At 23.8% G+C, this 72,089-nt stretch overlaps 3 protein-coding genes across 3 annotated transcripts; 2 read left to right on the forward strand and 1 right to left on the reverse strand.

Annotated features, from left to right (window-relative positions):
• The first annotated feature begins 6,211 nt into the window (after positions 1-6,211).
• LOC145841848 (NADH dehydrogenase [ubiquinone] iron-sulfur protein 3, mitochondrial-like) lies at positions 6,212-14,460 on the forward strand. The gene is made up of 8 exons (XM_082949131.1): positions 6,212-6,285; positions 7,149-7,256; positions 9,005-9,096; positions 10,172-10,327; positions 12,390-12,515; positions 12,884-13,003; positions 13,602-13,711; positions 13,977-14,460. The coding sequence occupies exons 1-8, from the start codon at positions 6,222-6,224 to the stop codon at positions 14,029-14,031; spliced, it is 831 nt and encodes a 276-aa protein (XP_082805257.1). The 5' UTR covers positions 6,212-6,221; the 3' UTR covers positions 14,032-14,460.
• An 8,664-nt stretch (positions 14,461-23,124) lies between these two features.
• LOC145842611 (uncharacterized) lies at positions 23,125-32,450 on the forward strand. The gene is made up of 11 exons (XM_082950081.1): positions 23,125-23,226; positions 24,132-24,281; positions 25,699-25,816; positions 26,908-27,027; positions 28,130-28,327; positions 28,529-28,623; positions 28,788-28,900; positions 29,963-30,136; positions 30,281-30,421; positions 30,531-30,629; positions 31,818-32,450. Exons 2-11 carry the CDS (start codon positions 24,155-24,157, stop codon positions 31,953-31,955), a joined length of 1,323 nt encoding a protein of 440 aa, XP_082806207.1. The 5' UTR covers positions 23,125-23,226; positions 24,132-24,154; the 3' UTR covers positions 31,956-32,450.
• A 31,629-nt stretch (positions 32,451-64,079) lies between these two features.
• Positions 64,080-68,328, reverse strand: LOC145842724 (uncharacterized). Its single transcript, XM_082950202.1, has 6 exons — positions 68,278-68,328; positions 67,909-68,082; positions 67,529-67,789; positions 65,818-65,879; positions 65,044-65,154; positions 64,080-64,398 (listed from the first exon to the last, which is right to left on the reverse strand). Exons 1-6 carry the CDS (start codon positions 68,296-68,298, stop codon positions 64,314-64,316), a joined length of 714 nt encoding a protein of 237 aa, XP_082806328.1. The 5' UTR covers positions 68,299-68,328; the 3' UTR covers positions 64,080-64,313.
• Between the last annotated feature and the right edge of the window lie 3,761 nt (positions 68,329-72,089).

Genomic DNA, 72,089 nt, shown 5'->3' on the forward strand with positions numbered 1-72,089 from the left:
ATAATGATAAACTTATAAAACCAATAATTTTTTTAAAGCAGTTTTTGTTTCAAAGAATTTTTTAATCGTTTGTTTGTTTAATAAAAATTTTACTTAAAAAGCAAAAGTTTAGAAAAAATAGTTTGTTGTTAAAACATTTAATTTATTTTATTTCAAATCATCAATAACACTATTTCTTCAAGATGAGAAGTTTGAAAGAAACAGTTTCTTATTAAAATATGTTTTTATACTTACTTTAAATTTTGTTTTAGAAAAGTAGTTTATCTTTATTTCATCGATAACTTATTTAACAAAAATAACTTGCATCAAACAGTTTCTAACTAAGATAGTTTTTAATTTATGATTTATATCGGAAGATTTTTTGCTTTTATTTTCATTTCATTTAAATTTACTTTTACATACAAAAATATCTTTATAATGTAATAAAAATTTTCAAGCTTATACAAATTAATTTTATACAGAGCTTTGAATAACTACGTCTTAAAATATTTTTTCATTATTTTTTACTTAGTTGCATGTGAATGAAATGTGTTCTATTAGTTTATTGAAATTTTTTGAGGACGGATTGTAATTCTAAAAACATTTTAAACTTAAGTAGTGTGCAACAAAAATTTATAGATTTTTCAAATCTTTCATTTTATGTTTTCTAATTATTGATGCCGTAGAAAAATCACAAAAAAAAAATTTACTGTTTACCGGAATGATTCAAGCATTATTATATAAATCTTGTATAGTTGAATAGAGAACACTTTTTCATTTGTTTTACACAATGAGTTTTTTAATCAAACTGATCATTAGGAAAAAAAATGTTTATTAGAAATTGGAATTATCAAACTTTAGAACTTAAGAAAAGTTAAAAATAAACATTTCTGTAGTATTTGTCTAAATATTGTAGAAATGTTTACATTTAGTTGAGATTGAATATTTGCTGCACTTCGTTTTATTATTTTTAATTTTGAAATAGTAAAATTTAATAAAAATATTAAGTTAAATGTAAAAAGATACTAATAAAAATATTTTACTTGTCTGTGTACGCGGCCTAATTTTACTTTAAGTTAAGTAAAATTAATTTTAATTTTAACAAAAACTGTTTGCTAATGTATACACGTATTTTGCCTTTAGCTTTTTTTGTTAAGTGATTCTTAATCTTGTTTGTTTTAACTGTTTGGATCTATTTTTAGTTGCAAAGTCTGCAACTAAATAAAATCTTAGACTTTGGTGTGTGTTTTGCTCATTTTTTTCTGTTTTATTTTAAAGTCCGTACTCCGTAATCCGTATAGTTATACTTTAAATTCAAATTTAATTTGCTTGTTCCATTGTATGTATCTTATTTATATTGTTAAATAAAGATTTATGGTTTTTATATCTTATTTGGAAGTATTTATTGTTTACGCTTCTTTATTTTACAAAATAGATTAAAAAATTTGTTTCATGGACTACTGCATCTCTACTGTACTGAGAAATGAAAATCCATGCAACTGTTTTATTAGTTTATCACCGAGAGACGCGCGTAAAATTTTAAGTTCTCGTATATTAACAAGTTCTTGTTGTATATTCCAACAGATAAGATTAATTCTGATCTTAAAAACCAAATATCATTAGCAATTAAAATATTTTTCGATTTTGTAAAGTTAAATTCAAGGAGTTTTTAAAGTGGTTATTAATGCTAACAAGGCCACATTATAAGCTCATCAGTCTTTGAACATTTATAACTAATGTCTAGCTCAAACTTGCCCGAAGTAAAATTGCACTAACCGAAACTGTTTTATCAATTTAGCTTTTTTTTTTACTATTTAAAAGTCGAAAGCTTTGTATTCAGCTAAAATATGTTAGGAAAAACACCAGACCAGACTATATTGATATCAATTCGTTATGGTGACTGTGGTCTAGATTTATAAATGTTGTGAAGTTTGAAGTTTTACAATGTAGCTGTGACCCTACTTATGTATGTAATATGAAATATAGTAATTGCAAACTTAGCAGCAAAATAATTTACGTATGTATTAATTTTATGGTAGAAAAACATCTGAACTCACTCTCCCCTCTTTTATGATAAACGTTTTCTGAAGGACGATCGAGTGCATTTGAGCTCATCACATGTTATTCCACCTGCCCTATCTTTAAGTTTATCAAGAAATAAATTACCTTTTACTTAAAATAAAACTAAGTCTGTCTATAAACTAAAATAAAGTTTAACTAACCAAAATAGAAACTAATCCTAACCCTTTATTGAAAAGCCCCTGGTGAAATGTCATTTGGCAAACAATCACAAGGTTAAAATCACAACACCAAAAACCACAAAGTTAGAAAATCATGAAGCTTAAATCCCCAAGTAAGTATCCAGACCTACAACAAAAAACACATCAATAATCCAATTATGTGATCACTACCACCAGTGTGAACTCACAATCAGCTATTGAAAACATAAATAAACCAATATCTAAATCAAATTATTTATTTCTTTAAAAACAAACGAGAATAAAGAAATACTGTAAGTAAGGAATATGTCTGTAGAGGTGTCTTAGATATTTTTATTTACAAAATTATTACAATTGACAACATTGTTACTTACTAAAAAGCTTTAGTACAAAATAATTTTAATAGTTTAAAATTAGTTATTGAAATAAAGTTGGTTTTTCATGGAAGGTTTTTTAGTAAATTTGATAAAATAAAAATTTTGATAAAAGTTTAATAGAAATACAGGCTAAAGATTTTGAAAAAATGTAAACGCTCACAACTAAGGTCAATGGATTGGTGTTGAGAAGACCTTTTGGTCATCAAGCTGCGCACCATTTGCTTGTAACTAATACTTTGAGCTAACTTTAAAACCATAAATAAAAAATTAAATAAAAAACTTAAAAAGTAATATAAATTTATAAAAAAGTATTTATGTTTAAAAATGTTAAGCACCCTTTTTTAATCCATTACTGCCAATATTGACCATGAAAACCATAGTCTGCCATGGGCTCCAGACTGTCTCCTCCCTTAGATTTTGATTTTTATGATCATTTACATACATATTTTCTTGTTTCCCTTTCTACAAGAGCAAGCACAAATAAAATAATTATACAAATTCTAAACTTTTTATAAAGAAAATACTTAAGATCCTACTTAATGTTTTTTATTATGTAAAAAAAGTTTAGCCTTAAAAAGTATGGTTTAAAAACTGTAGGAGCAAAAAATTTTTAACAAAATAGTCTTTTTACTGTTTAAGTTTATTAATTCAATAAGTAGCCTATTGAACTCTCTATCTGTAGTAGATCATATCCTAAAAGCCACTTTTAAAATCTATAAAACTAGACCAAGTTGTAAAATAATTTTGTCTTACTCCTATGGCCTCAAATAATTTAACTGTTTTCAATTGATTTAATACTTTTAGTTTCAATAAGTAAAGATGTGCAAATTAAATATTTTATTTATAACCAGGTTTTGATGGCAGAAAAAGTTGCAACCTTTTCAAGTTTTATAAAATAGTTAACTATTTAAAGTAAATAAAAAAGTTTACTTTTTTATTATACTTGAAAAGGTTGCAATGTTTTCTCCACCAAAACCTGGTTTGAGATATTTACAAAATGTAAACAAAATATTTAGTTTGCACATGATCACTTATTTAAATAAACTCTTTACATTTAAGTAAATTGAGCAATCTTTTTTAGTTTAAACAAATAACTATATACTTTTATTTTCAGAAAATCAGTTTAAATTTTCAAAAAAAAAAAACACTTTTTGATTTCAACTTTTAACTAATCTTCTTTTGACCATCACAGTAACTTAATAACTAATACTGAAATATATTGGAGTTTTAACAATAAATTTCTAGAGAGCCTAACACTTAAGGAGCCTTTATACAATTATTACAAAAATTAAGTTGAGATAATCTAAAACTATATAAAATGTTTGTCCGTTGAAACTTGTTAGTTTGTTTATTTATTTTTTTTGTGATCATCGCTCTAGCGTGAAACAATTGTTAAGTAATAAACTCAATTTAACTTTTGTCATAATTGTAATACTTAAATATTTTACTGAATATTTTTTTAGTATAAAAACGTTATGATCATTATTTAAAATTTTTGTTTATATCTTTAATATTTTTCAAATTAATAAAAAAAAATTTACATAATTTTTCATGAATTTGAAAAAAGAAAATTTGAGTTTTTCAGCTATTAAAACAAAAGAGTAGATAAGTTTTTAAGGATTTTTTAAGTTTCTTAGAGTTTGTACATAAAATATTATTTCTTCTTAAAACAGTATTTTTTAAAAGATTCTACTGAAAAGCTAAACAAGTTAAAATAACCTATTAGAAAAACTTATCATTTATTTTGAATAAGTTAGAAGTTTTAGTTATACAGTAATTTTTTTTATTGATATATAAACAAGTTTAGATAGTTTTATAAAATATGACAACAAATAACAAAAATTCTCAATTGGAAAATGCTGAAATAGATGAAGTATTGTTGCAGCAAATGTATGACCACCTCTCTGAACTGAAGTATGAGCCTTTGAAGCACATTTGCTTTTCCAGGTTTTGCAAAGCAATGACCAGCAAAGTAGCTATAAGATTCGATGTTCTCATGTACATCTGCTCCAGCCTTGGTCCTTCAGTATCTGATCTAATGCAAGAAGGCTTTGGATATGAAAATTTTGACGATAAAATCAAGCTTCTTACAGCAACCTTTGCTTCACTTGGAATCACTAGAACAGACGATTTTGCTCTTGTGAGTGGAGACACAAAAATTGCTTCCCAAATGATATTCCTAAATAAACTTTTTAGGCTTATGGAGGGTATTTCAGATGCTGAAGAGGGTGCAGAAAAAGCCACTAATTTAGTGCGTAAACTTGACTCAAACATTTGCTCTGCAAAAGTTAACTTGACTAAGTACATGAAACCCAGCAGTAGTATAAGTATATTTTCGGAAAAGAATATAAATTCAGATTTTTCTCAGCTTCAAAAATTTCTTGAAGACTCTAATGAAGAGGTAAGTTCTATCAAAGAAAAACAGGAAAAAATCTCTGAAAGAGGTTTAGTTAAACCTCAAGATGTTTTAAACACAACACATGAAGTTGTTGAAACAAAAAAGTATGCTAAATGTATTAGCACAGACTGTGCTCAGGCACAAATTGCTTTCAACACCACTTTTGGTGATTTGTTGAGTAACTTCAAAAATCCTAAACCTTTAAAGTATGACATAATACCTGGTACTGTTGAAAATGTTGAACCACAGCTTTCTCAATATCTTGAATGCATGGATGTTTATTATAAAGTTAAAGATAGTCATGATAAAATAAAATGAATGACAATAATTTTAATAGTGTTTTATTTTGTTAAGACAATACTTTTTTAGAATTCAAAGGTTGTTTAGAGAAAAAAGTGTTGGTACATAAACTTGTTAAAATATTTTTACTTTTTATTTGAAATGTTAAAAAAATAAAAAGTAAAACTTGGTTTCTGTAACCATATGAATAACAGTTTTTTACTGACTTTATTGGAATAGGTTTTAAAATATTTTCTTAGTTTTAAATATGATAGAAGTTTCTTAGATTGTAACATCTTAATAGCTTTCTAGAAAAGTTCAAGTTAAAAATTAAAATATCACGAAATATATGCCATTGTTTACTAACAGTTTATTTACATCAATTTTTTCATTTATATTTAACAATAGAACAACTTTAGAATATAATTTCTCTGAAAATGTTCATGTAAGTGTTTTTACATCAGAATTTATTTTGTTGAAATTTTAAGACCTAGAGTTTTCACCAAATAGAATGACACAAATATTGTATGATTGAAGTGTCTAATAAAGTTTACAGATGTTGCATTTACAGTAATCTGATTGCAAATGAACTTAATTTTAAATGCTTATATATTTAGGATTTGTTTTATTGTTTTTCTCAAAACTTATATTTTGTGAATAGTTTTTAGTTAAAGTTGTGAATTTCCAAATCTTCAGTAAAGCAATCATAGTTGATTTACATTTATACAGTTTCCAATCTTTCTAAACTTTAACATAAATTACACTTGACATTTATATTAAAGTTTAAGCATGAAAATATTTGTACTTTAAACTTAAATTTTTCAAGTTAAATTTTTACTGTCTTTTTAAAAGATAAGTTTTGTAGTTTTCTATACTTCTTGTTTGATTTTTCTTTAGACAATTAGTGTTTATATTAAAATTTCAATTAGTTACCTTTTATTTTATATTAATAAATTTTTAGAAATATAAATGCTGTCCAGGCTAAAAAACTTATCCAGAATTGGATCATCGCTAAGTGAAGCGTGCTCACTGAGTAAGTATTAAATTTGTATCAGGGTTGCCAAAAGACCTTTAAACCTGGAATTTGACAATTTAGGCTAAAATGCCTGACATTCTAAACAAAAATCACTGAAAAAACCTGGAATTTTTCAACATGTCAAGTAGTAAAATTTCGGTTTGACTCAAAAGTTCTATCATATAGATGAAATGTTATTGTCATCATCAAAATTTTTTATTATTTAAAAACACATTTAAAGTAGCTTTCGTGTATCTTTTCAATAATTTTGTACTATTTAGCACAGTTTTTTACCTAAAAATTAACTTTAAACTAAAAATAGACCCAAAAATGTGTACTTTTAGAAACCTGGAGAAAATTTACCAAAAACACTTGGCAACCCTGTTGCATCAATGTTTCATTAGTTATTTAAGGTTGTACAGCTATAATTTTTTTTGAGAAAACGTATTTTATGTTAATTTTATTTTATTCATGAGTATAAAAAGATTATTTTGTAAGTTCATGGAAAGCATTTTTTGTCATAAAACACAAATCCCATATGCTGTGTTTCTAAAGTTGTCAAAATCATTGACCATATAATTTTTACTGTGCAATGGAAACTTAATGTGAATTTTTTTAAAAATATATCAATTTATTCAAAAAGTCTATTTTTTATGTACTTAAATATTAATTTTTAACTATTATCAAACTATGATAGTATTAGTTTTTAAGTTATCAACTGAATAAAACGATAATAATAAAATTAAAACCATTTACTGAAGTGTTTATTTCCTTTTTTTAGTATTTAAAATTAGTTTTCCTAAATTTACATACAATTTGTATGTCGTATATCATTTAAGAGTTTCATATCAAAACAATTAATTATATAATTTTTTTGTTAGAAGCAAACAAATTATGCGTGGCAGCTTCATTTAAAATGTTCAGCACAGATGCTGATAAAGAATCACAAATAAGTAAAGCTGATGTCACTACCCCTACTGACAGAATTCGTAAGTATTTTGTAGTTTACAACATATTTTTTAGTTTTTGAAAACCATAAAAGATACTACTTATTAGTAAATAAAAAAGAATGTTTTTTATTAACTTACATAGATTTAAAAAACTCTTAATAGGGTATTTATTCAAAAACATTGTTATTTTTTATATATATACCTCTTTTCTATTATGCAGATGAGCAAAAAGAATTCTTTTAGTATAAATATTTTTTTATGTACTTAAGAAGTGTAGTTGGTGGTTCTGTAGTTAAATTTAAAAACTATTTACAAGTCGTGTAACTTTTTATGTTGGTAATTAGTAACTAAACTATTTTATTTAAAAATCTACTTATTTTTTTGCAGTATTTTATTACTGAATAATTTGATTATGTTGAACGTAAATTTGTTATGTAATATTTAGAAGTGCTAGATAAATTGTTTAAATAAAAAATATTTGTTGCAAGTTTTTATAAATATAAGGCACTAATTATAAAACACTCAAATTACAGTACAAGTTATCGTTATAAAATCACAAAAAAGTTAAGGTGGCATTCTCAGTAATAAAATTATATATTTTTATTAAACTTTTAAAATTTACTAGTTAAGTTTTTTTAAGGACCACCCTACTTTTTGAAATAAGCCTTTTTTATTTGAATTCATATTATACTGTATTTAAATACAATTCTAAGCTTACCATAACAATCTAATTTGTATACAGTATCTAATAATTTTTGCTTTATTTATATGAATTTTAAAATTTTCGAGTCAACATTTATTTATCTTTGTACATTTACTAATTAAGTATCTTATAAAATTAAACGAGAGTGAATTATAATTGAAGTTTTTTCTACATTTTTCAATAAATTTTCTTCACTTTTCACCATTTATTTCCTTTTACCTCAATTTTTATGTACCGCTCTGTAGCGGTAGAGACTCATCTTAAATCTTTATTTCTCTTTTCTCAAACTTCGTAATAAAAGTAAAGATCTCGCTGGAGCGTGGCTTTTTTAGTTGTACTGTTTCAAAGTTAGCTTTTCGCTGCACTTAGTTATGAATGGTTTCGATCTTGTTTAAGCTGTTCATGTTTTGTTACATGAGTTTAGTTTAAACGAACACTTAGTGTTCAGCTTATTTGATTTATGTATATTAATCTTTAAAAACAATTGATAATTCGATTTATTGGTTTTATGTTGTACAGTATTTTATTATCTTTTTGTTTTGCAATTTTATTGTAAATACAATTTCATACTTTATACTCGATTTCATTATACAATTAGTCTAAGTTAAAGTATCTAACTGCTTGTAATTATACTTTAATAAATAGCAGCTTAGGTTCAATCAACACTTATAATCTATTAATATAATGCTATAAGCTTAATTTTCATTTGATTAAACGACTTTATTAATCAGCTAACTCATTCTAAACATTAGCTTAAGAAATTATTTAAGGATATTGTTACAATAGCGCGATAAGTCAGTGATCGCCAGGCCCGTGTATACAATTATCAGTAACAATATCAACGATGATTTATATGCATAATTTATGATTTTTTTGTACAGCATTGCAGTTTGATAATTGGTTTTGCGGTGAAATTTGGTAAATGCCAGAACTTGTAATAAATATTTTTGAATAAATACTATACTCTTCATGTTGAATTGTTTTTCTGTTAAATATCCTTTAACAAAGTATTTAATTTTGTTCAAGTACTTGAACTTAGTTGTGAGAACATATGTTCCTTGGTAATGATATCATATTTTTTCAGCTGCATACATAATGAGTGATGACGCTGAACGTGATAGACTGATAAAGTTCGGAAATTACGTCCAAGAATGTTTACCCGTTTGCGTTCAAAAAGTAATTGATTGGTTCTGGAATATTTTTGTTCTAGTTTTTTAGCTTTGTGCATCTCTATATAATTAATAAAAACTAGTTGTTTGATTATTTTGAGTATAAAGTTGACATGATCTTAAAAAAAGTATAAATTAAGGCCATAGGGAGGTATTGCCTTTTTTATAATGTTGATTTTATTTTTAAGATCTTAGCTAGCTTTTTATCGTCTTGTAAAATTCAAATAAGTTCTTATATATGAGGTACAAAGTCAGAAAGCTCAATTTGTTCCTTATGAAAAGATCAAAGCAAAATGGCAAAAAAAAAAATCTATTTCATTAAATCACTATCTTCTCTTCCTGTTTTTAAGCAATTGTTCTGAAACTTTCTCAGCTTAAGCTTGACTAAATAATTAAAATTTCTATTGTAGAATTTTTTTAAATTTTTAGTAGCAATATCTTTTTATATATAAAATTTATAGCTACTTTTTTTGATCATAAAACTCTTTAAGTTTATTTAATATAAAAATTAGTATGATATAATTTTTCTATTAAAGCAAGAAACATTTCCTGAAAATATGAGATAAATGATCAAAACATTAAGGTGAAGAGATATTTTTAGTATATTTTTTACAATTCTGAGAAAATCAGCAATATTTTATTTCCTCCAAACGTTTATAACGGAAGGTTTTTACACAGCTGACAATATCTCAAAAATGAATCTGTAAAAAGTATCTTATATAGTATATGATTGTAGTTTTCATATAAATTCTAATGCTAACTTTTGTAAAAAAAAGGACTCTCCTATGGCCTTAACTGATGAAGCATATAGTTAAACTAGTAGCTAGTGTGTATAAATATGACAAAAATACCTTAGTTAACTTTGCTATTACAGATATTAATAATCTTGTTAAAAAATGTGTCACTTTATTAAAATTGTCTGCTGTTCTACAAATGTAAAAAAAGTGTAACAACCAATTGCAGTCGTTTACTGAGTAGTTGAAAAAAGTTTAAATTTACTTTGGAACAGCTCCAAATTAAATAATCAAAATGTTATCTGCTTTACTTTAAGCTGTTTTATAAATACTCATCATGTTTTTTAGGTGCAACTAACGCACGGTAATGAGCTGGAGCTGCTTGTCGACCCCGACACCATTCTGCCGGTGATCAGCTTCTTGAGAAGCAATTTCATGTGCCAATTCACCAACCTTTCAGACATCACCTGTGTCGATGTGCCTGCAAAACCTATGCGATTCGAGGTTGATTTATGTTTATATTTTAAGTAATTGTTTAATAATTTTAAATAGTTTAAGTTTTGTTGTTTTAAATAATATTTGAATAAAAATTTCCATAGCTTTATTAAAATATTTAACCACAAAAATTTTGTAATTAGTAATTTATTGTAAATATTTTTAAACTAAGAGTATTCAATATAATATTTTAATAAGAGTTAATAGAGTAAAAGTATATTATAAGCAAAACAATCGTAAACTTTGAAATAAAAAATGAAGTAATTATCGACTCTAGTGTAAAATTTTAAATTAAAATAAGAGCTATAATACTTTTACCGTTTACTATAAAAATAATTAAACTTAAAGTTTGTAATAACACTAAAGCGAATTTTCAATAATTAACTTTAAATAATAAAGTAAACTTTTAAAATATTTTTAAACGATTATAACAAAACTACTAAATATAAAGGTGTAAAATGTCTGGTCTAATAAACAAAATTTTTCTGATTATATAAACTTGGTTTTATCGATTACAATAAGCGGATGTAATTGTATACATCAAGCTTCTAGAACAGGGTCTCCCAAACTAGACCAAGTGGCCCCTTGGGGGCCAGTATAGAAATTTAGGGGCCATGAGGGGGTCATAAATTAAAACTTACACTAGATATTCTGGAGTTGATGATGAAAAGCAAAAAAAGGTCTTGGGCAATTTTAATAGTAGCTTTTGATTAATCTTGTTAGAGGGGCCATAGCTATTTTATATTCTTTAAAAGGGTTCTTTTAAAAAACGTTTGGGAAACCATGTTCTAGTATACAAAGCAGAAAAGAACTCTAAGCTCGCATTAAAATTAAAAAGTTCTCAGCCTTTTAGTTACTGGCACACTCATGATTGTCACTTGAGTGTTGACCAGTTGCAAAAAATAATTTTTCTTAGGATTTTCCGATAGACTCTTTTTCCATATTTTTGGCAAAATTTACACATGCTGATCTATTTGTAAGCAAAACCTTTGAGACGTTTTTCTCACGTAGACACTACCAAAGTGACAACTAAACTATAAATGATGTTGCTTTCTACTTTGGATGGAGAATTGTCCTTGTAAATTCCAAGTTCCGCTTAGAGGTCAATAAATGTAAAAAATATTTCTTAAGCGTAAAGAGCTAAAAATCTGTTTCCTCAATAATTATCTTGAGAAGAAAATGTTTCCAAGACAGTTTTAGGACTTGAAACTTCTGAAGAACAATCTATTTTCAAATCTGTTGAAAATTTTGCTTTCTATATCCAAAAGAAAGGAAATTGTTTTGAAGTATTTTTAAATCGCCTTCAAGATAGCAAGGATAACGAATTCTGGTGAAAATTTTACTTATACCTGTAAAAATCCTATATTCTGCTTGACTTGACTAAAAGATGTTCACGGAACGTATAATGCCTCTGAATTTAACTTTTGTTGGATTTTAATTGAAAATTAACTTATTGCTGGGCACAAACATCTAGAAGTTTATTGATTTATTGTGTTCTCTTTCTTTCGCAAATTTAAGGACTTTGTAAAGAATTTTTAAGTGTTTTAGTAAACTGACTTTTTGTTGCTTATTTTCAAACACGATAAAAGTATTGTCTACGTATTGTTGACACAATAAAGGTGTTTGACAGTTGAAAATAATTCTCTAGGTATCCAGTAAAAATCTTGGTTTTATTTTTTTGGGATGGTATCTTTATTTTACCATAAACTATATTTTTAAAGCTTATAAAAGTTATAAAAAGTTATAAAAGTTATTTTATGAATATATATTAAATTCCATTTGTTTTTGTTTATATTCTTCACGCATGAATAAGTTTTTAAACAACAGTATAATTAACTAATATTGTTATATACAGTTTCATATTTTATTTTTGCTTGAAAAGGTTGCAATCTCTTGCCACCGAAACCGGTCGCGAATAAAATATACAATTTGCATAAATCTATTTAAATATATATTAAATTCCAAAAACTAAAATGTCTATATTGGTACAAAATATATATTATTTATACAAATTTTGATTTTTGGTTTTCTCAAACTTAACCACAAATGAACCTTGTTTATAAATTTGCAGCTGGTTTACAATCTTTTGTCGATTCCTTTTAACCAGAGAGTGCGAGTAAGGACTTATACTGATGAGTTCACTCCAATCTCATCTGTCTGTTCTGCTCATCCCAGTGCTAACTGGTATGAAAGAGAGGTTTGATGACTTGTTTTGAGTATACTTATTTATTATTTTATTGATTAATGTTAATATATGAAATGTAGCCATTATTTATATTCTGTTATGTATGGATACTGACTGAATTTTACGTGTTTTAAAACTACTAATAGAATAATAGTTTTTGTATTGACCATACATTTCTAGATAATAACCAGTTTGAGTAAAAAATAATAGTGTTTGTATTGACCATACATTGTTAGATAATAACCAGTTAAAGTTAAAAATACTTAGTAAGCGGTCGTTATTCGTATTTGATAAAGTTTTGAATAGTTAAGAATAATGTTAATTTATGTGTGTACTATTATATTTTTTTCTTAAGCAATGTATTTACTTTTTTACAACAGGTATGGGATCTTTTCGGAGTGTTTTTCGAAGATCATCCCGATTTAAGAAGAATTTTAACTGATTACGGATTCGATGGGCATCCATTCAGAAAAGATTTTCCACTCACTGGTTACTATGAGGTTTGTTCTTAGTAATATGTCAAGTATATTATGACTTCTGGTTTGTAATTTTATCTCGGCTAGAAACCTTTAAAATGATTAATAATAATTGACATTTGTATATTTTGTTATTTTCATTTATTATATGGTTACAACATACTTTGAAAAGTTTTTTTTTTAATTTTTCTATCTAAGTGAGTGTGAGCTAATTTTAGTATAAAATAGCTAAAATTGATAAAAGTTTTATTTATGTATCGCTTTTTCAAAATAATAATTATTTTTTATATATGTATAAGACAGTTGTAGAAGAAGTATATATCATAATACCAGTAGTAAAACTACTTTATTTAACATCTCTACTTGTTTTTAATTGGTATTAACTTATTTTTCTGTGTTTTAGACTATAAAATCGACTTGTGAAAATTATTTTATTAAGCTGAATAGTATATCAGAGTTTAAGTTTTGTCTTTATTTAATTTTATAGATAAAAGTGAGCATTAAATTTGTAGTCATATGATTATTATAATTTTAAAATATATATAACTAATTGTTTCTAGTAACTTTATCTATAGAAAACATTTGTTAAAGTTAATTTTTAATTTTCAAAAATTTTGGACAGTGTCGTTATGACGACGAAGTTCAGCGAATTGTCAGGGATCCGGTTGAATTGGCTCAGGAATTCAGAAAATATGATCTGAACTCGCCGTGGGAATCTTTTCCTAACTTCAGGTTGAAATTAGTTATTTTAAAATAAATTTTATTTATGTTTAATTAGTTTATTGTTTCTTAGTTCAACAAAGATTGATTTTTAAGCTTATTGTTATAACAGTATTTCATTTAATTTTTATTAAGATTTTAATTTGTCCTACTTTCTATATATTACTGATTCACAATTTTTTTTGAAGCACAATTTTTAAAGTAAATATATAAGTAAGACTTGAAAAAAAAATTTAGGTATAAAAGTTTTTATTTATAAGTAAATTTGTTTATTCAGATCTGATGTTGCAGAACCAACGATAGAGAGTAAACCAGAAGATGACAAAAAATAAAATTTTACTATATTCCTGTCTAATTACTAATCAGTTTGATTTATTAGTTAACTGCTCATAGTTTTAAAAAATATATATGCTTAAAACTTTTACAAGATATGGTAAATTTTTTCGAATAGATGTCTTAAAATCTTTGAATTATATATTTGAGAACACTTTTCGTAACTTTCGGGAATAACAAATCACCAGATAACACCATAAATAGCTCCTCAAAACAATTGATGATTTTTTAAAATAGCATTTAGTATTGAGTAAAACATGTTAGTTATAAAAAAAAACTGTAAAATCATTGGATTAGACTCAATAAATAAAATTAACTATAACCTGAATGTTGAACATTTTTAACAATTAACATGTCCCTTAAAAAATAGTGTATTTCTTAAAATTTTTAATCTAAAATAAAAACAAAAGAAAAAAAAATGTTTTATCTATTTAAAAAAACTGTTATGCTTGAGTATAAACAAAAAGTAGTTTTTTTATAGCAGCAGAACCATACTAAAATTTTATAAGAAAATTAAACAAACACATTGCATATAAAGTAAAGTACTTTCAACAATTCTCATTTTAAGCTATTAAAATTAAATAAACTATTTTAGTCTATTTAAGCTATGCATTTAAACAAGTTTGATTATAAAAGTATTTAATACACAGTCATAAAATAATGCACTAAAGTCAATAGTTTCGTTTTTTACTGATAAATTTTTTGGTAACAAGTATAAATAATTATATTTTGACTTGGTGTATTTAAGGAATATAAAGCTTAATTTGTTTGTTTTTTTATATGTAAGTGCTTTTAAATATATTTTAAGTATTTGAATTAAAATTTAATTAGATTATTTAACGACAAAAAACGCTAAAAATATTTAAGATCTGGTGCACAAAAAAAAAAATTTCCGTAATGGAGTTTGAAAAAATAGTTTTGAATGGTTAAAAGTCTCTAAACTTATTATTAAAACATTATTGTCTGAAGCTGAGGTCAATTTTCAGTTAAATCACCTACCACTAATGGTACCCAACTGAAATTAAGATTCTTACCTTTTAGATTTTTCTAAAGTTTGAATTTTTTGGGTTCTTTTTCAAATGTAAATTTAATCTTTCATTATCCAATCTAAGAACGTTCATCTACTATTTAATTGTTCATTTTCCTTGTTAATCAGTATAACAATTTCTGACATATCAACTTAATTTTATTGAGAAGTGTATCAGTTAAATTTTTCTACCCTTTATTAAACTTTAACTAAATATTCTTTAATTTTTTAGTGTTTGACAACTATCCAAAACGCTAGGAGTATTTATAGTGTTGGCTTTTCTGCCTTTTTACTTTATTAAAGTAGAATAAAAAAGATAAAGATGTGATCAATAGTTAAAAATAGCACAACAGTCTTGGTAACACTTTAGCAGGTAATAATTGTAATATTAATATCTACTATTTTATTCTTGGCTACTAATGCTAAAGTTTTTTTTGCAAAGTTGTAAACTATGTATGTTTATCAAATAGTTAAACGCAAAGCTATGTTGAAATTGTCAGCGAAAAAGTAATTCAGGTACAATAAAAATATTAGGAGATTTAAAGAGCACATTTGGTACATAAAGCTCAATATATTTTTTTTCGAGCAAAAAAAAATTACTCAGCTTTCATAAATTTCTTTTCACAGCTTTTTTACAGAACAGAGCTGGACGATATACGGTCTGCGGGTAGAATCCGGTCTGCAACTAAATGTTTATGATAATAGTTTGTATTTAACAAAAAAGCATTGATTGAACGATAGTTAAGAAGTATGATAGAATTCAAAAAAAAAGCACACTGGTCCTAATTTATTGAGGAACGGGTCTAAATTGCACAATGCCAAATTTGCACGAGCGAACAAAATTGCACGAAGACGATTGTGCATTAAGGTTCAATTTTGCACGAGAGTAAAAAAATACAGAAACTAAAAAAAAAATTACTGACCGAAGATAAGGGCTAGGGATAACAGTGATAGTAAAAAAATAAGTAACTTACCGACCAAGGGTTAGGGTAACAGTGATGGTAAAAAAACAATAAAAAAATTAACCCGTGCAAAATTGTCTGCTCGTGGAAAATTTTTACTATTCTGCCCGAGGTAAAAATTGTCTTCGTGCAATTTTGTACGCTTGCAATTTAGACAGCTACCCAATTTATTGGTTTAGTCATTAAAATTTGTAGCATAGAAAATTTAAAAACTCTACTTCAGTATATTGTTATAAAATATAATAAAGTACGTCTTTGCTCTTATGTTATTTAAAAGAAGTAATACTCTATGTACTAAGCAACTTTAAAAAAATAATCATCTTCAATAAAACAACAGACAAAAATGTTTTTTCAGTAAACAAGATAACACTTTTATTTATTAACTTTAAAAAATTATTGTTAGTATGAGTTTTAAATTTTTTGATAAAAAACTGACTAAAAGAAAACGTTGACCCTAAAACCACTAAAGACTTTTTTAATGTAGGCTTTTTAATTTGCCTAATTCATACTAAAGGCTTTTTTTAAATTACTCAAACCTACTTATTTGATCCAATGGATCATAAGTGAAGACTAAAAATTAAATCATAAAATTTAAAACTATCAAAAGATTTACTTTATTAAAAGCTACATATACCAAATTTTTACGAACGTTTTAAGCAATTATTGAACATAACATTATTTTGCAAGCTTATAAAAAAACCATAGATGGTGAGTTTTTAGCAATGGTAATCGAATAAAGCAAAACAAAAATATTTATACATCTTTAAAAACGAACGATGTGTATATAGCTTTCTTGACAAAATCAATAAAAAGTACTTAAGGAATTTAATAATTGAATAAAAAATATGTTCAAATTACTTTAATAAATGCTATAACAAAGCAGTAAATACTATCTAAAATTATAAAGCGTTTTATGAGAAGCAGAGAATACTCCTATTACTAAAAAAAGAAGTATATGCTAACCCACTTAAAAAACCTAGAGATTTTTGGTATGCTAACTTCAAAAAAAATTTAACTTTGTTTTATTAGGTGAATTAAAAATTTTGAAAAATAAACTTTTACAACTCCTGAAATTAAGAGAACTTATTTTAAAGATTAAGCAATGCTATATTTTAATAACTAACCTCTTTTTTAAAATACCTATTTCATCGAAAGTTTTACAACAGCGTTATGTTTCCAATATTAGTAGAGTTATAAATCATTATTTTAATAAAAAAATTAGTGAAAAATCATTACTTTGCATCTTATTTTACTTTTTATTAGTTTTTCAATAACTCATTATTTTATATTTCCTTATAGTAAAGGTTAGAATAACGAACTATTATCTTTTATCAGCTAAGTTTTTTTAAGTTTCTTAATAAGATGGTATAAAAGGCCATAACTAATCGTTTAGCTAACTCTTTTTATCGGTAAAATCTGTCAACGTTTTTTGTAGATTGAAGTTGTACAATAATTGTTTACGTCTGTTATTAAGTTGTTTTCAAAAGTATAATTTGTTTGATTTAAATTTGATTTTTACCCTAATCTTTTTAACTGGAACTGCTTAACTAAATATTTAGTTATATATCATTGAATTTGTTTTTATAGTATTGAGACAATTTAATTACAAATTTTAATTAGTACTTCCTTTTTAGTTTGTTTTGTATGAAAAATTTCGTTTCTCATGATAGCTTCAACAGGTAATTTTTTTTTTCATATCATCAACAAAAGCTGGAATTTAATTTATATTCAAATAATTTTTTAATTTAATCAATTGGATTATTTATTACGATTTTGCATTCTGTTTTAAGGGCATTTTTAACTTGTCTAAAGTTAAAACAATTTTAGGTACCGGGAGATTTTAAAAAATTGTTTAATTTCTAAAGTGTATCATTAAAAGCTACTACACAAAATAACTACTATTAAACAAAAAATTGTGCAACCCACCAAAAAGTATAGACACACTTTTGGTTTATTAGTGCTTTTATAATAATTTTCTAATAACACTATGGAACTTACATACATTTAAATGTTTAGACTTTAATTTGTGACCAAAGGAAAGAATGTTTTTCTGTAGTTTATTTTCTATCTTATTAATTTAAAAAACAACTTGTTAACTTTAGTTGCTATATTTATTTACAACATATCAATGTTTAAAAAACACATATCTAAACTAAAATTCTTTACACACATTTTGAATCTAAAATTTTTATATTGAGACTTTTTTTGCTTTAAAAATAAATTTGAAGAAAATTTATAATGATATATATAGAAATAATATTTTTAAAACGTTTAAACGTTTAAAAAGTATAAAAGTTTTTTTTTTAATAGAAATTTTTATAGATAATTTGAAATATTTTTTTATAAAAATTTAAAAAGAAAACTTATATTGAAATTATACAGACTTAGTTGTTAAATTTTCTTATAAACTTGATTAGTTGTAGTAAATTAAAGTAGAAAATAGTTTTTAAAGTAAAGTTGTGCTTTTACAGATCCTAAACCAAAAAAAAGGTTCTAGTTCTAAAAGCAGGTTGGTTTTAAATCCTTTAGCTTTCGTTTGTATAAGCTGTTCATTTTATTTCTCCTTATTTTTAATATGTTTTATGCTCTTTTCTGATCCACTAAATTTCAAATTTTTACTTTTATATTTGTTTTAGATCTTTAATAATAAATAAAGTTTAAACTTTGACTAACTGATATCAATTTATGTTGTTTATTGAACAAAATTAGTTTAAAAAATTTTTGGTCCTAGAACCTGGCGTACGAAGGAACCTTTCAGTTATCTAGTAATAGACCATTTAAATACAGTTTAATGTCCCCGTCCAGGACAAGTTAATTTAAAATTAAGTAAAATACAAATTTAAAAAAGAACTTAATTTAAAAAGTATTTAAACAACTTATATAGAACAAAACAAATCTAAGAAAGTAATGAAATTCTTATCTATAAAGGTAAACTAGAGTATACCTCTTAAGAGTTTTAAAGTTATTCTCATTGTTAGAACTTTAATACGGTATACATTCATGCATGCTAACGGAAGCATCACTACATCTGACTTTTCTTGTGCTAGAGGTGAGCTTAATAGATTTGAAAAGGTTCTAATCGAATAAGAAAGAAACCAAAGTAAAACAAACAAGTAACCGAAATTAAAAAGAGAGCTTTTATATAATACATCAATTTACTCTTGTTTCTAAATTTAGTTTATGCTGCTTGCTTATTAGCAGCCTTATTTAATTACTTCTTTAGAAATTTTTATTTTCATACAATTTTACATGTTATAAAACATTTCAGAAATAATTAAATACAATTAGAAAATCCGTAAATATTTTTTTTTTAATGATTTCAAGTTGTAAATGGTTTTATAATAAAACAAAAACCCTTCGAACAATAGAATTTAAAAATAGTCTTTTGTTTTATACTTAAGGGGAATTTTAAGCTAAAATCGTGGCTCGGATTGTATTTCACTATAACTGTAATTATAAATGTGCTTCAACTTTGCTCAGATAGCATTTTTTTCAATCTTTAAAAAGTTCCAAACTTTAGATCCAATTATTTCCTTATTTTTAAATTTAAACAAGATTTTTTATTTATTCTAGAGAACGCTCATTTTTAATTACAGTTATAGTGAAATACAAGCAGAAATTAACGAGCGTTTACTTAGCTTGATTAGCATTAAAATTATTTTTTTTAGATGTTCAAACCCCAACTTGATGGATTTTTTTTTAATTAAAGGCAAAAAAGCGTTCTCTACAACAAAAAAACACGTAATAGCTTTAAAGATAAGAAAAATAATTGGATCTTAAGTTTGAATATTTTTTTTAATTAAAAAAATGCTAATAAAGCTAAGTTAACGCTCGTTAATTATAACTGCATTTCATTATAAACTAATTGAATTTTATAATCTAGACCTCAAGTAAGATGAGTTACTTTAAATTTTAATATACTTGAAAATTTTTCCTGATTTATTTATTTGTTAATTAGAAAGCCTTCAAAACTGATGAATGGACTCAAATTTCAATGGTTAAACAAATAGGTGAAAGAAAATAAAATGTGAACCCTCACAACTAAGGTCAATGGGTCGGTGTGGAGAAAGACTTTTTGGTCATTGAGCTGCACACTATTTGCTGTTAAGGGCATAGGGGGGTAAATACCTTTTTTTTTTGAAATTTGATTTAATTTTGTATAGTTTTTACTAAGCTACAAAATGCTTTTTAAAGATTTAAAAAAGACTAAATAATTTTCAAGATAAAGCTGGTCAAGGTCGAAGGCAACAATAGACATTCCTTATGGTAGGCGCAAACTAAAACAGCAAAAATAAACTATTTTACTAAAAATCTATCTTCTCCTGCGTTTTTTGAGATAACTACCTCAAACTTTCAATTTATTTGAGTAAGTTATACCAAAAAATGTAGGAGGTAGATTTTTAGTGATTTTCTAGTTATTTTCCGTTTTAGATGCGTATCATTTAAGCCAGTGGTTGTCAAGGTGTACACTGGTGCACACTAGTGTGCACAAAATTTATGTTGGGGTGCACAAAACTTTAAGGGTACACAAAACTCATTTAAGGGTGCACAAAACTTTAAGGGTACACAAAACTCATTTAAGGGTGCACAAAATTTTTAGACTACAAAAAAAAAAAACAATTTTTATTATTATATTTATCTAGTTTAAGCTACATAAAAATATTAAATAAGATATTTTAAGAGTACTGCACTGCTAATTTTGTAGTAGTTGTGGAGATGTGTCAATTAATAAGTATGTAAGACAAAGCCATATAAATAACATATCATTGTGCAAACAAGGTAAACCAAATAGAAAGATTCATTAAAAACAGGATCAAATGATAAATTCTAGTTTTAGTTGTTGAAAGGTTTGCATGTAAATATAAACTGAGTTATTACTTTAAAGGAGAAATGCATTAGTAAAAGTGTTTACGTAGTGACACCACTTATTAAAAATATATCTTGGGGTGCTCCGATTTCATTTTTTGTATTTTGGTTTACACAGATTTTGATTAGCTTGACGACCATTGATTTAAGCTACCAACATAAACAAAACTTGATCAACTTTAGCTCAACCCACATGAATTATACTTTATTATTTTCATTTTTTTACAATGATCTTCTAAGATCAAACAATAACACAAACACTTCTTATAAAGTATAAGTCATGTAGGTTGATCTAAAGTTTATCAATTTTGTTTTTTTGGTAGCCTAAATGATACACATCCCTTTTAGTTTGCGCCTCCCACAAGGATCCTAACGTTGCCTCCGACCTTGACAGGCTATATCTTAAAAAATATTTTGAATTTTTTAAATATGTAAAAAGCATCTTGTAGCTTAGTAAAAACTATATAAAATAAAATCAAATTTCAAAAAAAGGTGTTAACCCCCCTATGCCTTTAACTAATATTCTAAGCTAACTTTAATTAAGACATTTACAAAAAAAAAAATTGAAAAATAATTATAGATATATTAATGAAATATCTAACTTAAAAAATAGTATGTCTCTTTTTTAACCCATTTCTACCAAAATTTACCATATAAACAATAGTCTACCATAGTCTCCACACCGTCTCCTCCCCTAGATTTGGATTTTTATGATCATTTAAGCTCACATTTTCTTTTTGCCTTTTCTTCAAGAGTAGCAACACAAAAAAAAAAAAGCAACACACAGTTTAAAAATGAATAAGAGGTGAGAATTGGTAATGTGACTTTAAATAAAATATTTAATATAAACATAATACTGTAAAAGCACTATGTATTTTAAAAAAGAGTTTATAAATTTTTTAGTATACAGGCTTGTAGGTAGGTGAAAATTTAACTATTAATTATTTGTTAAGTTTTTCTTTAATATGTAAACAATTCAGTTTTATTCTTTAAAATCTAGCATAAGTAATTGTTAGAAATTATATAAAATAAATAAAAGAAAATTACGCCTACTATTGAACAGCTAAACTTAACAAATTAAATGAAAAAAAACTTAAAAAATACTCTGAAAAGTAAAATAATGTAATAGGTATATAAGTGAGTTTAATAAGCTTAACATAAATATAAAACTAAAAATTAATAAAATAAATAAAATTAAATAAACAAAAAAAAAGATAACACATTTATTCAATAAAAAATATTAAAATATAGAAAAAGAAACAATAAAAATATATCTACTTAAAAAACTATCAAATCAATCAATAACCATTTATTAATTGGAATTAGTTAAGAACTATAACAGAAAATTCTGAAGTTTAACTGTACTTACTATAGCAGAAGACTTTCAAGGTCAAGGCAAGAGAACAATGTGTAATGTGTGGTCTTATGATAAGGGTTCTTATGACTGAGACAGGGTTTGTGTCCTTCATGCTAAATCAGGCCAAATCATTTAACATAATGTGTTTGCAAGCATGTTAAAAATAATTTAGCAAACTTACAATCAGTTTTAGCTGCTATATTTCAGTTTTTAAATTTAGCTATTTCATTCTAGCTATTATTTAGAATTAACTATTTTAATCATATTTTATACCCTTTCTACCTGTTTTGAAATAGAAAAACTAAAGTCAGAGGTTAATTTATAGTTTCAAACTTATTGTTCCTAAATTTTATTATGTTTTCAGTTTTAGGAAAAAATTACTCCTAGTTTTAGCTTGTTGAAATGTTTCAGTAGTTAGAAAAACGTAAAATTTCAGTTAAGTTAAGAATAGTTTTGATTTTTTTTTAATTACCTTAGAATTTTTTTAATGTTTTTAAAATAATTATAAAAATTACTTGAGATTTTATTTCCTTATGCTATTATTACTTAATTGTTAAGAATTTAAGCTCATTAACAGTTACTTTTTCAATTATGGCTCTTATTATTGTTTCCCAACATATAGTGATAAAAACTGATACATGTATTATTGATGGCCTTTATAGAGAGTAGTCATTTTAATTCAAAACCTTGAAGTATCTGAAAAAACTAAAAAGCCTAAAGTTTTGAACAACTTTTGTATGTAAAAGTAAGAAATCTAGATTAGATACGAAATAACTTATCATGTACAAAAAATTTAGACATCAGAATTTTATTCAGATTTTATTTAATAGTAAAACTCGTTTGAAGTTACAATTAAGTGTCTTTTTAGTAGTTATAGAATGTATTTTTTATGGTAAGTTGGATAAATAATTTGTACATGAAAATACCTGGAAGAAAATTAGAAAATCTAAGTGAAATCTATAAAAAAACCAGTGGCTAACCTGTGAGTATAAATTGGTTTAGTTTTTAATGTTTTGGTATTTTTTAGTTAATTTGTATAAACTTATTAAGTTTAGTTTTTAATTAAAATTTTATCTATTTAGTAATTAGAGTAACATTAAATTACTTTATATAAATAATATAAATTTAGATATTTTATTATAAGTTTTTAATATATACCTTAATTTTTTATCCTATAGGTTAACTATAATGTTTATGAATTAAAATATTCCCTTAAAATAAATTGACAATCTTTTTAAAATTTGCTTTTTAAATGCTCTGCGAAAAGAAATTCATATCATTTCCATTCACTTTAATAAAGAATTTGACATGTTTTTATTATGCATATAAAGTTTTAAAGGCTATTTTACAACTTTTTACAACTAGCTTGAACTATTTTATGAACAATAAAATTTATATGAAAGTTTAACTTTTGAAATATAAAAATTCTGATGTAGTGATAAAAATATGAGTAAAAAAAGATTGATTCTTATTTTAATTATACTTACTTAAGTTTGATGTAGATATTGTAAAAAGACTTTTATTCTTTTTTTTTTAAGACTATCATTTTAAAAACTACTTTTATTCAGATACTTTACTTTAAAATAATAACTAATATACTGCTATATTAAAAAACTGTTTAAATTTTTAACTCAAAATTTTACATTTGTAGTGTAACTTAAGTTACTCACTTATTATTATTTGTTGTCCTTAAAAGTCTAGATATAATACTTTTGATAAAAGTCTTTCAGTATCCTTAAAAAAAGCAATTAAAGAAAGCAATACTTTATGTAACTTACTCAGATTTTTTAAGTACAGATAATCATTACATAATCAAAAATAAGTTTTTAAGTGAGGTTTAAGCTTTTAGTAAAATCTATCCATTTATAATTCTTTCAATTTGTACAGAAGTGTATTATATAGAACTAAAAATGGCACAAGAAGTTTGTGAAGAAGTAGAAAAAATTGCAATTGAAGAGCCTATGACTGAAGATGTTGTAGATCCATGGTCTGTTAAGGCATCAAGCAATAAGGGAATCGATTATGAAAAACTTATTGGTGAGCAAAATTGTATTTATAAAACATACATTAATTTTTGTTAAAGTAAGAAATAACAAACACAGTAGCAATACAAAAAAAAAAAAGAGTCTAAATGTGAAATAGACTTTTCAAAAGAACTGTTGGTTATGAAATTAAATGAAAAACTAAAATAAAACATAAAAGAAGTTCTAATGATTAAATTAAAAACAAAATATTTGTTAAAAATCATCATAGTTTTTTATTTTGTACTATAAATTAATTTTCTACTGATTAACCAATCGTAAAAAGTCTTTATTTACTTATTCAGACAATCATTTACTTATAGGCTAATAAACCTGGAATTTTTCACACTTCTAATATATTAAGTAGTAAAATTTCGATTTGAATGCTAAAATCTGTCATATACAGATAAAAATTTTTGTAGTCATCAATTTTTTTTTTCAATAAAAAGCATATATAAAGTAGCTTTAGAGTATCTTTTCAATGTTTTTATACTGTTTAACACAGTTTCTTACCTTAAACTTAACTTGAAACTAAAAGTAAACCCAAAAATTTGTACTTTTAAAAACCTGGAGAAAATTTGCCTAAACATTTGACAATCCTGATATGAACAAAATAAGTAAACTTATGAAAATAATGAAATGGTTAAGCACTCTTTCTTAAATCATTTACTACTAATATTGACTATGGAAACCAAAGTCTACTATGAGCACCACACAATTTTATTCTTAGTTGTTGCGTTTTATACAAAGATAACCAGTTATAATGCAAAAATTGCTAAATAAAAAGTAAGCGGAAGTAAAACTTTGAAACCCAAAATAGGTTTTTTGAATAAACTCACTTTAATAAAAGCAAGATCAATGTTTTAATAAATCTATACCAATTTAAAATTAGTAATTAATTATATGTAAATTCTATGTTAATTTCAAAGGTACAAGGAAACACAAGAAAAAATATAAACCTTTTCGGGTTGAATATAAATATGCATATATCAATCAGTGTATTATTTAAATACATATGTTAAATACATACTCAAATCTTCTAATATATTACAACAGATGTGTTTTGTTTTTTAGGGTTTTGCTTTAAAATTCATTTGTAAACTCAAGTTGCTTTGAACATGTTTGCATCAGGCATAATGTAGGTAATTAAAGACCAACATTTTAGGTACGAACTGACGGTTAGGTACACTTTTGCGCTGTGTTTAAAACGCTTATCTAGGTGGAAGGTTGCTGTACTTAGTCCTCAAATCAAATAAACACTATTTAACTTGTACTGTTTTTACTGTTATAACTTTTTATTTTTTGCTTCATGTTTTTGTTACAAAACATATGAAGAATATAATGACTAAACTAAAAGTAAAGTTTTATATTCAAGTTTTTTTTAATAATAATGAAATGAAAAGTATGTTTGAAAAATAATTCATATTTTGCAGTGAAGTTTGGATCGGAAAGAATCAGTGAAGAAGTTTTACAAAAATTTAAAGAAGTTCTTGATAAAAAAAATATGGAAATGCACACCTTTCTTCGAAGAAAAATATTTTTCTCTCATAGGTTGTTTAAAATTATCTAATAAACAAAAATAGTTATGAGAACAACATTTTAAAAGAAGGTCTAAATAGTGATTCAAAAATGTCTTAAGATTTATGTCCTATAATATATATTAAATGCACAAATATTAAAAAAATATTAAATTACTGAAAAGCTCTATTGTTGCTTTAATAGTTTTTCTATGTCTTACATGAACATTAATCTAATTTAATTTTACAGTTAAAAATATTAATTAACTTGTTGTGAATTACAAAAATTTAAGTTTTTTAAGCTTAAACCAGAAATTTATACAAAAATAGCATTTACTTTCTTGAAGCTGTTTAAAACTTATATAATGTAATTAGAAGTTTATGGTACAATATTTTTGAAGATGACTTTAGGGAAGCTAAACTTAAAAAAAACTTAAAGTCTATAAAGCTTCATTAGATTAATAAAATTCTTCGAACACTGCTTATTTAAAAAATAAAAAATTAGAAAATTTGTATATTAGGTAAGACTTTTTTTTAAAGTTTGTATTTAACTTAGATAACATTTGCTTTCGTTAAAAAACATTTGATTTAGTTTTTGAGAGATATAAAGAGTACAATAGTGGTGAATTCAATAGAATTATTGTGGAAGGACCAAGTTTAAAACAAAAAATTTCTTGAATAAACTTTAATAAACAGAAAATTCTGTTGGTCATAAAATCATTAATTTTAATTTTTCAAATTTTCAATTTTTTTTTCAAATTTATTAAACATTTTTTTAAAATTCTAAATTATAAACAAACTATTTTTAGATGTTCTTCTACATAAAATAAAAGTATTTTTTTGTTCTAATTTAAATTTTTTTTCTAGATTTAAAACTACATTTATTCAAAAAAGCACATGTTTTAACTGACTCACTTAAGGTATTGGCTATACAGTTAATTTTTATAAACTATAAGTTAAATCCATTTAAAAATCCTCACACTAATTTGTAAAATAGCTGTACTTATTTTATATAATAACTTGTGTTTTCTCTGGTTATTATTGCAAAAGCAAATAATTTGAAGGTTTGTTTAACATGATAAATATTTAATATAATCCCATGTAGTTATTTTAATTTAAAAACAGAGAGCTTGATCAAATTGTGACCAACTACATAGCTGGCAAGCCTTTTTACTTGTACACTGGCCGTGGTCCTTCATCTACTGCCATGCATCTTGGTCACATGGTTCCTTTCATGTTCACTAAGTTAGTTGTATGATACTTAATACTTAATCATTTTTATATATTGAAAATTTTGAAGATGAAAATTAAAGATAATCTTTAGTTAAAACAAAAATTAAAAAAATAGTTACAAAAGTTTCTTGATTAGACTAACAGTTTTTTCATGAATTACTCAAATTATACAATGTTTGTAAGAACCGTTAATAATTGCCTCAAATTTTTTATTTTCTGTTTATAAGTTTTTTATAATTTTTTTAGATTTTGTTTTCATGATTGTACAATATTCTTCGTTAACATAATTATTAGCTTTCTAAACCTCTACTTTTCGTATTTATTTTTTACTTGTTTAAGCTGTTTTAGTTTGTAAGAACTTTTATTTCTAACCTAATATAAACTGGTAGTAAAATTTAAGTATGTATTACTTTTCTCACAAGTCTATTAAAGTTGTTTAACAGTTCTTTTCTTGTTTTATTATTTAGTTTAAATCTATAAATATGCTAAAAGCAAAATAGTTAATAAAGTGGTATTTTTTTTAATATGAATTAGTTATTTTAATCATCAATTCTTCCATAAATTCATCTAAATCATTTAAAAGGGTAACATTAGGTCAAATTAGTACAAGTACATGTATTTTTTAATTTATCTAAATTTTAATTTATACTTGCAAATGGCTAATGACTGCAGTAAAATAGTTTTGATGAACAATAAATTAAACCAGGTGTTATACATAGTTGGATAGAACTGAATTTCTTGTTATCAAAAAAATAATAAAAACTGCAGAAGTACTTTCATATATAATATAAACAAGTATTTCAGGTATTTTTGTGTAAATGTTTTGAAGTAAAATTTTAAACTATTTTTGGTAATTTTTCACAGAAAATTAGCAAAGTTGGCTTTATATAAACATAAAAAAAATCTTGAATATTTGAATCAGAAAAAAGAACACAAATCAGAACTAGTTTTGAAAATAAAAAAAACCTAGTTTATTCAAAAATGTTAGCTCTTAGTTTTTTTCTAGTCACCAAAAAAGTTAATCATCGCTTGCCAGCTCAATTTGCGACTCGAGTTTCTACAAAGTATTAAGTTGTTACATTTATTGTATTATTAAAAAGTATAAATTTACCAGGTGGCTCCAGGAAGTTTTTGAGGTGCCATTGGTCATTCAAATGACAGACGATGAAAAGTTCTACTTCAAAGACGGCAAAGAACTCGATGATTACACTTCATTAGCATATGAGAACGCCAAAGACATTATCGCTTGCGGATTCGACCCTGAAAAAACATTTATTTTCACGGATGTGGAGTATATTTCTGGTGGACACGGGTTAGTAGATGTTTTGTTTAACGAAAATAATTTTAAACAGTTTCATAGTTCTACAAAAATTAAAAAAGTTGGTCTTTTACTACACGTATTTATGAGTATATTTTTCTGTAGTCAAAATTTTTCTACACAACTTGTTGATTTAAACATAAGTTGATAAAATAAGAAAAGTTTAGCAAAAATTATTCAAAGTTTTGTTTCCAGAAAAGAATTTTTCAAAAATATAATCAAGTTCAGAAAAGCTGTCACCTTAAATCAAGTAAAAGGCTGCTTCGGGTTCGAAGGTGATAGCAATATTGGTTAGTTAAAAATTGAGTAATTTCCGAAATAAAAATCTTTTTTAATCGTTGAAAATTTAAATTTTGAGCAAGCCGTTTAAGGATATAAAAGTTTATTTGTGTATCTATAGTATCTCTTTACAGTTTGTGTTGAAACTTAGTTAGAAATTATCTTTTTATTCTAGGTAAAGTCAGCTTTCCACCAATACAGGCTTGCCCTTCATTTTCTTCCAGTTTTCCACACATTTTCAACGGGTGTCACGACGTTCAGTGCCTAATTCCATGCGCTATCGATCAGGTAAAATGTTTTACATTAGCTCATAATAGAGTATTGTATTTTTAGTAAATTATAATTAACTAATTGAAAAGTAATTTTAGAAAGCTCAATAAAATCATTATTTAACTAAACAAGTATACAAGTTTTAAGAATAATTTAACTTAATGTGTAGATTGTTGACTAAAAGCTTATTTTATTATAACTGAGACAAATAGCATATTAAGTCTCAACATAGTTTTTAAATTATATACAATTTTGATTTTTGTCTGTTCGTTTTCTTATAACCCATTGGTAATAAATATTTTTAGTTAAGTTAATTGAAACTTTTCTTAAATTTTTATTTTGATAATTTTCTAGTCTCTTTTTTTGGGAATATAAATTACTAACTATACTAATAGTAGAAAAAAATCCTAGTTTTATTTAGTACTAAATGTAAGTAACATGTCTTTTTCGTACATAAGTTTTTAACTTTTGTATTTCTTACTATAATAAGCCTTTAAAGCTTTGTGCTAGGGTTTACTTAAATGTAATAGCAACATATATTTAGAAAAAGTCTGCATGTTGAAACAATTTATCCATAGTGCTTTACAAAGTCTCATCAGTTGATAAATTAAAATAATATAAACTTTTTTTTCGAAGGTAATGCATAAATAAAAATTTGTTATAAAGACATTAATACTAGGAAATATGTATTTAGTGTTGTGACAATAAAGTTGATTTTTATTGATATAGATTGGTAAGAATTAATTTAAATCAAAATTAAATTAATTTTTAGTGCGTAAAAGTAATAATAATTAAATTTATAGTATCATACTAGTTTCCTAAAGAAAAAAAACAAACTCTTAGTTAAAATACGAAATATTTTAACTGTTTATACAGTACTCACATAAAATGCGATTTACAAAAAATATTCTAGAAGGGTCTTATTTGACATGAAATATATACTTAAATTACTTAAGTGTTACAAAATTACAAAAAAAAATTGAATATTTAGTTAAACTACGAAATTCTCTAAAACAATTAGTAAAAAACTGAAGTACTAAAATTACAATTTAAAAGAATGTGTTTATAAACATATTAAAGGATCCATACTTCCGTTTGACGAGGGACTACGCTCCAAGGTTGGGATTCAGAAAACCTTCGTTGATTCATTCCGTGTTTTTCCCGGCGTTGCAAGGAGCCGTCACCAAGATGAGTGCTTCGGATGAAAACAGCGGAATTTTTCTCACTGACACTCCCAAACAAATAAAAACGAAGGTTTTTCTTTTAATAACACCTTGATTTATTAACTTCTTTGGTACTAAAGTTAAATGTATATATACATTTTTAAGATGGTATTTACGAAAATTCTCAAGAAATGTGTTTGAGTTCCTAACATCCGTTTAAATAATTTTTTCGCAGATAAACAAGTACGCATTCAGTGGAGGCCAAGACACAATTGAATTGCACCGAGAACTTGGAGGAAATGTCGAAGTTGATGTGTGCATTAAATACCTTAACTTCTTCTTAGATGATGACGAAAGATATGAAAATATTAAAGAGGTTAGCTGTTTCGAATAATAATAGATCATTGCATAAAATTTTCTAGTTTATATAACTTTAAATAATTTTTGAAACTTGCTTATTTTTTCAATTCTTGTATTTTTTATAGGAATATGCGAAAGGAGATCTGTTGTCTGGAGAGCTTAAAAAGATTCTCATCGAAATACTTCAACAATTTGTAGCGAATCACCAAGAGGCAAGGAAAAAAGTAAGTACAAAAAATACATTTAATAAAAGTTGAGCATACTTTAGCAACTTGAAACAATAATATGTAATAAGTTAATTTTGATGTTAAACTCAATACTTTTAAACATTAACATAGTCTAGGGATAAATAAACGATGATTTGTTTGAAGCTGACAAAAAGTATTTACGATTAGTAAAGTTTAATGTTACTTTTATGTATTATAAACAAAATATTTTATGTTGTATTGTTTATTTGTTTTTTGATACAATACTATTATTTGTAAACTAGCTATCTAATGAAAAAAAAAGTTCAGTGAATAGCTAAAGATTTTTGACATAAGCTGCTTAATTCTAAGAATTGTATTAAATTTTCTAAGATTTGTAGATGCACATGTTCTGTTTTTCTCATCTTTTATTTGCTGTTTTGCATTTTTCAACATCTTGTATTTGTGAATTTTTCAGATTGCACAAAAACTGCCGTTATTTAAACTGAAATATGCTCCTATTCTGCTTTTGTCCCGTTTTATGTTGTAGTATATGTTTTCATCTATTATAGTTATGTTGCATCTCTTTTGTTCTTTGTTGAAAAAGGCACTGAAATCACAAATCAACATTCAAAATGCCTTACTGTTGATCCTGTAAAAAATTTTCTCATGTTTTTGACTTTGACAGTACTGTAGTCTTATGGATAAAGTTTGACTGTAGGCAATGGCTGTTTAACGTGAATATATTTTTTGACAGTTGCATCAAATTTAAAAAGTTTTGTTTTTGTTTTAAATGTTATCAAAACGTAGTTTTATTGCGTTTGTGATATTGATAATGCAGCTGTAGCACAGCTTTTTAACAGTTTTTATTAATTTTTAAAATATAGCTAGTTTTCAAACTAACTGTATCAATTTCTAAAATATTTTATAAATAGAATAAACACATTATATACTGGTACAGTAAATAAGTGTTCGAATTATATACCTATAAGTCATATTACTTGACTTGTAAGTTTTACTATTGTATACTTATAAGCCCCAATGAATAATATTTTTGTAAAAGTTAAAACCATAAGCATCTAATCTGAATACAGTGCTTTTTATTGTAAATTTATGATAATTATAATACTTGTTGGAACGGCATCTTCATAGATCTAAATTACTTATAGTTAAGCTAATTCATTGCAATTTTTTTTTGTTAAATATTCTTAACTTAAAACAATACAGATTGACGATGAGACGATCAAGAAGTTTTTCAGCTGCGATCGATTCACATGTGCCGACAGTTACATTCCTAGAAAAAAGCCTGTCAAAGGCAAAAAGAAATCGGGAAAGAGTAAAAAGAATAGTGCAATTACAGCTTAATACAAACTGCTAGGAAAATTTTTATTATAGACACATAATGCTATGATAAAATGTAGCTATGTTGATTATTATTTTTACCAGTTTGGTTTTGCACATAGTTCTATTCGGTTGATTTAGGTGAAATATTAGAAAAATAATTGAGTTTTATTTATTGAAAGCAATTGTGTTGAGTAGATATTTTAAAAATAAATCAAAAAAAGCATATTACTAATGCTGTAAAATTACATTTCAAGTTTAACATTTTATGAGAGATTAAGTATTCTTTACTATACATACTTATTCAAACATAATTCAAAAAATCAAATTTTAAGTTAATGGTGTTATTAACAATTTGACGGAATTTAGTTGCATCTAAACCTATTTGTAAGTTATAACTTAAGTACTAGTTTTCAAAAAAACCTATTTTCTTAATAATTTTTGAAGTATAAGAAGCAGTTAAAAATTAAAAAAAAATACAAGTCTTTGTTATAATTCGTATCAAATAAAAAAAAGTTGCTTGACAACCGACAAGATAATTAATGGATTACTAGCAAGTTAAAACTATTTGTCTATTTGGCTACATTAAGTATTTAGGCGGGTAGCAAAAGCATCTAGTTTGATAAAAAACTTAAATAAAAAGCCAAAACATGTGCATAATTTTTATTTATGTTGTTACAGCATTGTAAAATCAACTGCTGTAAAACAACATTTAATTTTAACAAGCTTTTAACAACCGCGTAAAAGATAGTTATTTCTAAACATTAAATTTACGAATTTAACATGTGAAAGTTTGAATATAACAATAAAATTATATAAAACAACAAAGCATATGACAGTATAAGTTTACAAGTTTCAAACTTAAGTTTACAAAATTTAAAGACTTTTCAATGTTTTGTATTTTTGTTATACTTTCGTTATAACTTAAGTTGTTATGATTTATACTTCTTAAGTTAAAGTTTAATATTATTATAAGGTTATAAAGTTTGAAAAGTACTAAGTTTGGCAAATTAAAACTAATTGAAAACTTAATTAAACGTGTGTTTGCTTCATTTATATAAAAATTAGAATATTACTTTTTTCAGTTAACTAAAAAATATTGATGAATAGTACACAAAATCGTTTAAATTTTTTTTACAAAGATTTTATATTGATCATGGAAAAGAATTTAGCTTATCAGGGTAACAAACTAAAAACCTAATGACTTGAAAGTCAAGGGATTTCAGGTTGATCAGGAAGATATTTTTTATAAAAGAGCAAATTACTAAATAAAGTGTAAATAGTTTGCACCGGGTTATCATTTTTTTAGGAGCATCCTGATAATTACGTTATACCTCTATTTCCTTACTGAGCATGTTTATTGGTTTCTAAAGACGGTGGTTGGGCTGAGATTGTAGAAATTACGAGGGCCCGTACGCGTCAGGCTAAATAAGTTTTTTTTTGAAAAAAAGTGATAAATATCAGTTTTTGTCCGTTTAAAAAATTTGAGTAGATTATTAAGTTGTGGTTTTCTTTCTGGACAAGATTTTGCCTCTTAAAGGCAAAAGTTCAATACAGATGCTTGAAAATTTATGAATTTCTTAAATAATTTTAAGATTTTTTTTTGTAAGTAGATTTCTAAGATGAAAAACTATCTTTAAACAAATATTTAGTTTTTATATACAAAAAATCTTTTGTATTCATAATACTAGTGTTTAAAAATATCTGAACTTTTAAAATAAAGTTGTGAATATTCTTTATTTTGTTCTCAGTAGATTATATTAAGATGGGAATTTATTTCTAAACTATTATTTAATTATTAAAAAGCAAAATTTCAGTATGTGTCAGTACAAATGCGAAACATTTTTCAACTTCTTTAAAAAACTTTAGTATCTGTTTTGTGAGTAGATTCTTAAGACTGTAAACTGTTTCTAAATAAATATTTAGTTTTTGTTGACAAAATATTAGTGTTTGTCATATTAAAACTTAAAGTTTATTAAACTTTTTAAAGAAGTTTATAAATAATTTAAAATTTGCCTTCAGTGGATAATATCAAGATGTATTTTTTTTCTAAATTATATGTTAGTTGTAAAAGGCAAAATGTAAGTATTTGTTAGTACAAATGCTTAAAACTTTTGAATTTCTAAAAAAAAAGGTCAGAATAGTTCTAGTTTCGTTTTGAATAGATTATTAAGTTGTGTTATTATTTCTAAAAAACAGTTTTGTTTTTTTGAGCAAAAAGTCAGTATTTGTATTCATCATAGAGTCAAAGTACCAGTGTTGCTGTCGTTAATTGAGAAAATAAAGAACAAATGAGCTAAAACTCTAAATATGTCTGAAGTAGTTCCACAACAATTAAAGTTCCGAAAGCTGAAACTTTTATGGTATTTCTCACTAGCCACATCTTAAGAATAATTTAGAATTAGAAAAGAGATAGAAAGTTCTACTACTAATAAGCTACACAACTACAAGTTATCTACTAGGGTATGTCGTTTCACCTGGCTATAAGACCAGTTTGGCGCAGACAAACAACTTTTAGGGCAGGATTTCCAAACTCGTTTTCATAAAGTCGTCTTTAAATGTTTAGACGCTTAGTCTTTACAGTTCAATACCCTAAAAGTTAAGATTTTTTATTTAATACATATTGTCAAATTTTAGTAAAATTTCATTAAGTTTTATTGGTATTTTAATATATAAATAAACCTTTAGCTTATATTTTTATTAAGAAAATTTTAAATGATTTCGTTTTAAAAGTTAGAAAAGATAAAAAAAACTATGAGAGTGACTAAGTTCAATTTCAAAAAAAAAAAAAATGATAGAGTTAAGTATGCTCTATATTCTATTCCAACTATTAAAGTTATAAAAGTGTCGTTATAATAAAGTATCAAAAATAAATGCAACTATTTTACTTAATTTTCTAACTTTGTTTTAGGGGATAGTACAGTGTCCAAAAGTTTACTATAAACTCTAAAACCGACTAATATACAAAAACAGAAACTAAATACTCCTTTGACTGCGAACAAAACTCATTTTCACATTATAACCTAGGAAAAAACTTATTTTGTTATAATTTATTTGATACTATGGTTCCTTATACTTTTTTTTAAAGAAGTAAAAAAATTCTCTTAACAAGAAAAAAAAACTATTTGATAAACTACATGAAATTTGGCTTATGTTTTAAATTTTCATATTTAAAGTTTTGTTGTTGATGCTACTAACTTATACCTAGATTAAAAGTCTTTACCAACATTTTGCTACATGACAAAATTTGTTTCTTTTAAAAAAATTAAGTTCTCTAAAGATAACTTCGGATGTTTTGTACATTTATATAATTATAGATAAAGTTTATAATGACTAAATCTTTCATCAAAAGTTTTCAAACACTGTTTAAAGTAATTCAAATATAATTAGTTCTAATGAAAGTTATTAAAAGATTCTTATGGCTATCAATTATTTTTAAGAATAGTTGGAATACACAAGTTTAACATAAGGTTTAATCATACTAATTTAATCATCAGACCACAAGCCTTCGGTAGACTAAGACCAGTTTCGTCCTGATAAGGACTCATCAGTCAGTCACAACCGAAAAACTTGCAGTCGTCGAATATGGTGGATTTGATATAATCATCTGCTTTATTATCTTTAATATAAGCGTCCCTGCGCATTTTAATCGAATAATAGCATCGCTTTTAGTCTTTACAAAATTAAGTCATAATATAATAAATCTATTAAATATTTCGGACCTGAAAAAAAGTTTAGCAGCACAGTTAACATGTTATAATAAGTTTTTGAACATAAGCCTTGATTTCAGTCAAAAATTGATTTTTTTTAAACAATTTGGGAAACATTTTCCAAGACACGAACTGTTTTTGATAAGTTAGCTTTTAATATTTCTAAATGTTTTATCTTACTAAGATTTCTATCTACTGTAATACACATGTACCTATAATTATAGAAGTATACAAGTTTAACGATGGACATGACAAGGAAAGCACTAAATTTATAAAAAAAGTAGGATTTTTTTTTCTACTTTTTTACATGTCCTGGACAAAACGTTAAATGGTATTCTGTCGTGGACAAGACGTTAAAAGGTATTCTTGGTGTGCGACTCGATGACCGAAAGGTTCTTTGTGCATCAGGGCTATGGATAAAAGAGTTTAAGCGTCATTTGTGTCTTTCAATAAGCAATGATACTAAAATAGTTTTTATGATTCAATCTAAATCGGATGAAATTAAAGATTATAAATTTTATCTAAATATAATTAATACATGTACAATTACTTTATGAAAAAACAAAGTAACCATATATAAACTAAAACAGACTGTATTTTACCTAGAACAATTAGATATTAGTAATTATTCGGTGTTAAAATTATAAAAATTATTTCAAAATAAGTTACGCATATTATTTAAGGTACACATTTTTTTCATAGGTTCAAGATGCGTACCTTATTGATGATCACTTATTTTAGCAACGGAAATATTTTATACTTTACACCAGGGGCGTGTCTAGACTTTTTCCAAAGGGGGTTCACAATTTTTTTTGTTCTTAATTTGCCACTTAAGTACGCATTTTTTAGGTATGCACTGCAAGTTTAGTACGCAAAATTTAGCCGTAAAACTCTATGTTTAAAATGCTTTTTTTCGCTTAGAAAAAAAAATAGAAGTAGTAATAGAAAAACATTATATTTATTTATTCATTATACTGTATTTAATTTTGATAAATTAAAACTAAAAGAACCAGAAAAAAGTTATGAAATTACAAATTGTATATCAAAATTCAAATCTGTTATTTAAAACAAAAATATTACAGACATAACTAACTTACGCTATAGAAAATAAACTTTTTTATAAGGAAACAATATTATAAAATAATTAAAACTAGAATACATTTAACAAAAGAGAATTTCAATTTTGAATTAAATGTTAGTACAGATTGAGTTCTTAAATATTTTTCTTTTAGATTTTAAAATATTTACATTTATATATCTATTTATAATAAAAATATTTTTTTCAAGTAATTTAATCTATAATAATTGAAATTTCATTAAAAAGAGTGTTTAAACTTATACAATTAAATTAAAATATATATTTAAAAAATTTATTCTAAATATTAAGTTAATCTTTTATAGAGTAAGTAAGTTATGTCTGTAATATTTTTGTTTTAAATAACAGATTTGAATTTTGGTATACAATTTGTAAGTTCATAACATTTAAATAAAATTTAAAGAGAATTTCAATTTTGATTTAAATGTTACTATAGAGGGAGTTCTTACAAATTTTTTTTTTTAAACTTTATATTCTTTACATTCAAATATCTATTTATAATGTTTTTTTTTTTCAAGTAATTTAATCTATAAACATTGAAAATTCACTAAAAAATTTTTAGACTTATACAATTAAAATAAAATATCTTTAAATTTTATTTAAATGTTTGCCTGACGGTGCCTGATGGTTCAAAAATCTCTTTGAGTTGAAAATTTCAAAAAATCAAAAATCAACTTTGTGGCCAAAAGATATACAAAAATAAAACAACTTTAATAAAAATATTAAAATACCATCAAATGATGAAAGAATAAATTGCTTAGTGGTGTAGTTGTCAAAAGATAATTTTGAAACTCTCTGAATTGAATTTTTCAAGGTTTAAACCAAGTTGGTTTACACATAAACAAAAAATAAAAATGTTTAAGTAAAACACAACATTATTATATAACAACATAACATAAAAGCTTCACCGGACATTATTATATACAATAAACTAAGTAAAATAAAGTTTAAGCGATTATAATGGACATTTTTTTAATAAAATTGTACTTACTAGTTCAAAAACAATACAACATCAAAAGCTATTCACACTAATTAAGAATTTATAATGGGAACTAAGAGGATCTTAGTAAAAAGTTTCCTAGAAAGAAAATGCTACTTTAAAAATTTTACCTATTATGACGTCACAATAACATTTTTATTTAAACTCTATGTCAGCTGGGCAAAAACAGGCATTTTTTGTTACGGAAACTTTTTAATCTTTCAGTGTTATAAATTCAACATTCATTATTCAAAGTTTATCAAATAACCAAAACAAAGTCAATAAACAACGTTTTTGGTGATATTCTAAGCACTTTTTTTTCAGGGGGTCACAGGATACAGGAAACCAGTCAAAACACGCCCCTGGTTTACACATCTTAAGACATTATTGATAAAAAAACTATAAAAAATTAAAAAAAGTCTTTTAAAATTTTATAAATTCAAAAGTATTCAAATGTATATACCCTCCTCTATTTTATAGTTTTGAAAACTATATTGCCAGCAGTTGATTCTAACAGCTAGTTTTTAAAAAATCATTTTACTGTATTTTATTATTAATGTTAGTTTATCATATACAGTAGGAGTAGATATTTACAGTACACTAGCCAATACCAGTCCGCTCAGCAAACATTTTTTAATGTGCAAACAATAAAAAAAAACTTGTTGTAAACAAATTAAGATTAAGGAAACAAATGTTTTGTGTTATGCTATCAACTTGATTTCCTACACACAGTAGTTCTCATTAAAACTCCATTACTTCTTTACTTAAGTTTTTTTCAGTTTGTAATAAAATATTTTTAAAATTAAGCTAACAACGGAGACTCTTTTTGGTAGACCTTAAGCGTTGAATAGAAAATTTTTTGACCTCTGAATATAACTTTTCATAGATTTGTTGATTACTAGTAATAAATATAGCGTTAAAGTACTATTTTCTTGCAAACTAAGACAACGACAAAAAATGTTTTTAGCTTTTAATGTAAAAAACAGGTTATATTTAAACAAACGATGTTAGATTTTGCTTAAGCTAATGTAAGACCAGGGGTCGACAAACTGCGGCCTTCAAAGCCAAAATCCGCGGCCCGCGAGGTAATTTCTAATTAAAAGCATACTTTGATTAATAAATTAATTTAAAAAAAACTTAAAAGTAAAAGTTTTGCAAAATAAAAAACTTGCAAATAGGCTTTTAGTTTAATTAATACTCTATAAAGGTCCTACTTTACTGCTTATTTTGTTATACTTTTGGTTTAAAATAGCATTTTTTTAGTGATTTCTATAATTATTTTTAAATATCTGCGGCCTTCAATATTTATTTTCGAGAAAACTGGCCCACGAGTTACAAAAGGCTACCGACTCCTGTGTAAGACTTTTAAACAGATAAACATTTTGAGTTTAAGTTTTAAATATTTATTAATAAGCTTATTTAGCCTAGTTTATAAGTAAAATTTAATTAAAATAAAAAGATTAGTTTTTTGTTTGTTAAATTTCGTAAAATAATATCCTGAACCAGAATTCCTGACCTTAAGAAAGAGAGACCAAATGTTTCTAAAAAATTTAAAATCTCTTCTTACTACTAACTTTAAGCTTGGTTGTTAAAATTTTGTTATTCTAAAATTAGTTGTTTAATAAAAGTTAAAAAAAAATTGAATAAAAAGGTTGAAAAAACTTAAAATCTTTTACAACTTACCATTTTTTTGTATCGTTTATATAAGTAGAAAAATTCTAAAATAAATTCATACGAGCTTTAGAAATACACTGAAATGTATCTATGACAAAAGCAGTGAAACGTTCTACATTTAGTTTTTCATCTTATTTTGTGCTATTTATTAACAACGTTTTTGGAAACTACACAAATGTTGTTGATAGTGGAATGTCAAAATAAATAAACTTAAACAAGAAAATTTGCAATCTGTTAATTGCAAAATAAAAAATTAAACGATGTAAGTTGTTATATTTTAAATTAAAAAAAAACAAAAAAGTTTTACTTGCAAAAATATTGATTTCGCGATAACCAATTGAAGTTTAACCGGAGTGACACGGTCAAATAATAAAAAAATCTTCCAAAAGTCAATTTAAAACTAATTTATTAAAAGCATAGTTAATTTATCTGTGTATTTTTTGTTTAACCTAGAGTTTTTAACATTTACTTTTGAAAAAATAAAGGTTCGCAAACTTCGGTCTGCTGCTTAAGTTTGATTTGTCAATAAAAATATACGGCCAAGAATTATTTTTTACCTAAAATATTTTGAATAAACATAATTTAGTTAAGTTTACTTTTTCTCCTGAAAAGTTACATATTTGAAGTTAGCTTAATATAAACTAGAGACATTTGATGAGAAACCTACTTTGAACCTAGACAAAATGCGTATCTTAAAGTTTTGGACAAATTTGACCTTTTCACACAAAGTAGAGCTAATATATACTTATTTTTAAGATGAATACGACTTGTTCTCGTTTGTTTTAGAGATAAAAGAACTTATTAAAAGTAATTGTGTTATATTTTATTGCTTACAAATATATAATTTATAAAAAAAATCATAGAAGTTTTCTTAAGGAAGTACAACTATTTTGAAAAATTATATTTTCAAAATGCTATATTCCGAAAATAAAATCAAATTTTGTTTTATAAACAGATTTTAATTATGCTTTCTTGTTAAAAACGATAACAAACTAAAACTAAGAGTTGCAAAAATTTTTAAACAATTTAAACCTATGTATTGTATTTTATCAGTAAACATGTCTTACAGGACTAAATTTAAACTTCATAACACAGTTACTGTTTAAGTAAAACATTAGATTTCAAAATGAAATTATTTTGTTTATGAACTAGAACTATTTTTGTATTTTGCGACGTGATTTAGTAAATAGGTTATTAAACAACAAGCTAAACCATTTACTACTTTACACTTAGTTTTTAAGAGTATGCGTATATGTCACTAAAATGATTTTTTGCTTTGGTTTTCAAAGTATACAAAACAACTTTTTATTAATTTGATTTAGAATAAAAAAATAAGTTTTTATGTTTTTATAATTTTCAATAACACACTTTAAAAATTTACATTTTTGATAAAGCTTAACTGTCTTAAAAATATATGACTTATTTCAAGTAAAAACTTTGAAGTCAAGTTTTTAAATAACGATGTTTAAGTTTTAATTAGTAACTACTTTTTATGAGCTATTATAACTTAATTATACAACTTGTTTTTTTTACAGCTTTCTATTAAAAGTTTTATAGTATCAATAAAACTTTACTTTGCTTTATATTTAATACTAAAATCTTATTAAGCAGATTTTAAGAACTTAGTTTTATTTTAGAAAGAAAATGCTGTTTTCTGATAAAGGTATCTAATGATTGTTTTTAAAAATTGCTTTAAATGCTCAAATTTTAAGTAACTTATAACATAATTATTTTACACAAATAAACAATGTTCTATGTGAAAAACGAAATTGAGTTACAAATAAAACTTTTTTATTTTGGTTTTCTTTATAAACTTTTGTTGTGAAATTTAATATTTTACACTAAAATTTTAAATATTTGAAAATGTTTTTAGCTATTTTCTAAATAAAGATGGTCTAAAACATTGGTGTTTATGCTTAACACAAATTTTGATACGTGGTTGACACTTGAAAAAAATGTTCTGGTTTGAAGTAAATCTTAATTAAAATAGCTCACTGACATGTAAAGTTTCAAAATTGATGTAATTTATTTTTGCGAAGTTTTAATAAAAAAATTAAAATTATTATGTATGAAACACACAAACTGAAAAATATTTCTAGCAATTTGTTTTTAACGTTCAAAAAAAAAAACTTATAATTTATTTAAAGCAGCAGGTTTTTGACTTTACAATTAAAAAACTCTAAACTTTATATAAAAATAGCTTATTTTTAGAAATAACTCGGTACTAAAGTTAAGTTATTCTAATAATGGCAACTTGTTTTATCGATACAACTCTTTTTCAAGATAAATGTTTAAAGAAACAATTTCTCATCGATTTTTACAAAACGTACGTATACAAATATTTTTAAAAGGCCTTTTAAAAGTATTTATACTTATACAATACAGCTTTAATTGCTACTGTTTTATCTGTGTTATTAAACTAATGACTTTTTTTTAATGAGTAAGTAACATATTTTTTTAAAACCTAGATACAAAATTTAAAACGTCATGTTCTTTTTTGATGCTTCCTTTAAAATAACAAAATTTTAAATGTATTTTACTTTAAACAAAACTAATTGAATTAAAATTGTTTACAGTGAAATAAATTTTCAGAGACTAAAATTCGATGAAACAATTAGAAATTTGACGAAAGAATGATATTAATATCAAATGAAATAAGAATTTATGAGTGTCTTAATAAATAAACGTCGTGTTAAGTAAAAACTAAAAATTCTGTTGAAAAAACATTAAATTATATTTTAAAACGTTTAAAATTTTGTTACTACAGTGTGTTTTTGTTTGTATAGAGCTATTTCAATAAATTAAATCGAATCAAATTTGTAAATCTTCAGTAGCCTCAAGCAATTTTTGCAAAAGCTTCAAAGCCTTTTTATCTGTTTGTTGTTCAACAAGATTTTGTCCAAGCAGCTTGCAATGAAATAAAGAAACAAAAAATTATACTGTATAAACAACTTAATCCTTTTTAGACTATAACTTATGCTTACATGATGATAAAGTTGCTGTAGTTTAGTTGTATATGAAGGCTGACCGAAAATAACTGTTCTGATAAATAAGAAATAAAACAAACTAAAGAAAGTAGTTACAATTATTAAATGTTTTTATACTACTTATTTTAAACAAAATTTGGTTAGACATTTTTAATTGATTGTTTTTAATAAAAAAAATTATGTTATAATATGAAAAGCAAGTAAGTTAAAAATTTACTTTTATTAAATATTTTCTGTAATCAACTAGGTGTAACATAGTAAAAGTTATTGTCTAAATGTGTAGTTTATAGGACTGTAGAACAATATACTTAAATGTTACAGTCAATTAAAGCTATTAAAGTAGATTACAGTAAAATTCAATAAAGGAGTATCAAAAAGTAGTTGCAAAAAGTTTTAAACAATTTTGTAACCAGCTATTTTAAAATACAAAAAAATACCATTTAAAGTTAGCGTAATATTTCATTAATTTTATAGTTTTTTAAAATGAACTGCTATTTTTCCTTGCTGGTTTGAAAATTCTATAAGTCTAGTTGAATTAAAGGAAAAGCGTAACTACTTAGCGTCAACAAAAATACATTGACCTGTAAAAAAATTGATTTCCGCTCACTCGTTCAACGTAAGCGAAATGCAAACGCATTAGTCTTGTTACGACACAAATTTCAAAACATACAAAACTGCTTACGTTAAAGGCTAAACAGATTTAATTTAAATCCTAAATAATCTAAAGTCATCTAAATTTACATTCTTGAGTTTTACTAAGAAAACTTGATTAAGTTTTTATAAAATATGTTTTTTAAAACTTAGAAAAATATTTAGTAAACAAACTTGCACAATAAGCAAAAAATAGCTAATTACTTAGGATTGTAGAAAGAATATTAATTAATTTTTAAATTTGTATCATAAACTTTATAGAACAAAAATGTGATAAAAAACAACTCAGTAATTTTTTTTTCTATAAAAAAAAAATTAACGATAAACTAACTTTTTAACGATAAAACAAAATCTATCTAAAACGTTTTCACTAACACTACTTTAGTTTTTTAGTTTAAATACAACTTTATTGATTGATCTTAAGCTAATTTAGTTATTGCTAAATTAAAATTTTAACATGCTAAGTTTCTAGTTTACTTCTATTAAGAACTAAAATGTTCAAAAAATATTTATTAAACTATAAGTCACTGTTTAATTTTTTTGTACTTTTTATCAATAGTCTTTTGTTTATATTCATTTCTAACTTAAAAAAAAACAATAAATGTATAACTATGTTAAACATAAGACTAGAAAATGACATGGTTGCAAAAACTTTACTTATCTAAAGAGCATTTATTAAAGTTGTTAAGTTGAACCTACAGCGTGTCAATAAATTATTAATTGCAACAGGATCTTTCTATCTGGCGTAATTTTATACTTTTGGAATCTGGTTAAAAAAGTTGTTTAATAAGACATTGGTATTATGAGTTAAATTTACAAAACTATAATTCATTTAAACATGTTTTGTAAGCAATATACTTAAATAAACAAAAGCTTTAATTATTTTTTTGATAATAAATGTTCAAAACAAAATTATACTTTTATGTACACAGTCTTTAAAATAATTTTTCATAAACTCTAAAATATCGAGTTTGTACAGTTTATAAACAGATAATTGTTTTGTCTTTTAAACATATAAATAAACTGTTTTTGTTTTAGCTTTAATTTATTCAAAACTAATGATAACAAAACTCTACAGCACTAATTTTGTTATGAATGTTCGTTAGTGCTGTAAGTTTTGTTCATTACTTATAATTTTAATCAATAAAAGAGTCTTCTTTTGTAAAATATTACAGAACTTTAAAATAGATTTAGATTATAACTCTGTTTTTTTAAATCAATAAAAATGCATAAACTTAGTAATGTGCATTTAACTGATAAAACCCATTAGAGCTTAAATTTACAAAAGTCCTAAGAACTGCACTTTTACCCTAATGAAAAAACTTGACAATATTAGAACCAATCAATAAAATTAAAAACGCATATAATTTTTAAACAACCAACAGTTTATAACTTTTTTTTATTAAGCATGATATCAGAATATTAAGTTGTGAAATGTGAAGGCAAAATTAAAATATAATATTTTGTTAGTTTTCGTGTGATACTTAAGAGTTAATGTTTAAATTTTCAATGTTTAGTATAAATAAACTTTTAATAGCAACAAAAATTTAACCACTTGATACTTTCACATATTTACAACTGTAGTTAAAAATAAGTTAAACTTTGTTTAAACAACGTAAAATAACATTTAAAGATAAATAAGTATAGAGAAAGAATTTCTAAATTGTCAGTTTTAACAATAAAGTACAAAAGTTTTAAAACAACTATGCATCAATACAATTATACACTAGCTTAAAAGCGTTTAAATTAAAGAAAAACTTAAAATTCTAAGTTTTTAAGTATAAGAAACATATAAACATGAAAATATTGAATAAAAGTTCGTAAGGCTAAAATAAATATAATCTTTGAGCGATTCAAAACTTTCCGATAAAACATAGAATTTTTTGTCTTCTGTCAAGTTAATGTGAAAAATGCTTCAACAAACTTATTTTTTTTGTTGAACTCAAACTAATATATATATGCAGACTTAATGTTACCAATACAATAGTACCTAAAAACAAAAGAATAATTGAAAAGTTAGTACAAAATTAAAATAAGAAGATTAAACAGAAGATTAATATCTTGCCGCAATTCAATTTTATTACGAATTATAACAAGATTAGATATTCATAACTTATTGATTTTATTTATTCAACTTTTCTACATCAAAGCAAGTGTTGTTCTGCACAACCTCACATTTTTATGGTTTTAATATTATATATACTTATGTAGAGATTAAATCTTTCGTTAAATTACTAGTTTTCACAACACCTAAGTTTAAATATACAACTGTTTTATAAATTAGAGTTAAATGCATTACTGCACCGATGACTTTTAACTTTAAAGAAGTTTTCACGATTGTTCGAGAGTTCACAATTTCGAAACTTAATCAATACACTTTATTTTGTTTTTTATTTTTAATTGTATGTTTTCTATAAAATTCAACAAATTATTTATTATTAAAACGTTATTTTCTGAAGTAAACTTTTGTTCAAAGTCATTCTTACTTATAGTTTCTTACATAAAGTTTGTTAATTTTAACATGAAATGGTACTAGTGCAACTTAATTTGTAATTACTAGACACAAAGTGATTAGACTACTATTAACGATTTTTATCATAAGTTTATAGCAATTGTTTAGTTTTATTTTGCTTCAAAAAATATATGTTTTAAAACATTTCACTTTTGACAACATTAATGTAAATGTTTTTTTTAAATAGTACACAATTCAGCTAAAACAACTTATTTTAATTTTTTTTACAAAATAAAATGTATTTCTTGAATAAATAGTTTTTAAGCGTTGTAAGAAACAGTTTAACTAATAAAAACTATTTATTTAAAAACTGTTTGAGTTTGTCTAAATAACACCTGTACTGAAAACAAAACAAATATACATTCTTTTGTTTTTGGTTTTATTCTTAAAAGTTTTTATGTATAATTTATTTTTTCAAACATTTTAATAATTGTTTAGTAGTTATATAAGTACTTACAAAGCGTAAGAAAAAAGCTAAACAGTACACTCACCTATTAAATTGAATGAACTTATATTAAAAGTCTTATACAAAACGAAGTTTGTATTTTCAAATTCTTACTACATGGTTTAACCTTCTAAATATTTAGATTAAATTGATAACCACAATGTTGATAATCTTTTAAAAAGCATCAATTAAATCTTAGGATTAAATAATTTAAAAAAACAGTCTAATAAGAAAAATTTTATACATTTTTATAAGCTAACTTACTTTTAAAATTTGTAGGTACATTTAAAAAAAAAGGATTAACACGAAAATTTGACTTTTCTAATTATATCAGCAGTATTTCTGATAAAAGTGTTAAAAACAGAACTAAAATATGTTTTTATTTAATTGCAAAAAAGAATTACGAATAAATAAGCATTTTAAAGTTTAAAACAAACTTAAAAGTCTAAATAAATAGTTTAAAATAAATATTTTAATTAATTTTGAGAAACTAAAATATTCGAATGACTAAAAAAAGTTCTATCAAAAAGAAAACTATGCATCATATCATACACTTTTGTTTTTTTTTTTCGACCAAAAAAATAAAACTACCTTTATTTTTGTTTCTACTCGTTAATTTATAATAAATTTATATACTCAATTTTTTTTATATAATCGAGTGTTAGATAGCTTTTTTAAAGAAATGAATCTTGTAAAACACTTAAGTACTTAATCTTTTATTTAAAAAAATAACTTTTTAAACATTTCTAATATGATTGAAGCTGTTACTCAATCAAATATTCAAAATATATTTATGTTTAAAAAGTTTTTTTTTTTGAAAGTGAGCTAAAAAAGCACGTTACAGATTTGGCAAGCTGTTTGTTCAATTTGAAATCAAACTATGAACTAAATAGAGAATCACAAAGCAAGTAAAAGTATAAGCAAACGGACGTGCACTTGGAAAATTCCAATAAAACAGCGAATGAGAAAATTAAATATTCAATAAAATAACCCGTTGCACATTGCCCGCACTAAAATTATTATTTAGAAAATTAACACTTTTATTCTTTAGGAAAGTACAGGTGATAACTTTTTAAACTATATTAACCAATAAAAATTAAATTCTATTTTAGTACTTATAAGTGATAAACTAAAAATTTTATGATTAACTTAACCTGCTAGAAAGATTATTTACACTTTTATTAAATGGCTTATACAATTAATCAGCAGATTTAAGAATCTATTTCTTTCAGCACTTAGATAAAATTTCATAAAATTCAACAAAAAAAGTCATATTTTATAACATTATTCTTAAAATCTGACTTTTTTAAGTGGTTAATTAAAAAATAATGTATCTATCTAAAAAGAATTTTTAATTACTACAGTTATTTATAGAAAAAAAAACTTTAAGAAAACAATTATTAAAAAGTTTAAATAAAAATTTAAATACGTTTTTTGTTTTAATTTGCTTTACAATTTCAAAGCTTCTTTTCATATACAAATTGAAAGCGGTTTTTGCTTTTAAAAGTTATCCTCAGTGACCTGTATGTTTCTAAATGTTAAAAAATATTATAAAAGCATAATAGTATCATTAAAGCATCATTATAGAATATGACAAGCTGTATCTTTTACAAATATTACCATTAAAAAGCAACATTTTACACATAAAAACTATAAACGTTTTTTAGTCATATTTTTATCTAAAAACCCTAGTTTACTAGATATGCTGTTGTGTTAACTTTTTTTGTTTGATAGTTACAATGTCAGATGGTTTGAAAAAAATAAATATTTTATAACTGGTCCAATTTGTTATTATTCTTTATAATTTTACATTCCAGTACTACTTGAATAAATCTTTTAATAAATTAGCTTTTTATTAGCCCCATCAACTAGTAAAATCTTTAAAAGTTTCATAAAAAATACGCTGAAAATAACATTTTAATAAACTGTAAAAAACCAAAACTTCATATTTATTTTTAATTTAACTTTACCTTAATAAGTTAATAAAGCTAGTAAGGTTAAGTACTGTTATTATAGTTTTAACTAACATTATTGCTTTTAAAAGAAAATTGTGACGTAACTTATTTCTGACCACCTGGTGCAATGTATTAAGTTACAATAAACCAACACATCATAACTGTACTATTTATTTGAAGTATAGAAATTTAATTTACTTCAACAAAGAAGTAGAAACATTTTTATAGTACTTTTGATTAAATACTTTTATGGTTTAATTTAGTCTGCATTTATTATGTATGTATACCAAAGTATACTGATATGTATACATAACTACTGTTAGCTCTTAATAAATTTGGTATAAGTTTCAAATAAACAAATTTATAATTTTAATACTACTTTATTACTATACTTATAACATTCTGCTTAAAAAATGGCTGATAAACTATTTTTGAAGCTTAAATTTTAGTTGTAATACAGAACCTGAAGTATTTTATTTAAATTAAATAGGTAAAATTAAAATAGTGTTTTAAATTAAAAAAGCATTCTTTAAATATGTTTATGTTTAATGCTTCACAGTCAAACAACCTTAATAAAAACATATATAAATTAAAGTACAACTTTTTCAATGCATTTTGCAATTTTATACTACAAAAACTTTAAATGTTAGACCACAAATGTTAGATAATTTGATAAAACCAAACTAAAGATTTTCTTAATATAATACACTTATAAATAAACTATAAACAATTAATCATAAATATTATTGCTTCAATTTTGTAGCATAAAATTAAGAGTCATGTATAAAAATATAAACGTCGGCTTGCACATCTTATAACTGACTCTAATCAATAGAAAGTAGCTTTTACCGGCTCACGTAGAAGTATTTTTCAACTAAGATAAAGTCGCTCCCAAACCACGACAGAAGAGTTAAGTTGGAAAATTTTAAAGCTTATACCACTAAAAGCAGCTAAAAGGAATTGAAAATGTTAATAATTTATATCTATACAAAAACAAAGTTTAAAGTATTCGAGAATTATTTAAATAAAACATTGAGCTTAATTTTATTTTAAAGAAAAAAAGGATACACAAAACTTTTATACCTGACTTTTTAAATTTAAATGTTTAAAGGTTAAATGTTTTAGATTCTAATAACTTTCTTCTAGAAATTAATTAAAAGTATTTTTTTATAGATTAAAATTAAAAAACTTTTATACCTGACTTTTTAAATTTTAAATACTTAAAATGATAAAATCTTTTAGATTCTAATAATTTTCTTCTAAAAATTAAATTGAAATATTTTTTTATACATTAAAATAAAACTTTTTGATTAGTAAACAAATAACAACAACGTCTAAAAATACTTTAGGTATTTCTTATTTTTATTTTTAAATAAGAACATGAAGATTTTCTAAAAAAAAATTATAAATACTTTTGTAAAAACTTATTTTGATTTATAAGTTGTGCTAAAAGTTATTGAAAATTACAAAAAAAAACAATTCTCTGCATTTTAAATTTTAGCTTCGAAACCTAAAATAATAATAAATTTATTTACAAAGTAGTTAAGATACTAAGCTCTAACAACTATGCTGTTTTGAATTGAAATGAGAGTCAAAGTGACCTAATTAAATTTTAAAACTTTCCAACTGAAAAGTAGCAGTCATAGGAAGGCGAGGAAAGTTATTACACAAATTGAATAAGAACACATAACAGAGGTTTACCGCGAAATCGATTAATATAATCCGATTTAAACTGATACGGTACAGGTTATCTTCATAGCTTATTAAAATCTATCTGCTGTCTCTTTTATCTAAAGCCTTTAATCAACTTTTGTTTTGTAACGTTTTCAAAACTCTTAATTTGAATAAACATTGTAAGGAAATCTGATAATGACTGTATTGGTACGCAATGAAATAAGTTTAAAATTATATATAATATGAAATTTTAAAACAAATGTTTCTTATGTTAGTTTTTTGCTTTGTTTAAAAAAGTGTTTCAGTTAGTTTTATGCATGCTATGTAAATAAATAAAAAGTTATAAATTTAATTTTCAAGTTATTTTTCAGTTTCAATACGGCAAAAAAAATATTTAAAAACGTATATACTTAATAAAAAAAATTTTTACAACTTTTATCGAGTATTTATAAAATAACGTTCATGAGCAAAATACTGTGTCTGCTCTATAGTACTTTTTTATAAACAGCTAGAATAGTTTATTTAGAATAAGTCAAATAATAAAAAAGATAGAGTTTCTACACTTTAGATCATTTATTTAAAAATAAAACCATAAATTTTAAGAGTTTTGAAATTTGCTTTATATATAATTTTTATCCATAGAAATAGAATCGTTTGAAAACTCTTAAACTTAAAAACCATACAATGTAGGTAAAATTGTACATTTTCTAAAACAACAAAAAAACTTCTTTAAACAATCTTAACAAAAACTGTTTGTTTGCGCAATGATTTTGGACAATTGTATAAAGCAAACAAAAATCGTGTTAGAAACCAATAAAAGGTCGCTTGACAGTTATTACTGTGCTTAAATTCTAAACTATAATATGATAAAAGAACAATAGCAACCGGGTTTTTTAAATATAAAAGTTTATTTGGTCACATAATTTAAATATTCTACTCAATTTAAGAATTTTTATTTCTATTTTTGGAATTACATTTAAAAATTAGACTACAATATCACAAATAGATAAAATCTAAATAGTAAAAAAAATATTTTGATAGGCATTACAGTGATAAGCTATGTTTAAAACATAAATTCAAAACTTACAAACATATATATAAAATATAAATATACACATTTTGGTGAATTCTTTTGATACTGTTATCAATGCATGATAATAAAGTTTTTTTATTAATTGTAAATGGTTATATAATCTGTAGTTTTTTAAACAGAAACAGATGAATTAAAATTTATAAAAAATTGGATTAGTATTAAAATTATCTGAATGTTGGATTTTTTGTTAAACTAGTAGACGTACTAATCTCAGGGCAAACATTAAAACTTCAAAATGACTAAAGCTTTAAGCGCATTAAAAAAACTAGCAACTCAAGTTATATCATACCTTTAGAAATTCAAAATAACTATAGTAAAACTTTAAATATGTATATATTTTTTGATGTTATAATCAAGTTAATAACTTACAGGATTATTAACCAATTTCTTCAGTAGGTTTATACAAAAACAAGTCGTTCTTAGTATTAATATAGTCTTAATTTTTTTTAATCGTTAAAGCTCAACAAAACCTTTGAAGTTGTTGTCATGATAACAATAAAAAAACAGAAAAGTTTTAAAGATTAGTAAGCATGTAAATTTTGAAATTTTAAAAGTAAGATTAATGTTTTTGCATGTTTTACGATCTTAAAAAATTGCTAATTTGTTTAATAAATTGAAGTTTTAAGACTAGGTTATTCCACCTCAGATGTTGATAAATAAAAATAAATGACGCTAGAAAATTTTAGGGGCCTCTGTTTTCAAAAAAAAAACGTTTTGGTTTAAGGAATGATCAAGACTTTTTGTGAATGTTTAAAATTTAAATACCATTATCTTAATTTTATCATACAATACACATAGATATTTAATCTTTAATTGAAAAATAAAAACATTAATTTTTGCATAAATAAAACTATTTTATTTTAATTTTAATGTTACTTAGGCACTAAAAACGCTTTAAATAAATTATACATTGTTCTAATATCTTTAAAAGGTAATTAACTTATAATTTTACTGCTTACTTTATGCTACAGACACAATTTTAAGTCTTATTTTTACGGTAAAGCGTCAAAAATAATTTAAAATAAGATCCGGATCCGGTTCCGATCAGATCTTAAACTTAAAAAAGATCCGGATCCTAAAAAGTGGATCCGGTAGATCACTACTTAAAAGTTAGTTACTTTATATTATACTGGTTACTTTATGCTATAGATACAATTTTAAGTCTTATTTCCACGGTAAAGCGTCAACAATTTAATGGGTAGAAAAAAGTTTTACGTTTTGATTCAAGTTCGAATTGATCAAATTTTTATAAAAAATAAAAACTTGAATGGTTTGATAAAAACACATTATCACAGAAAATGATTAAAAACTGATATATTATCTGCAAAATGGTCATTTGCAGATGTAAAATCAGTACACTATAATGATAAAATATTATACAGTTTTATAGTCACTGTCAAAACAACAATATTGTATATAGTTTCACAGACCTAATGTTATCGCCTTAGGGGGTTAAAATGTCAATAGTAAAGTGAGTCATTTTATGAAGATTTTTTTTTTCAAACCTTAATGCTTAAAAAGCTTGAATAAAAAAATAATTTAAAATTTTTCATATTGGCGGTTTAGAAATGTTTTACTTTGGTAAGCAAGCATTAATTGTTGTAAACTTTGACCGTTAATAAAAATATTGTTTCAATATTTTAATCAAAAAAACATTTACACTTTAAAACTATTTAATCAACTTTATTACTACAACTTATATGATTAAATCTTCACTTAAGGCAACTATAGTTGTTTTTAGTTTATTTTAGCTTTCTTTAATTTTTTACAATCGAATTTCTTAAGAAAAGAAAATCTTTAAAACGATTTTAATCCTTAAATTGATACAAATAAGATGATCAAATTTACTATTAAATCCTTTACTAATATACTATGTTTACTTTAAATTCTTTTTAAGTAACATTAACGTACATGATAATTATGATTATTATTTAGCTTGAAACAAGCTCAGCAGTGTTCGTTTATGAAGTTGTTTCAAAACTTTATAAGCATACCATTAGTTTTTTAAAATTAAAACGTAATAAACTGAGAATATTGTTTAAAGGTAGACACTTTTGAAATAAGCTAAAAACATTATACAAATTTAAAGTATATACTTCCAGGCAAACGTTTTCACCAGGCTAGACAGAAACTAAGGTAAAAGGCGTCCTTAAATGACCTAGTATATGACAATATAAAAACGCCTTTCTTCAAGTATCATTGGAATAAGATTAAAATTCAAAAGCATATCTACAATTTAATACATCATAAACTATTTTAGACGAATTTAGATATTAAAAGCAATCAACAAGTATGTTCATTTTACAATTATTTCATTACTACTGTCAGTAAATTTTTGTCTTATTTAAAGTAAAAAAATAAACAAAAGTATTAAATGTATAAATGTTGTACAAAAGCTTTGAGTATGATAATATCATTTAAAGTATTGTCTTCATAACATTTACCGAAAGTCAATTTTAGTTGGATAAAACACAACTTAGCCTAATAACAACAACTTTGTTAAAAACACGTTTTATAAGATAACAACGAACAAATGAAAACAAGCTGAGCGTCATTAACTTGCAAATTTTTGAGTTATAAAATAAATTTATCCTGAAACGATAAAAAAATTATAGTTTTTTTATAAATCTTTTTCTGACAATTTTAATTCATAAACTCTTAAGTAAAAGTATACTAAAGTGAAACAAGCTCAATTAATTTCATGACATTAAAAACAATTAAACTAAAAAAGAATTATGAATATAATTTATTTTTTACAAAGATATTTTATTGAGTGTAACTACAATTAACTTAGTTTGACCCCATGGAGTCCATCTAGCAAGAAAATCAGAATATCTTATTTCATAAAATTTCATACTTTACTAAGTTTGTGTTTCAAATTTGATATTATAATTGAAAGATTGAATTAAATTAAAGTACTTTATTTAAACTTTCAAAACAATTTTCTTAAAAGTTAAAAAATAATTTATTTTCATATTAAAAATAAAATAAAGTGTTTATCATTAAACATACTTTAGAATTACCATTTAAAAATTAAAAATGTGTAAAAAACAACATTAAAGAAATAATCAACTAAGTAATTTATTGTTATTTCTTAAACATAAAATTTTTTTTTATTGATTTTTTATCTTACTTTTTTTTGCCTTTAATTAGATCTTTAATTTAAGAAAACAACGTTTTGTTTTTTTAAATAAAATTTTAAGCTATTAATTTTTCAATATTAAAAGTTTTTTTTTTTAAAGAGTAACTTTATAGTTAGTAAAAGTTGTTTATATATGACTAGAAAACAAAGTTACATTTGTAGCCTTAAAATTATTTATGTACTTTTCGTTGATAAAATAACTTTTTACGTATTGACAGTTACAAAATGCAATTAAAATAAAGTGAATAATTTGATTTTAATTTTTTAGTTAAATTTTAGATTATTGTAACATCTAAAATGTAAGCTACTATTAATGTTTTGAGGGATATTTAAATATAAAACGTTGTAATAAATAAATAAAATTTATACGAAAGAAGAAAAATAGTTTAAATTTCTTTAATAACTGAAAATAAAAAAATCAATAGATGTTGTAAATTTATATAGGTCGATACTAACTTTTACTAATTCACAAAAACGTTTATATTTCTAGTTTGTAACATATTTTTATTATTCTATATAAAATACTTTTCGTAATATCATGTATTTTTGTATAAGGAAAGTTTATTATTGTTTTACTAAAAATATTAATAACCAAAATAACTTATTTTAATATTTTTTAAAAACCAAACTGGTAGATTGATTCAAAGATAGACTAAAAAAGTTTCTAGAGAATTGCATGGTTAAGTTGAACGAAAATTAATTATAAACTTACAATGCTTTATTAAAAAGAAAAACTGAAAAGAAGCACGAGCAATAAAAAAAAAAACTATAGCATAGCTATGGCTAAAATATGATATAGAAAGTGCAGTTTAAAAAAATCCTCTCTTGTTTAAACAAATACGTTAGGAGATCATAAAAAAATTACAACGAAAAATATTATAACTCATTTAACTTTAAATGATAATACAACATTTTTAGTTAAAACATTACACTTTTTAGTTTAAATGCTAACTAAAGCTTGTTTGTAAAAAGTATAATCTTATTTGTTAACAAAGTATTGAGCTCTAGTTAAAATTTACAAAAAATTAGCAGTTTAAAGATATATAAAATATGTTCTTTTTAAAATACATAAAACAGTAAAACAAAGCTAAATTACGGTTTAGTAAAGTGTTTTATTTGTTATTATACTCTATTGTTTTACATCTTGATAAAGTTAGTAAGTTTTTTAATATTGATCTTTTTTATTAATGTTAAAGAAATATAAAACTAAAAACTTTTATTTTTAAGCAAAAAAAAAAAAACGATTTAATAATGTATTAAAATAAATAATAAATTATATTTTAAAGAGAACAAAACCTATTAAGTAGTTATAATAAGAAACGATAAATTAAGTTAGAGAACAAAGAAAATTATAATAGTACATAGTAATTTAGTCACTTAGTATATCTTTGTTTAGTCTACACTCATAAACTTACTTTTTGTTTCAGGTTTTAAGATATATAAGTTTCTAAAAACTTTTATGATATATAATATTAAAACATAAACATCTCTACATTTCTTAAAAATTTCCTATAATTATAAAAAGATGAATTTTTACTAAAACTATTCAAAATATGTATTTTTGATATAAGTATTAAATTTATTTAGAGAAACGAAACTAAAAGTTTTTATCACTAACTGTTAAAAATTATTAAAAAGTAAATCGAATTTTCTTGTGAAAATATTAAATTTAAAAGGTATAAAAAACTTGTTTAAATTTTGCAGTTTGTCTTAATAGTTTTTAGTTATGGTAAGTTATTTATAGAAGTAGACATTTATGTTTAAATTAATAAAAAGTTAAAAATGATTAAAATGATTAAAAAAAACTAATAATTACATTGTGAAAAAATAAATAAACAAATGCAAAAAATGTTTAAATAATACAAATCTACTTCGAACTTACTGAAGTTTAGTAAAAGTCTTTATCAATTTAAATTTTTTATCAATAAAACAAGTTATATTTTTTGTAGAAAGTAAACAGTTCTTTTTCTTATTGATAGTGCTTTCTCATTAATAGCATTAGTTTATTTTTGATATAAAAAACGCAAGTAACAAGTCATATAAAACTTAACTATTTAGAAAAATTGTGTTCTATGTTTTGACTATTTTTTAACTTTCTTTTCTCTCGGTTTATAAAAACGTATTTTAAACCTTTTGTAAAATTCTGTTAAATAACAAATACTAACACACTAACTCTGCTCAATATTAACTTATTAATTTCTAATGTCTTATTTAAAAAGGTATTAAAGGAAAAATTTTGAAGCTTTATAAAACAGTTACAACCAAACAAATAAAACTTCCCTTTAGTTAAATTTATAAAAATCGTTAAATAAAAGTACATAAAAACCTAACACTTAAGGTTTCATACAACTAAAAGCATATACTTTTGCTCTTTTACTACCTATAATTGATGTAACGCTTTATCCCTTAAAATAAAAGTATTAGTGTTGGCAAGCTTAAGAATTTTGATCTATAAATCCTAGATAATATTTAACATACATACTGTTAAACTGTCTACTAAATTTGAAATTCTATATTAAATACATTTCTAACTGTGTATAATGTAAATTCTAATAAAATTTATTGGTATAAGTTTTGTAACATTTATTGTATAACTTTACTGTATACTAAAAATAACAATCAATTGTTAAAACTGTTATAAGTATTCTTGTAAAGTATATTTGTAAAACATACAAAAATAAAAAACATAAAAACTTTGTAGTGAAAATTATAGAATTTCTATTCTATAAATGCTTTCTCGATGTATATTTCGGTCAGTTAAAAAAAAAGTTTTTTATTGACTAAAAAATTGCATAATAAGCAAAAAAAAAAAAAAAAAATTTAGTTTTTTAGTTAATTTGTAAAGTTACAACTACATTGACTGTCTTTTAACCTATTTTGTTGATAAACTTAGTACTTTGCAAATGTAAATTGTATGTACTTACCTGACTTCATTTTAAAATGTTCATCTAATTAAAAAAAAAATTGTTGTGAATAAGGTTACTCTTACGTTTTACTTTTACATTATAATAATATTTAAAACTATATATACTTATTATGAATTGTCAAAGCAGGAAAACAATTCGCGTAGGAATACAATATAGGAATAAAGAAAAGTAAAAAAAGAAAAAGTGTTTTATCAAAAGTATAACTTGTTTTTTTTTGTAATCAATATAAATTTAAATGTAATTGATGATCCACAATGTTATAAGTTTTTAAGTAGAAAAATAATTTAATCTTTATTAAACAATAAGAAGAAAAAAGAGTTGAATTTTCGAGTGTAAAAAATTCCTTAATTTGATAATTTTTGAATAAGATTTAAAAAAAAGCTTTAAAACATTGAACAAACTTTAAAAGTTTTGAATGAGGTAATAAAAATCTTTAAAATCAAATCCATCAACGAATAACAAAGCTGTAGTTTTAAGCATTTTTTATAACAGTCATTTTACCTTTTCTTCTCCTTTGTTTGCGACGCAAAGTTTTTATCTATAATAAAAATTTTAATACTGAAAAAAATTTGAAATTTTTTCTTAAATTTTGTACCTATTTTTTACATTAATGAAGCTCAAATTTCAAAAAATTTTGTAAGGCCCGACCTAAGTGAAATTGATTCCGGTTTTATTAATTTTTATTAGTTTTCTTTTTTATAAAAATGCTAAGTTTTTGACAGTAGTAGGGAATTCGTAGTATTAGCGTAAAGATTAGTAAAATTTTCTGTAGTTTTCATCTAACTTGTTTTTTTTTTTATTATAGAAAAGCTTTTAAATTTCCTAGTTTTTTCTTGTGTTATATTTACAGTGAGTATTTATTCAGTATTCAGTTTATACTGACACCAATAAATACTTGTAGATAAAGATAAAGGAACGAAATAAGGAACGAATAGACAACTTACTATAAACTGTTAACTATGCAAATTAAACTTTTTTCACTTAAAATTTTGGTATTTTGAAAAGTAACTGGAACTAAATTAAAGTTAACAGACGTATTTATACTAGTAATATTTAAACTTATTAAACAAAGTTATAAATACCAATATTAAAGAACTGTGAAAGTTTATAGAATGTAAAGTTTTGCATGTAAAGCATACAAAGTTTTTAAAGATTAAGATACTAGAATAATGTTTATTGGAAAAATATTTTAATTACTGATAAAATGTTTAAATAGATTTCATGGATAATAAACTTTAATTGCTTAATCTGTTTCCCTGCCTATATAAAAAAAAGTCTATAAAATTATAATTAGCCATTAAAACATGCAGAACAAGTTGCATGTGTTTATGTTAGTTATTGTGTGCGTAAATGTATACAAGTCGATAAAAAAGATCACTAATTTGAAACACTATACCTATAAACTGCACCACACACAGTATAAGGATACTTCGTTAAACTTAAAACAGTATTTAAGTTGCTCCTAAGTTTATACTAAAGAAATTAAACTATATCGTATAAAAATAACAAAAAAAGTTTTTGTTCCACAAAACGTAATAAAAGTATTAATCGTTAATCTTTTTTAAACAATATAATAATTTTAAAGTTAGCTCTAACGCATAATTTACAATAAGTATTTATACTTGTTGTATAAAAGTAATTGAAAACACAGGTTTTGAAGTTCATAATATAAAACAAGAAAGAAATATTAATTTTTATTCCACATTGTGGTTTTCTTTTTTGAATAAAAATAAATATTATCTTGTGTTCACAAAATTTATAGTGCATAAATTTAAAACGGATAACCACACTATTGCTAGAGTTATAAACTACTTAGCTTTAAAATTGAAGATTGTAATATAATATCTTAAAGTATAGTTTATACAACATTTCTTATTAAGCTTTTTTATGGTAATCTAAAGCAACTTAAAAGCATTTTGAAGCTGTACACAGCAAATGACAACATTAAATAGATTGAAGGCACTAGACTACTACTGATTATTTTCACCCACTGACTATTCAAGCTATGGCCAAGCTGTTTTACTTACTGTACATTATATTAAAAAATTTTTAAAAATATCGATCAAAAAATCAGTAAAAGAAAAATATAGAAGAGTTATTAAAATCAGAATAAACTACTTAAAAATTTATGTTTAGAGTAAACGTGTACACGTGTGCACATGTACCTACTTTGAGAAACACTGTTATAAAGTAAGTGATTTACTTTAACAATTTTTTATATAAACTTTAATGGTGTTATTATGATTGTAAAAACTAGACATGGATTGTAACATTAACTTTTACTTCTTAAATTAAAAAAAATCGTTATGGTATTCTGACGAGTTTACTCGTCTAGTTTTTAAAGGTTTAACGCCTTAATATGTAATCACAAGAATTTAAAGAAAAGTAATAACTTCAAGGCTATTACTTGGTGGTCTAATTGTGTTTGGGCAATATATAAAAGAGATAAAAAACTTTTTGTGATAAAATAACATGGAAAAAAGACTTATCTAAAAAATTAAATTGAAAATTATTTTGTTTATTATTTAGATACAACACTTACTAATATACTAAAACCGTGTTTCCGGTAATTAGTTATTATTTTTTAATAATAATAGGTAATTAATATAATTAGTTTTTTAGACAACTGTAACTATACAGTGAACTTAAGTTAACTCTTAAAATTTTAACGGAATTTTATTTTCAAACTTATAGAATACTCTATATTGAAATCAAAAAATTAGAGAAAATTAGAAAATAAAATTTTAGCTAAAATAAAGCTTAAAGTAATCCGACAACTAAAATTTAAATAACTTTTTTGTGCCAAAAAGTTTTCCTACTGCAAAGTTTTATTTAAAAACGAGCTGTTTGGTTAGTTGTTTTAATATAGTATTTGTTGAAAAAATAAGCGCCAAAAACTCTTAAAGTGATTTTGATAAAATTTCACGGAAATTAGGAATATAAACTTTTCTAAGCTTAATTAAATAGCTAATTTAAAGCCTACACAAAATTTTATTATACAACTAGGGGTAATTGTTAAAATTAAAATTGCTTTTTTTTTAAACTAATCTACACATTATCTCTTTAAAGAAATTACTGTAAATTTTAATTTAAATTAACATAGGCCTAACATAGATTTATTAATAATTGACGTCTAACCAAACGAATTAAAATAACCTACTATACTAATGTAAGCTGTATATAAAACTGTTATGTTCTACAAGCTAATTTGTTACATTAAAAAAAAAACAATCACTTCTAATATTTTATCTACGAAAATAGAGTTTGCGTATCACAATAATTTGAAATTATTTATTACATGTAGTTCAACACAATAAAAATAACTAACTTAGTTTATTATAAAAATTACAAGTTTGAATTTTAAAGTCCTTAAAATTTAATAACATTATTTTAGAAACGGTTAATGACTTGTTTAGTAATACAACTATTTGTTAAGTAGACAAATAGTTAGTATAAAAATATTTTACAAGTTTTTAATACTTATTTTAAGAATATAAGTTTTGAACAACTGAATAAAATTAGCAAATTTTATGTGTTTGTGTGGTATACTTAAACTTAACACAAACGAACTAATAAAAACACACACGCAGTAGAAAGTATTAGTGCCTTAAAATACTTTCTTTTATTCATAAAACTAGTAAATTAGGGGAAAAAGTAAGAAAAGCAAAACATATCAAAAAATTTATCCAATTTATAAAGGAAAAAATCCTGTAAAGTGTATAAACTTTTATTTAAATTAATATTTTTTTTAGTCATTTTCCGAATTCTTTTTGTCTAAATCTTAAGTAAAAGCTTTAATAAGCATAGTTTGTTTAAATAGTTTAAGCTAAAAAGCTATGAGTTTGTTGTTTTTTTTAGTTATAAATTATTTAGTTTAAATAAAAGAAAGTTAAAATTACACGATGAAAAAAATAATATCTTAAAATCTTAGTCTTCTAAATTGCATGGTAATTAGATGTAACGATAAGTTGAACATAATTTATTATTTTAAAACTGACTAATGTAAATAAATTGCATTACTTTATTTAAGTTTATATTACAGTTTTAAGTTTAGGTTTTTTTCTTTATTATTTAAGAAAGAAACCTGCATATATTAAGAAAAGACCAAAGCCTTTATACTTAGTTATACTACAATATTTGTTTTTTGTAAGTCTAAAATATCAAGTCGAACATTTTGAAATCAATCTAATTTTTAAAACTTTTAAAAGCTTCTATTGTTTTATTAATTGGTGAAGAATGAATATTTATAAATGTTTGAAAAAAATCTTAATTATCCATGTGAATACTGCATTTAATTTAGCTTACCCTAAAACCGGATGTTAGTTTTAAAATTTGTATAAAGAAAAAACTCTGTCAATCATTTTTATTAACGTTTTTTTAAATTAAAATTCAGCGGAAATTTGTTGTAGTAAAAATTCAATTTCGAACAGATTAATTATGCTGTGGTATAAATACCGAGTAATTAGCAAATGTTTAAGTTTTCTTTATTCACCTGTGCAAGTAATAAGTTTAACTAAAAATTTGTTGTAATTAAATAAACTGTAATATTTAAAGTTTTACTTGGTATGTTAGTCTAGACTTAAATCATTTACATCCGAATTATAGTGAATGAATTAGACAAAAAAACTTACTACAGGTTACACACGAAAATGGTTGAAATATAATTTGTAATGGCAACTATAACTTATAATTGAAATATTAAACAAATATATACATATCTTTAAATTTTAATTACGTAATTTTTTAAACAGATCGTTTATTTTATTTGAAAAAATTAGGAAAAGGTATGATAACAAAATTTGCCTTTTGCTTATACAAGCATTCATTCATAGAGTTAATTTATTGACCCTAAATCATTTATAATTTAGAATATCAATAAAACTTTTATTAGCTTACTTCACTAAACATATGTGCTACTGTTATGAACTAATTATAATAAAGTGCCTCATGCCAACTAGGATACAGCTGCCTACTTATTCAACTTTTATTATTTACGACTAGTTAAAAACATATGTAATTATCTGTTTTTCTTAAGTTTTATTCTGATTAGTTTTTATACATTATATTACAATATAATTAACTTTTTTTTTATTGTTTGGTATTAGATACAAAATTAATTAAATAAGAAAAATATAAAGTCTTATAACAGCTTAGAGCTATCAAATGTTAAAAGCTAGAAAAAATAATTATTTAGGAATTTAACTACTAATGTTTAGAATAAGTAAAATTTTTTATAATATTTACTATTAACTTTGAAGATCACAACTATAGTTCTCAAATTATAAATAATTAGGGATAATAATATAACCTCAAACTTTTAAATTTTATTAACAAAACTTTTTTTTCAAACGAGATCTCTATTTATAGAAGTAGAATCAACTTGAAAAAGATTTATAAACAACTGAATATCTTGTTTGAGTGAAAAATTGTTTTGATAATGAAATTTAAAACTTTTACGTTACAAAGTAGTTTGGTGATACCGCAGTTTGATGATACCGTAAACTTGCCTTCTGCTGCTATTTTTTAGATAGTTTAACAAATATTATCAATAAAAACTAAGTTTTAAAGATTTGAAATTTATAAAATTTTACCTCTTTATTTATAAATCGTATACTTTTTACTTGTGGTAGGATTAACAGTTTGCTTGAAAGCTAGTTTAGATTTTCAAACAATTAACAAATATAGTTTCAGTTTTACTACATCACATACTTTTAGACGACTTACTCTTCTAAAGTCAATTAAAAACTTAAGTTTAGTATTAAATTTAACATAAGAAATCAGAAAAGAGAAACAATAATTTAATTTTTATAAGCTGTCTAAAAAATTCTCCACCTTAAATTAAATTTTGTAAATCGTACCAACAATAATTAACGTTTTTTTATTACGTTAACAATAAATAAAATCATAAATATAAATTTCACTTTTCTTCTATAATTGGCTGGTATGTTAGCAATTATGTTTTAATTTTTTTTTAAATTCAAGACACGTAAAAATAGTTGAAACTAGCTTTACTAACTCTTAAGAATACACTAAAAACTTTTAATTAAAGTAAATTAATAACTGAATATGGTTCAAGTTGACCGATAACTATTTATTATTTATTTATTTAACACATATATCATAAAAGCTAAAACTCTATGAGTTTTTTTTAATAAGATTAGACTGCTTTAGATAAATTTGAAAACAAGTTATGTAATTTTCAAAAAAATATGTCGTTTAATTAAAGTAGTTTAATATTAAGTGGAGTTCTTAAAAACTGTTTATTTTTAAGATTTTTTATTAAAAAAGATAAGCATCACATTTACTTGGTTTTCTTTACTTTTTTGTTTTCTTCCATAAAATTCTCATAAAGAAATACTACTTATTTGGTTAACAAATTGATATTTCTATGTTAATAATACTTTTAAAATGATATAAATGATATGAGGCTTTTTAAGTAAAATTGCTGAAATTCGGTATTTCGTAGTTATGTTGACCTAAATATAATAAGTTAAATAGGTTTCATAGGTTTTAATACAAATATTAGAAAAAAAATTAATAGATGATATACTGCTTTCTAGCTTAATAGCATATCTACATATAAAGTGGTTTAGTATTATATTTTTACTGCAATAAAAGTTTTCATTGAGCACATTAATAATTTTAAGCTGTTCTGTATGAAATACTAAAACATTTAAACACTTAATTTTTTACAGTTTAATTATTTTTAAAATGTATAATTATAAGTTTTATAGTTTATTCTAAACATTTTCTATAATACAAAAGTAATCATAATTTCTTACAATATGTAAAGCTCGCATTAAAAGTTCAACTTCTACGAAAGTAACCTTTATTGCAACTAAACTAAGGTTAATAATTTTTACAAACAAAATATTTAGTTTTAAGTTCATAAATAGCTTTCCTAAAGCCTTTATACAAATTATTAAAAAAAAAACATACTTGTGTCCTTTTAAAATCGTAAAAACTTAAGTTAATGCAAAATTATATTCGTAACAATATTTATATTTACATTAATTAGTTTTTATATATTTTCAAAATTTAAAAAAAAATATTGAAAGTAATAGATTGTAGACAACAATAAAAAAGAACTTTTTATTAACTTCTGCAATACATTAAATTACTTGTTTTAAGACCTATAAGCATTTTATGTAAGAGACAAAAACAAAAATGAAATTTGTTGTATTTGTTTATTTATAAGAAACTAAACAGCAAGTACGTAATAATTATCAAATTTTTCTAAAAAACACCAAACTTAAAATAAAGTAGACCTATCATTTCGCATTTCAATTTTTGTATTTGTTTAAAACATTTGGTACTAATCATATACAATATACTTAACAAAATTGCATCCTAAAAAAAAACTATGTTATTTAGTTGTTTTTTATCACAAAGTACGTTATTCAAGTCAAAAACTTAAAAGTAACTTCACACAGTGGTTTAGAACCCTGCAGCTTTAATAAATTCAAACTATCAAAGTTTATCGACCTTTAATGAGCGCGCTTTTTTGATAAATCCATACTATGTAGCTTTTATGACGTCACTCAATCGTAGGTGTAGACGACGATGATAATATTCCGCTACTTGAAGATGTATCACTTTGATCAACAGTTTCTTGACATGTCCTGCGAAGTATTTGAAAATTCAATATTTCAATTACAAAAACTCGTTATCTTATAAGTTAACAAATTAAGTATTATATTTTTCTTTAGTATGAAAATTTTATTTTAATACTTACTTAAAAAACAGTTTTTATTCTTTAAAAGTGAATGAAAAATAGAAGTTAACAAAATTTTGGTTCGTAAAGCTGGCTTTAGTATAAACACGTTTTTATGTGAAGATTGAACAAAAATGTGAAAAAGGGCGATCAATTTGTTTGCGTTACACTATGCGACCACCCTTGACCTTACTATACGCCAACAAGCCCATTTATTAAGTAGTTACTAAGTCAATAATCAAGCTATTCAACGTATTTGTCATCTTTCAGCCAGCAGATGAGTTAAGTCATTCACTTCCATTTCGTGACAATAGTTAAATCATTCTAAACTGTTTTAAATCAAAACTTACAACTGTTTTTAGTTTCAAATTTTTTTTTTGAAAGCAATTTAAAAATCAGTATTTCATACAGTTTCAAAACTTTTAAAAGACAACAGTTTAAAAAGTTTTATTAATATATAACACTGTAACTAGATTATATTAACTAAAGTATATGAAGTTTAACTTAAACGGTTTATTGATTGAATTGTAAGCAGGTATGTTTAATAAACTACCTGAAGCTATGTGATTGAAGGTTGTTGCTTAGCTTTTCCTCTGTAATGCCGGGCAACAGTTCTGCACCTTCTTTTTTGCGTTTGGCCTCTAGAAATGCCATCAATCTTTTTCTGTAGAATAACATCAAGTTTAAGTGTTATGGACAGTCGTATGATTAATGTGATGAAGTTCGCAGTAAAGAAAAAAGTAAGCCAGCTACGTAGCAAAATAACTATTATAAACCATATACTTAAATTTTCACTAAACTGTCATTATAGAAGAAGTCATAAAAGACAGTCAAATAGTGTGACAACTATACACAATAAGACTGATTAATAAAGGCTCAATTCTAAATCCTTTCAAAAGAACTTAATCTTATACGGTTCATTTAGTATAACCTTATGAGAAAAATGTAATTCTAAGCTTTTTCATACTATTTACAGTTGAATTTCAAAAAGTAACTAAAACAGTCACCTTTTATAAACTAATGTACTTGTTAAACTATTGAGCTTGAAAAAATCCTTCATTCAAAACAATAATCATAAACGTTATATATTACGACAAGTTGTTTACATTGCTGAGACAAGTAACAAATTAATTTATTTTTAAAACTATTTTATATTAATAAAAACAAAGAAAGTTAAAGATATTTATTTATTAACAAATCATTTTTAAAACTCGACACTTACTTTTACGAAAACACAAAACATTTAAAAAGTAATCTTTAAAAAAATAGTTTTGTTGTTATAATGCAATTTAACCAAAATTTCAATTATAAAAATAAACTACAAGACCTGCTTCTCCGTTTTGCAGATGGTGAGACTTTTTTCTTTTTGTTTGTTTTTAACAGTTGGTTCTGTTTGTTAAGGATTTTATGTGAGTAAGTTTAATAAAAAGCAACTAATAGAATTCAAAAAAATGTTTCCTGACTAATTATTATAATTAAATGCACAATGTCGTTTTAACTTTTGGTTTTTTAGCAAGTAGGTTTTTTTTTTACTTTTAAAAGTTTAGTTTTAGTTAGAGTTTGCTAATAGTAATTTTTGTCAGTGATGTTCATGTAGATAATTTTTTATAACAAAATTTATGTCAAAGTCTATCAGGTACAAATCTCTAAAGTATATGACTCAAAAGTTATGAAGGTCAGACGTTTGTTATTGCAACTAAACGTAAGATAACGCGGCCCTTGGAAGTAAAAGCAAACAAAAAAGTAACAAATTATAAAACTAAAAACCCTGTAGTAATTAATTATTTATCAGGATTTTTGCTGCTCTTGTTATTGGTGTATGTTTCTTTGTTTTTCTCTTTCTAGCCTAAACGACAAGGTTCTTCTAATTTTTTTTATTTTTACTGATTGCGAAAGGAGATTTAAATACACATTTTTATGTACAAAAAAGTTGTAAGTTAGATACCGAACTTTTTAATAATATTGGTAAGTTATTGCTTATAAAATTGGAATTTTAAAACATGCGTATAGTAGAAACAATTTTTTTAAAAGGATTTAAAATGTTTTAATTAAAATTCTGGTTGAACCTTAATAAATCATAGAAAGCAAAAAACGTTGACTTTTGACTTGAAATAGTTTAACTTCATAGCCTTAAGAAAACTTGAATAAGTAATAAGTTTTCATAATTTTATATAGTACATCATTTATATTTTCACAAAAGTTTGAAAACATAGTAAGTAAGTGGAGGTACACGGACTATATATTCTTTTCTATAACAGTATTTCAAACAGTACAATATGTGTTTTTTCCTTTATTGAATAAAATACTAATATAAAAGTTTTTAATAGTTTTAAGCATATCTTGTAAATTAACCTAATCAGATATACAAAAACAACATATCTTTTGAAAAAAGTAACACAGTTGACAGTTTAAAAACACATAACTTCACCATATGGTCTGTAATTTATACTGTGTTTTACTATTAAAATAATTAAGCTTGAAAGCTCTACTCTAAGATATGCAAACAAAGTTAAGTTTGATTACTTCTGATAACTTCATCTATTAAAAATAAACGAAAAAAAGACAACTTTTGAATAAGTAATGTATTTACCAAAGGCTTTGTCATAATTTTGGCTTAAAACTGTATTACTTACCCGTAAAAAGTAAAAGCGAGCGGAAAGTCATAAAAAATTAAAATTTAACGCTTTTAAATTTTGGGTGAACAAAAGATTTTAGATTACACTTTTGCCTTTCAGTTGGTCGTTAAATTGTTTATTACCTTCAACTCAATGGCAGTAAAAACTCTAAACAAAGTGCAACAACTAAATAAATATACAGAATTTCAAAAGAGTATTCTAAATAACACAATATCGTAAAAATTTTCACAAACGGATTTATTTTGAAATAGTCAATTTAGTGGTTTAGTAAATACCCAATTTCTAATAGTTTTAGATAATCCTATCAACATACTTGAAGTAATTAGTTTCTAGTTATCATTTTATTTTCTTTTAATTTTGAAAATTTTTATTACACAGCTAATAAATAAGATAAAACTTTACCTGCTGAGTTAAAACTTTCTTAATTCCGTATTCTTTTGAAGGTTGAGCAAAATTTTCGACTGAATTTTGAATAAACAATCGATTTTTGATCAAACTATTACTTTCGAGGCATCTTATAAAGGGTTGGTTCGTAGTACTTTGCAAAGAGCAGCTTGTGTTTATTTTCAATGGAATGTCTGATACTCTTTTTTGGTGATGAGATTGAAAAATTGTGCAGGAGTTGATCGGGTTGATAAGCTGCTGATTTGCAAACGGTACCACCTAAGTAGCAATCATAACTTTAAATAAAGACTTGCTGCAAACATAGTATTACTGTATAGTGCAATAATCAACGTAAACTGAAGTATAGTAGCTTATACAGTATGTACGCGTAAACTTGCCTGCTGAAAAACAACTGGTTGTTGTTGGTTGTACAGAAACTGGTGGGGAGTCATTATAGGGAAGGACTGGAGAGGGGTTGCTACTTGTACAAACGATGGTTTCATTATGGGCAGTTCACCCTCAATTATCTGACTCGGTTGAAACCACATAGTAGCTTGTTGTGGAACGGCCATCTGGTTAAAAATAAAAATATACTGAATAGGAAAATAATTTTATAAGAATTGTAATAACAATAAAGTCAAGTGTAATATAGCATTGCATTATATTTCTACTTTATTATAGAAAATGTATATAAAACTCAACATCAAATTTTATTATATTTTAGTTTCTTTTTACTGTTGTATAAAACTTTATGAAAAGAAACAAACTTGAATTTGACTTGTGTCCATTATCAAGTTTTTATATATTTTGCTTATATTTGTGCTGTAAAAAAATAAAGCGTTTGTAGTAACTCGTTCGTCTGTTTTAATACTTTAATTATTTTATTAAAAAATACTTTTGATAACTTTTTTTTTATTAAATTTGTTAAAAGTAAGGCTTTTATGACTTATATACATTAAACTTTTTTAAGATAGAAGTAAAGCTAATTAAAAGTCAATAGAAAACTGATTCTATCGTTTTTACATAGAAAAATATTACTTTGGTTATTCGAAGTAGACAAAATATTAATTAGAAGCTACCAAAACAAAAAAGTTTAAATTTAAACTAAAACTATACAAAAATATTATTTTGTTTGGTTTAATTAGACTATTGTTTTATAAGAATGTGTAGAGATGAACTTACGATTTACAAAAAAATTTACAAAACATCAAAAAAAAAAATTCTACTTTACCTCAAATAAACATCTTTTTATTTGAAAGTTTTAAAACTAAATATATTTTTTAGAGTAACAAACACAACTATAGTAAATCACATTAATAGTTTTGTTTTAGATAGTATTTTTTCCTTAACACTCAGAATGCATAAACTTATTTCTTCATTGATCTATTTTGCTTTTTATAGATTTAGTATCAACTGGGTATACAGAAATTAGTGCTGTTGGTAAAATTAAAATATAATTATTTTTGTGCGTAAAAACGTAATTCTATAACTGTTTCTATAAACTTTAAAACATTGTAACTTTTAGCTGTTATATTATTTGTCTTATTATTTTCAATGAATAGTTCATACTATTTACAGTTGAGTTTGTTTAAATAATTCTTTAAAATAAAGAAAAGTCTGAAGGAAATAAATTTCAATTTTCCATGTATTTATTATCAAACATTTGACAAAAAAAAAACTCTTGAAATTTTTTTAGTAATTAAAGTAGTTTCAAATATTTTAATTTTTACAATTTTTTTGTGTTTTATGTTTAAAAAATATAGTTTATTAACATCTTTCAAGCTATATTTTTGTTTTAAATAATTATCACATTCAAAACAAAAAAATAGTTTACGATAAGCTTTCAGTTATAGCTGTTGCCTTTTATTTTAAGATAAAATATATAAATATTAGAAACAGCGTCAAACTGTCATAAAAATAGTTTTGACAAACATTATTATCTTACTTCTACCCTAAATATGTTTTCATGCACACAAACTTTGCTTACATTTAGAGGCCGCACAAAGCCGAGCTAATGTGTTTTGTATCACCAGTATCGTGAAATCTGATCCGAAATTTATTTTTGATAAGCCGTTGCTTGGTTTATAGATAACTCTACACCAAAGCATAAATCGAAAGCTAAAAGATCAAAAAGTCTATTTTGTAGAAAAACTAAGTAATACTGTTATAAACTTTCTATGTTGAAATGCTTAGAATTAAACAGTTTCAAACACTTTAAATCGATTTGTAATTTGAAACTTAGATTGTTTAGAAATCGTCCAAACATGTTTGTGTTTTTTATCTTAAAAAATACTTTAAAACTCTTCTTTATAAAATTTTTCAACTTTAATAGAAAAAACTAATTTTCGTTTCATCATTTTATTTGTTGAAATAAAGACTTGTAGGCTGTTATTTCAAAGTTTAAAAGATATAAATTAAAGAAAAAAGTTTAAAAAAAGTTGTACTAAACTTAAAAAAAAATTATAATTCCAGTTTTAAATTACATTTATTTTAAAAAATAACAAAAACTGTTTTATTTTGTTGCTGGATATCGATTTATTATATAGTTTTATTAGGAGTAAAACCCTATTTAAGTTTTAGAATAATTTGATGAAGATAATTTTTATTATGTTTAGCTAGTACAAAATACTAACTTCACTGTTTTATTTTATTATCGGTTTCAGTGGCTTAAACACCGACCTTTTTAAACAACTCTTTACATAAAGTAAATTGAGTTCTACTTTTGTTGTCAACACAAACAATAACCATTATATTTAAATAAGTATTTTTTATACAAAAAAATTAATAAAACTAACAAAAAATATACATAGTGAAAAAATCGGGTGCAACTTTTTTCTTTATAGTTAAAAATAAAGTTTGATTTTTCTTTTAATTTTGTTTTACACTTTTTGTTTACATATTTATTTGTAAAATGTTAAAGTATTAAAATGTAAATTGTTAATGTATACATTTCAGAGTTTTATTTTGATGTAAAATTTTTACACAACTCGGTTTAAGTAGAAACTGTTAACTTTTTTTATCTAATGACTTAATACATTACAATTTAAACAATGAAAAGATTTACTGCACTATAGGTATACAAAAGTTTATTATTTTAATATGTCTAACAACTTATTCATTTCAATAAATAAACAACTGAAATATATAAGCTAAGATGTAAACAAACTAAATTTTCGGGAAGTTAGACATTTTAAAATTTATATGTTGTAGGTAGTTAAGTAAATCAAGAACAAGTTTTTAAGATTATATTTTACTTTGAATCAAGTTTTGATACTTTATCAACAGCAAAAAAAACATTTAAAACAGTAAATTTATTTGCTATTAAATTAAGAGTAGTTTTTTAGTAGTTTGTAATAAATTTTATTTAAAAATTCTTGTGTAAAACGTTAGATAAATAACATTATAAAGGTTATAGTTATGAATTTACAACCATAAATTTTTAGCAATGAGAACGGGTTCTAATTATATCTACAAGCATACTTATATATGATTTTTTTTTACTCGTATAAACATAAACCTTTTTTACAAACTTAAGTACAATAGAAAAACGAAGCACTAAACAAATTTTACGGTTATTATTTTCACTACTTTTTGAAGTCTTTTTTTAATTTTCTTATAGTCATTCTATAACAAAGCTAAAGTATAAAAGCTAACTAATAAATGTAGAATAATCAAACGAATCTTAGTTGAAAAATAACTTAACTGAAAGTATACAATATTAAATAAGATGATGATAAAAAAATCTTCACCTAAAATTAAAATACGTATATAAAAAAGTATTCTAGCATTTAAAGACGCAGTTCAACTAACTTACTAAAAAAACTAAAGCCCTTTTTCTCTCTTTGGCTCTATTTTACTTTCTTATGAGTCTTTAATACCACCAACCGGTACAAATAAAACATTATTATCGTGGCTATTTTTAAATTAAAAAAGGTTAAAAAAAACTTTTGAGTTTATTATTAATGGTTTTCGCCATTATCCTTCTCAGTACATTATAATCATTAATTTTAATCGACCTTTTAGTACTTTAGTTTTAGACTGTAACACTAAAAGACACATTTAGTACTGATACTTTTTGTAACGAAGACTTAACAAGTATATTAAATTAATTTAAATTCTTTGATAATTACACAACTTATCGTAATAATTTTTTATGATTAATTTTAGTCTACTTCATTTGAACATAAAATATTTTTAGGATACGAACTGTAAAACATATATATTTAGCTGTAAAAATCTTTAAAATGTTTCAATACACTGTTTTTGTCTACAAATGTAAAAAAAAAATTAATAGTAAAGTAAAGTTTTTTTTTTTAAATTGATAAAAATTTTGATATTTTTTGTTCGTTCTTAAAGCTGTAATGTTTTTAGAATTACACTTCTATGAATTTTTTTAGTTTGAAAATATTTTAAAACTTTATATACTTTTAATATTTTATATAGTATTCAGCGTAACATTTGAATTTTTTTTTTGCAAACTAGTTATCTTCTACAACTTTTAATTTTCTATTTTCAAAAGTGTTTTTTTAATTGAGAACTTTATATAGTTATTTGCCTTATCTAAAAAAGGATGCTCAGT

This window comes from Thalia democratica, chromosome 8, assembly GCF_965202585.1.
Source record: "Thalia democratica chromosome 8, ktThaDemo2.hap1.1, whole genome shotgun sequence".
Lineage (NCBI taxonomy): Eukaryota > Metazoa > Chordata > Thaliacea > Salpida > Salpidae > Thalia > Thalia democratica.

What these genes read in the sequence shown, in the direction of transcription:
- LOC145842724 (XM_082950202.1), bottom strand. Translation starts at nt 68,298, where the DNA reads ATGGACACAAGTCAAATTCAA. An exon ending in AGAAAGTTTTAACTCAGCAG is followed by an intron (nt 65,880 to 67,528) that starts GTAAAGTTTTAT and finishes CTTAACAAACAG; the next exon opens with AACCAACTGTTAAAAACAAA. An exon ending in TCTGCAAAACGGAGAAGCAG is followed by an intron (nt 65,155 to 65,817) that starts GTCTTGTAGTTT and finishes GTTATTCTACAG; the next exon opens with AAAAAGATTGATGGCATTTC.
- LOC145842611 (XM_082950081.1), top strand. Translation starts at nt 24,155, where the DNA reads ATGGCACAAGAAGTTTGTGAAGAAGTAGAAAAAATTGCAATTGAAGAG. An exon ending in GTTCCTTTCATGTTCACTAA is followed by an intron (nt 27,028 to 28,129) that starts GTTAGTTGTATG and finishes TAAATTTACCAG; the next exon opens with GTGGCTCCAGGAAGTTTTTG. An exon ending in CGAAGGTGATAGCAATATTG is followed by an intron (nt 28,624 to 28,787) that starts GTTAGTTAAAAA and finishes TTTTTATTCTAG; the next exon opens with GTAAAGTCAGCTTTCCACCA.
- LOC145841848 (XM_082949131.1), top strand. Translation starts at nt 6,222, where the DNA reads ATGCTGTCCAGGCTAAAAAACTTATCCAGAATTGGATCATCGCTAAGT. An exon ending in AAGTGAAGCGTGCTCACTGA is followed by an intron (nt 6,286 to 7,148) that starts GTAAGTATTAAA and finishes TTTTTTTGTTAG; the next exon opens with AAGCAAACAAATTATGCGTG. An exon ending in TACCCGTTTGCGTTCAAAAA is followed by an intron (nt 9,097 to 10,171) that starts GTAATTGATTGG and finishes CATGTTTTTTAG; the next exon opens with GTGCAACTAACGCACGGTAA.